Source organism: Plecotus auritus (assembly GCF_963455305.1).
Source record: "Plecotus auritus genome assembly, chromosome: 3".
NCBI classification, from domain to species: domain Eukaryota; kingdom Metazoa; phylum Chordata; class Mammalia; order Chiroptera; family Vespertilionidae; genus Plecotus; species Plecotus auritus.
The window spans coordinates 220,906,744-220,978,046 of record NC_137772.1 but is presented as its reverse complement, the minus strand read 5'-3'; the positions used below and the strand labels follow the sequence as shown (position 1 = coordinate 220,978,046).

The 71,303-nt window shown below is 47.0% G+C and overlaps 2 protein-coding genes across 29 annotated transcripts; one reads left to right on the top strand and one right to left on the bottom strand.

Annotated features, from left to right (window-relative positions):
* Positions 1–2,144: 2,144 nt before the first annotated feature.
* On the bottom strand, positions 2,145–10,409 carry CBY1 (chibby 1, beta catenin antagonist). Of its 28 annotated transcripts, none has more exons than XM_080660013.1 (7): positions 10,318–10,402; positions 9,196–9,312; positions 5,976–6,138; positions 5,190–5,295; positions 4,985–5,076; positions 4,006–4,105; positions 2,385–3,100 (listed from the first exon to the last, which is right to left on the bottom strand). In XM_080660013.1, exons 3-7 carry the CDS (start codon positions 6,051–6,053, stop codon positions 3,093–3,095), a joined length of 384 nt encoding a protein of 127 aa, XP_080516139.1. In that variant the 5' UTR covers positions 6,054–6,138; positions 9,196–9,312; positions 10,318–10,402; the 3' UTR covers positions 2,385–3,092. The 28 variants fall into 28 exon arrangements, 26 of the variants coding, with proteins under 26 accessions (XP_080516132.1, XP_080516133.1, XP_080516131.1 ...); XM_080660014.1 differs by having other exon boundaries at positions 9,138–9,312; positions 10,318–10,398; XM_080660022.1 differs by having other exon boundaries at positions 4,958–5,076; positions 9,196–9,309; positions 10,318–10,394.
* Positions 10,410–14,668: 4,259 nt separating this feature from the next.
* On the top strand, positions 14,669–55,987 carry FAM227A (family with sequence similarity 227 member A; the record flags this gene model as incomplete). The annotated part of the gene is made up of 11 exons (XM_080660265.1): positions 14,669–14,747; positions 16,908–16,990; positions 25,646–25,792; positions 32,178–32,279; positions 33,154–33,258; positions 37,830–37,953; positions 44,208–44,315; positions 45,364–45,422; positions 52,209–52,401; positions 54,169–54,325; positions 55,942–55,987. 11 exons carry the CDS (start codon positions 14,669–14,671, stop codon positions 55,985–55,987), a joined length of 1,203 nt encoding a protein of 400 aa, XP_080516391.1.
* Between the last annotated feature and the right edge of the window lie 15,316 nt (positions 55,988–71,303).

Below are 71,303 nucleotides of genomic sequence, written 5' to 3'. Positions count from 1 at the left end.
GACACTCGGCACACAAAGTCATGAAACTGTTGTAGTGATTATAAGAGATAATAACTGTCAACTGGATAGCACTCTTTACTCGGGTGCCCCGGGGGCAGATTTGGTTAATAAAGGCTTTGAGGAGGAAGAATTTTAGCCAGAACCTGAAGAATGTATCTGCCTAAAAAGGTAAGATCTTGGAAGTATATAGCATCTCAATGGGGGGGAAAGGTGAGAGTGGTGATGTGGGTAACTTGCCCTCCTTTTCACTTATTTTTGACTCGGCTCACACCCCACAGCCCATCCGTGGGCCCCACCTTCCATGCATGTATAGAGCCTGCCTACTTCACTTCCTCTCCTGCCACTTCCCTGGTCCCGGCCTTGCCCCTTTCAGTCTGTTCTCACCAGAGAAGCCAGAGGGAGCCTTTTAAGACCAAGTTGCTCACAGCATTCCTCTGTTCAAACTCACCAACGGCTTGCTTCCACCATCACTCACAAGTCCTTCTTCCCTGCAGAGTTGTCCCACATTCCAGCTCCCACCGGCCAGGTTCCCCAGGTGGTGAGCAGGGGACCCACATCATTGTTGACAACCAAATCTGCTCTCGTGATTCCCAAGGTTTAGTCCTGGCTCTATCCCTTCCAGCTGTCACCTTCTGGGATGCTGTCTTCAGCTAAAAGCAGGGGATGATACGATTGACGAATTCTCGTGAGAATTAGAAATAGGTACCTGGCATCAAGAATGCTCTTTAAATGTTTGCTAACCATAGTGGCCTAGGAATAAGCAAACTCAATTGCCCCATTGCCTGCACCTGGAGATTTAGGCCCTGTGTATATTTATCCTACGGGCTGAGCTTCTACCCATCCCCCATCGAGTGGGCAGTAAGGATGAGCTACAAACAGCAGCCTCTAGGGCAGTGGTCGGCAAACTGCGGCTCGCGAGCCACATGCGGCTCTTTGGCCCCTTGTGTGTGGCTCTTCCACAAAATACCACGGCCTGGGCGAGTCTATTTTGAAGAAGTGGTGTTAGAAGTTTAAGTTTAAAAAATTTGGCTCTCAAAAGAAATTTCAATCGCTGTATTGTTGATATTTGGCTCTGTTGACTAATGAGTTTGCGAACCGCTGCTCTAGTGCGTCCCCCACCGAGCTCCTCTTCCACTGTGGCTGCGAGTCTATGATCCTAACCAGTTTCTGAAACTCCTGGGGTTTGGTTCCTTGTGTGCAAACAGGCATGCTGATAGTCTGTGCGCCACAGGACTGAGCTGAGGGGGAAATGAGTGTGTGCAAGGGCCCGAGCCCCCGCCAGGCATGTACCTGCTGCCCGTGGTCGTCATGCCTGGGCGCTGTCTCCACCCTCAGTGCCCTCCCTCTTTGGGAGCTGAATCCCTCTGACTGGCTGGCTGGCTCCTTCTCCAGCCAGAGCTGCTCAGCTCAGCTCAGCTCAGCTCAGACTCAGGCACAACCCCCCCCCTCTAGGATTCCAGCCCCACCCCAACTCTTTGGTCCCTGCCAGAACCCGGATAGTCCCAACTCCCCAGGGGAGAGCAGGGAATTGGGGCAGACAGACGGTTTGTCCCAGGTCAGCCTCTGCCAATGCCCCAGCAGCTGGAATGCTTCCCCTGCAACGGGGACATTTCCCACGACCTAAAAATTCTATCTTTGGGTGGAACAACAGCTTAGATTCCAGGTTCCACTTCTTCAAGAATTGATGCTTCTTTTTTCACTCTCATCACGGAGATCATGTAACCTCATTTAATTTAAAGAAGTAGTGTGGCTCAGGGGTTGATCATTGAGCCATGAACCAGGAGGTCAGAGTTCAATTCCCATGTCCGAGTTTCAAGCTCAATCCCCAGTAGTGGGCATGCAAGAGGCAGTCAATCACTGATTCTCTCATTGATGTTTCTCTCTCTCCCTTCCTCTCTCTGAAATCAATAAATATATATATATATATTTTTTTTTTTTTTTTAATATATTTTATTGATTTTTTACAGAGAGGAAGGAAGAGGGAGAGTTAGAAACATCGATGGGAGAGAAACATCAATCAGCTGCCTCCTGCACACCCCCTACTGGGAATGTGCCCGCAATCAAGGTACATGCCCTTGACTGGAATCGAACCTGGGACCCTTCAGTCCACAGGCCGACGCTCTATCCACTGAGCCAAACCAGCTAGGGCAATATATTTTACTTTTTTATTGACGATTAGAGAGAGAAAGGAAGGGAGAGGGAGAGATAGAAACATTGATGAGAGAAACATCATCAATCAGCTGCCTCCTGCATGCCCCCACTGGGGATTGAGCCTGAAACCCCCGGCGTGTGCCCTGACCAGGAATCAAAACTCGACCCTCTTGGTTTCTGGATCGATGCTCAATCAATAAGCCATACTGTCTGGACAATAAAATATATTTTTTAAAGTGCACTTTGTTTTTATTTTTTAAATCTTTATTGAAAAAAAAGGGGAAAAAAAGGTAGTGTAAACAAGAAAGTCGCACAAAAATATAGTGTTGCATAGAAGACTGGTGATTGCTGCTGAGAAACTGAAGCCAGAGGATGTGGATTTGGGGAACAAACACTCTTTAAAGCAGAGAGAGTGGCCTGAAGGGCAGAGGTCAGGGCTCTTTAGAACTGGGGCCACGCCCCCAACACCAATGTGAGGGGAGGCTCTATGAACTCCAGCTGCTTCTCCCATGAGTCCGTCCAATGAGAGTGAACTTGGGACAAGTGCATTTGTATGTTAAGTGACTGGAGAGCACCCAGAGTCTTAGCATCGCTCCAGGCTTCAGAGGCCCCGTTCACAGCCTGGCGTCCCGGTGCTGTGAAGCCAGAGGACATTGCTATTTACTGCCCTGGCCTGGAATCCTGATTTCCTCTAGGATGCCATCACCCTTCTATTGCCAACTCAAGGGTGCCAGTGCCTTCGGCCCCATTTGTGGTACTCTCTCCCAGGGCCTAATCTACTACTTTAGCTTTAAAAAACCCTCAGCTATATTCCACTCCTCTGATCAGTCGAGTTCTCCCTCTTCTCCTAACCAACGTCTCGAGGTCTTCATTTCCTTCTCCGGTTGACACTCTTCAGTTCTTCCAGTTCCTTCTTCATTATTTGGAACTCAGCAGTGGTCTCAGAGAACTGGAAGGAAAGCAGCGGACTGTTAGGAAGGAGGGCATGCTGGGCCGTGTTCAGGTTTGCAAGGCCAGCCCGGCGCACTGGTAAAGGCTCCTGGCATTTCTCTACCACGCCTGCCAGCCTCCGGGAAGGAACCCTTTGTAACTGGGCAAAATGTAACCACCTCAGGTACTTAAGAGCATTCACAATCCACTCTATCAGTGTTTCTGGTCACTAGGATTGCATGGCATTGACCTTGGGAAGGACAGCAGGCCTCAGGGAAACAGAAAGGCTGGGAGCACGCTGCCCGCCCCGCCACCCCTTTCCTCCGGAGCACTGCCTTGGCCTTTCCCTCTCCCAAGCTCCCAGGGCCCTTCCTTTGCTTCTGTCACTTGTTTCCTGAGCCTCCACAGCCCAGCCGGCTCATTTCTACCTCCGTAAATGTCTAAATAAACTTGCTCTTATAATTTGAAAAAAGAGAGAAGAGAAGAGAAGAAGGCTGATACTGGTAATTCTAAGCTAAAGGATTGGTTGCTTCTGAGCTGCAGCTCCCACAATGATGGGGGGGCGGTGCTTAAAAAAGAATGCCACTTTCCTCATCAGGATCTTTCAATGGACTTATATTCCCGACAGGGACAGAGATATAGTCTCTAAAGGTCAGCTTGCTATGAAACAGGAGCTACCTTCCTGAGCAACCCACTAAAGCCCCCAGTGCTTTACTTATTAGCTTCACAAGGTGCAGCCCGCCATCATGTCTATTTTATTGCTGAAGACAGGAAGCTCTTCATGCACATCAGGTAAGTAACTTGCCTACAGACACACGAGCAGCGTGGAGCTGGGCGAGGAGCCAGGAAGTTGAGCTCCAGAGCGCATGCTCTAAACCACGCCAGTGTACGCTCTCCTGCCTCTCAATCAACCTTCACATGTACCTCTGGGCCAGTGGTCGGCAAACCGCGGCTCGCGAGCCACATGCGGGTCTTTGGCTCCTTGAGTGTGGCTCTTCCACAAAATACCACGGCCTGGGCGAGTCTATTTTGAAGAAGTGGCGTTAGAAGTTTAAAAAATTTGGCTCTCGTCCTAGCTGGTTTGGCTCAATGGATAGAGCGTCGGCCTGTGGACTGAAGGGTCCTAGGTTCGATTCCGGCCAAGGGCACATGCCTGGGTTGCGGGCTCGATCCACAGTAGGGGGTGTGCAGAAGGCAGCCAGTCAATGATTCTCTCTCATCATTGATGTTTCTATCTCTCTCTCTCCCCCTCTCCCTTCCTCTCTAAAATCAATAAAATATATTAAAAAAAAAAAAATTTGGCTCTCAAAAGAAATTTCAATCGTTGTACTGTTGGTATTTGGCTCTGTTGACTAATGAGTTTGCCGACCACTGCTCTAGGCCCACCAGGCTGCTGGGTTCTTAAAGCCACAGGAAACGGTCGCTGATGCAGAGTGCGTGTGGGCAGGTGCCGCCAGGCGCTGACGAATGCGTGTGGCACAGGACATCTCCAATTCCGGAGCAGACGGCCCTTCCTGGGCTGCCTCCGCCCAGCCCCAGCCCTCCTATTGCTCCACATTCAGCTCAAATATCCCTTCCTATGTGGCGCCCTTCTGTCTCGACAGAGTTCCTCTCGATCACGTGCTGACACCAGCCCTGTTCAGACTCTAACTGTGGCCCTCACCACGCGGCACTGGCATTGTGCTTACTGTCCACCGCCCCTGGCCTGTGAGTGCTTGAAGGTAGGGACTGTGCCTCATTTGCTTTTGTTTCTTTGGATTCAAAGCAATGTTCCTGGGCAAACCGGCCCTCAGAAGGTACGAGCTGGAGGAACTGACTGGGGGTGGAGCCCCCCTCCAGAGGAAAGCCGAGGCAGCCTTCCCATCACCGTCCTCACCATGTCAAGCAGGACCTCCACCTTCACCTGCAAGAGATTGTTCTCTTCCTCCAACTGCTGGTTCCGCTTCCGGAGGCGCTGAGCCTCCCTCTGGTCCACACCTCCACTAATCCCGGTCTCTGGTGGAAAGACAGAACCAGCAGTTATAAAGGGGTGGGTGCGGGGGGGGGGGGGGGGCGGGCGGAGTCCTTCCATCATCTTGTTGGGACAAAATGGCAGGAAATCGGCCCACCTGCTACCCAATGGCCATTTTCAAACTTCAGGCTTTGTCCCGCCAGGTTCATAGTGGGGGTTCCATAGTCGAGGCCCAGCTCCACTTCGCGGGTGGACCGATCCAGCTGTGGGGAGACGCGGCATGCTGGCGTCAGAAGGCCCTGGCACTCGGGCTCCAGTCCCAGCGCCTCTCCCAACTACAGGACCCCAATAACTCAATTCTTTCCTCTAGTCATTACCCAGCACATTTAATATTTTTGAAATCAGAAAATCAAGTAAGGTGCAACAAAAAATTCTAAACGCTAAGAAACATACTGCTTTATACACCAGATGTTTTCCAAAAAGGCTATTTATGTATTTTTCTGATGTTTCTGTAACTCACTGAGCACCCAGCCCGCATCAGAACCAGTCCTGGGCCGTCAGAGAAGAATGTGCTCAGCTCTGGCCTCGAGGAGCTTAGAAACTGCCTCTGGAGCTGTGACATACCCTTCTGAACGCCATTAACGGTGGCCAACATCATCCTTTCAGAATGATTTGATTCTTAGACATGACTAAGGCAATTCCTGGCCATGTCTTGGGACTGAAGTGAAGTCAAACTGGATAGTATTTAGAGCCAGAAATCATAATGAGGTGGACTGCCTATTAGGTTCCTGAGCAAGTAGGAGCTAACAGTGATTTTAGCAATAGCAACATGAATGAAAAGGATGCTCTCCTACTTGGATGCCTCTGGAGAACCCCACTTCCCAACAGAGACCTGACGACGCCGTCACAGGCACACCTGGCTGACCCTAGTGCCGACACTCACATTATGCAGGTTGGAGAGCGAGGCAGACTTCCGAGGGGGCGTCTTCTTCGGACTGAACGTATTCCCAAAGAGAGGCATCTTCGGCCTGACGAGGAAAGGTCAATGCTCCGTCAGGACAAGTCAGGGGTACAGACAGTTGGGTCAGTGATTTTAGGTCCCTGTCCTAAAACCAGGAAAACATACATCTGATGTGGCTATTCACAATCCTGGTAATGGCTCCCATGTGTTGATTGCTCGCTATGTGCCAGGTAGGCAGCATGCTAACCCCTTTGCATGTAGTATCTCAAGTCTCGCAATCCTTTGCTTAGCTCCCCTCATTGTCCCCATTTGACAGATCAGGTTTAGAAAGACTAAGGTCCTAGGCTGGAGCTAGATCCTGAACACAGGTGTGTGTGGCTCTGTAGGTTGTGTTATCCACAGGAAAGTGCCTCACTTGGCGGTCTTAAATTTTGTCACAAGCTGACATCACCAGATTTACAGTCTGGGAGCGAGGAATATATTCCCATACACTGGTGAGAATCACACTAGGCAATAGCCACTGCATAGACTCCATTTTATTTTTTCTTAATTTAAAAAAAAAAATTGAGAGAGGAAGGTCAGCTTGCTATGAAGGAGGAGCTACACTTCCTGAGCAGTCCACTCAAGCTCCCATGCTTTACTTGTATTATTATTTTATTTATTTATTTTTATTGATTTCAGAGAGGAAGGAAGAGGGAGAGATAGGAACACCAATGATGAGAGAGAATCATTTATGGGCTGCCTCCTGTACGCCCCCTACTGGGGATCAAGCCCCCAACCTGGGCATGTGCCCTTGACTGGAATTGAACCCAGGACCTTTCAGTCCGCAGGCCTATCCTCCATCCTCTGAGCCAAACCGGCTAGGGCTTTTACTTGTATTATTAACATCACGAGGTGCAGCCCGCCAGCGTGTCTATGCAGGTCAGGTAAGTGACTTGCCCAAAGACACACGAACAGCATGGAGCTGGGCCAGGAGCCAGAGGGATAGAGAAATATCAACCGGCCCACCAGGGATCAAGCCCACATCCCTAGGTAGGTTATGTGCCCTGACGGGGGAACCAAACCCTGGACCTTTCAGTGTATGGGACGATGCTCCAACCAAATTAGCCAACTGGCCAGGGCTTTTCTATCATTGTTTTATCGTTCTGGTAGGTATGTGGTGGTATTGCAGGGTGTTTCCTTTGCTTCTCCCTAGTAACTAATTAAATCCAACACTTTTCCATATGCTAACTGGACATTTGGATACCCGCTTTTGCGACATGGTTGTTCAAGTTTTTGCCTTTTTTCTTTTGGGTTGTCTATCTTCTTTATTTTATTAATTTGTAAGGGTTCTTTACATATGATGAATATGAGTCCTTCGTTGTGTATATAGGGAATACTGAAAATATCTTCTCCCAGTCTGAACGTCGCCTTTTTGCTTTATTGGTTTCTTTTTGATGAAAGAAGTTCTTAATTTTAATGGAATTTAATTTACCATGTGTTTTTTTTTTAAATGATTAGTGTTTGTGTCCTAGTTAAGAAAATCTGCCTACTCCAAAAATGACATTTTCATGGATTAATTTTTATTGTTTAACTTTCCCACTTAGGACTGTGATCATCTGGATTTAATTTTGTATACTGTGTGAGACAGGGATCAAGGTTCATTACTTCCCATACATTACCCAGTCTTAACTCATGACACACAAATAGCTTTAAAATATATTCAAAAAAAAAATATATATATATATATTCCAAGAAACGCAGGCAGATGGTAACGACAGTGAAAGCACAGGGAGCAAAAGGAAGTCGCAGAGCTCTCCCTGCCCTCGTCCTAGGTCTGAGACCTTCTTTCACCACATTATGAGATAATCCTATCTGACAAGAAGCTGACCAAAAAAGAAGGGAACTTCAAGACTATGGGAAACAAGGTTTGATGTCAACTATCATTAAAAAATTATTCGGCCCTAACTGGGTTGGCTCAGTGGATAGAGCATCAGCCCACAGATTAAAGGGTCCCAGGTTCGATTCTGGTCAAAGGCACGTACCTGGTGGGGGCATGTGCTGAAGGCAACCAATCCATGTGCCTCTCTCATATTTTTTTAAAAATATATTTTTATTTATTTCAGAGAGGAAGGAAGAGATAGAGATAGAAACATCAATGATGAGAATCATTGATTGGCTGCCTCCTGCACACCCCCCACTGGGGATCAAGCCTGCAACCCGGGCATGTGCCCTTGACCAGAATCGAACCTGGGACCCTTCAGTCCTCAGGCCGACACTCTATCCACCGAGCCAAACCGGCTAGGGCTGCCTCTCTCATATTGATGCTTCTCTCTCTCTCTCTCTTTTTTTTTTTTTAAATATATTTTATTGATATTTCACAGAGAGGAAGGGAGAGAGATAGAGAGCCAGAAACATCGATGAGAGAGAAACATCGATCTGCTGCCTCCTGCACACCTCCCACTGGGGATGTGCCCGCAACCAAGGTACATGCCCCCGACCGGAATCGAACCCGGGAACCTTCAGTCCGCAGGCCGATGCTCTATCCACTGAGCCAAACCGGTTTCGGTGATGCTTCTCTCTCTCTGTCTCTCCCCCTCCCTTCTACTGTCTCTAAAAATCAACGTAAAAAATATCCACAGGCAAGGATTAACCAAATAAATAAATAAATAACGCATAGTATAAATCCATCACAATTAGCAAGATATGTTTTCAATGAAAACATGTAGAAAAACTGCTGTTTCCAGCGACGGAGAAATTAATATTATTAAAATTAATGATAAAAGTTTATTTGGCCCTGACCGGTTTGGCTCAGTGGATAGAGCGTCGGCCTGCGGACTGAAGGGTCCCAGGTTCGATTCCAGTCAAAGGCATGTACCTTGGTTGCGGGCACATCCCCAGTAGGGAGTGTGCAAAAGGCAGCTGATCAATGTTTCTCTCTCATGGATGTTTCTAACTATCCTTCTCCCTTCCTCTCTGTAAAAAATCAATAAAATATATTTAAAAAATAAATAAAAGTTTCTTTGGACGTTTTACAATATACAATACAGAGTATATGTATATATGATTTATAAATAAATAAAAATAGACATTTAGAGGTGTGTGCTCATGAGGGTTTTACTGGCAGATGTGTGTGTGTGACGAGAAAAAGCAGTAGACACACACACAGCTATGGAATGAAGGCCTGTGGGCCTGGGCACAGCACTTCAGGACTTGGACAAACCAGAAGCTTCCAGCGTGGTGGTGGACGGACAGCAGCGGGGACCAAGATGCTGAGGGCGTTTTAGGCTGTGCTACCACGTAATCCAAAACACCGTGGAAGGCCCTGGCATGGCTTCTGCTGCAGAAAAAAAAAAACACCAAAAACGGGTGGAAGAGGGAAGGCAATTAATTTTATGTCTGTAGAGGGCAGAACAGGAATGAAACAGGAATATCCAGAAAGATTTTAACTAAAAAAAGAAAAGGGCATAGTAACAAAAACTAATTAGCATTACTTCCTGCGGATCCACTATGGCTGGGCCCAATGCTGGATTTCTTGGATTCTTGTATATAAGCAGCTGAGGAACTTGCCCTCATCACACAGTGGGGAGGTGGGGGAACTGGGCTTCCAAAGACGGCCTATTCCTCTGCGCTGGTGACGATCACCACGTCATCGCTGTGCGGTGCTGTACAGTTTGCAATGGGCCACCAAGTCCATGATCTTATTTTAGTCTAACAAGAAGGCGAGTCTCTGGCTTTCATCGGATTCTCAAAGGGATCCGTGTCTCACCCCCACAACCCCCGCCTGTTCAGAGCCAGCCAAGTAGGTACAAGCCCCACGGGTACAAGGCCGCCCGGGGCTGGTGGATTCAACTGACGGTAGAGAACAAACGTTCCCTTGCTCGCCCTTCGCAGCCACCCTAAAGGGGGTGATCACACGCGGCTGGGGTGGCTCAGTGGTTGAGTGTTGATCCATGAACCAGGTCACCCTTCGATTCCCGGTCAGGGCACAGGCCCAGGTTGCGGGCATATTTCTACCTCGGTTGCTCTCCCTCTCCCTTCCTCTCTCTGAAATAAATTTAAATATATATATATATATATATATATATATATATATATATATATGTATATATATATATATATATATATATATATATATATATATATATATATATATATATATACACACACACACACATAGTCACTATCCCAATTTACAATCAAGCAAACACACTTGGAGGGGCGGTGACCACCTGGGGTGAATCCGTCCGTCGCCCGCCGTCCGGCTCCAGCTGGCCGAACACCCTGGTCCCCTGGGGAACGCCCGGCCTCAGGCCCTCGGGAGACCCCGGGGTCGCAGACGTACCTGACCGTCGCAGGAGCGAGTTCCAAATAAGCGCCTGGACCACCCGCCGGCCCCGCCGCCACCGCCGGCCCGCGCGTGCGCAGTCCCGCCCCGGGACCTACCACCGAGAAAGTGGGGGTGCGCGGCGCGGCGAGGTCCACTACACGAACCTTCGCGAAGCACCAGAAACGCACGAAGGCTGCCCTCGCTATGTCAGCCGGACTGCACCAAGGAACTGTCTCCTGGAGTCACTTACAGGTCCCCCGGAGAGAGGACATGACGGGAACTACACTCGCCCTCCCCACAGACCCGTTGGTCTGGTCTCCCCAGGCCACAGGGGCCGTCCCCATGGTAACCGCGTCAGGCGGCGGCTCGCGAAAGTTCCATTGTGTGGGGAAGGGGGACGTGGTGGTTGCACCTGGCGTTGCCTGGAGAACCCCAGGACTCACAGTAGCAAAATGGGCCTCTCTGTGTTTGCCCCTCCTCCCCACAAGACCACAAAGCAAAGGGCACCTCTTCCTGGTGGAGGTGGCGGCCACGCGGGTCGACTGTCTCACCCAGAACCTCGCAGGGTCCCTTGAGGGACCCGGGACGAAAACTGCCCCGAGTTCGTCGGATTCCGCCCAAGTCTTGTGAGACGGACCGGAGAACGGTAACCCGCCCCGCCCGCCTCCCCACCCTCCAATCTCATCGGTTTCTACAAGCAGGGGAAACTGAGGCGCAGGGACCGCTGCAGGGTCTCCCAGTGAGCAAGGGGCAGAGAGCGACTCGAGAACCAACTCTAACTCTCCCACATCCTAACAGTGTATTATGAGATAAATGAAGAAACTCGGTCATTCTGGGCAGGTTTACTGGGTGCCTAGTAGATGCACCGGCAGGACCCATGGGTCTCCGGTTCCAAATGTAATTTTCTTCCAACTACACCTCCCTGCATGGTCCTAGAACCAAAATCTGCACGGGCTAGCCCGGCACTGCCCGATGGAAACATAACGTGGGCCGCATATGGCATTTAGAATGTTCTGGTAGCCATATTATAAAGAGTAAATAACAACAACAAAAAATTCAGGTGATGTTAATTTGAATGATATTTAACTCCAAATGTCTCAAATCTTCTCATTTTTACATATAATTAATATGTTCAGATTTATACTGCTTCATTTTAAAATTAAAAGTGTAGTTCTTCGCTCACATTAACCAAACTCCAAGGGATGACTTGTCACATGTGGTTAGTGCTACTGTGATGCACAGGTCTAGCCTTTTCCTACATTTCTCCTCCCGCTCCCCTCTGCTAGAGGGGGCTTCCCACTTGGCCGTATTGACTAGGTCAGTGCCCACTATCACGTCCATCTCATAGCTCTGTGACCCTCCCTTCAAAGAAGTGGTCAGAGTTATCATCCACAGTTATGTAATGTAATGGTCTGATCAGACATAAGCTCCATTAGGGCAGAGATCACGTCTGACCAGCTCACCATCCTGTCCCCAGTAGGAATACACAGCTGGCTCTCAGTAACTAGTCATTGAATGACCGCCTGACTAGGTCACCATCCTGTCCCCAGTAGGAATACACTGCTGGCTCTCAGTAACTAGTCATTGAATGACCGCCTGACTAGGTCACCATCCTGTCCCCAGTAGGAATACACTGCTGGCTCTCAGTAACTAGTCACTGAATGACCAAAGGTTAAACCGAACAAAAGTCAACCTCTTTAAGTTAGACTATGGTAGCTTCATTATTATTATTATTTTTAATCCTCACCTGAGGACATGCTTTCATTGATTTGAGAGAGGAAGGGAGAGGGAGAGAGAGAAACATCGATGTGAGAGTGAAACATGGATGCACAAGTTCTGACTGGGAATTGATCCCACAGCATTTCGGTGAACGGGACGACACTCCAACCAACCGAGCCACTCGGCCAGGGCAAAGCGTGTGAACTTTCAGCAGTCACAGTCCAGTCTCGGCTGCCAGAACATGTGCTCCACGAGGGCAGGCAGTTTCTCATTCTTCTGCTCCTCTACCCCCAGGACATAGCATGGTGCTGGGCACAGGGTAGTTACTCAATTCAGTTAGTTCCCTCCACGTCCTTTCTTCCTCCTTTAGTACTGACAATAAAAACGTACCATGTTTCAGAGAATGCTTATCCTAAAATGGTCTGATGAAAATTCAGAAGGGAAGAGAGTACGTATTTTAAACATTTCTCTTAGAAAACATAATATCCAGCTTTCCCGTTAGGCAGGAGTCATAACGTTAAACTAAAGCAAGAGGCTTTGTGACAAGGTCACCCTAAGCCTGCTCGTCAGAGAACATGCTGTAGTTGGCCAGTCATGCTGGGGAGTGGGCAGGAGGGAAGTGAGAAGCCCTGCAGTGCACCTGCCTCCTCTCCCCCTTGCCTGTTTCACTGAAGGCTAGGAGCAGGAGGCAGGGCCTGGGCAGCTCTTCCTATAATCCAATTGGCTTGGGATAGCCCAACATGCATAGCCTCTTTGGCCTAGAAAGAAGTGTGGTGAGTGAGTCTAAAATGGAAACAAATATTGAGTGAACATAATCTCTACGGAGTAATTTGCCTAATGGAGAAAGCTGTAGAAGCAAATAATTCCTGTTCAGTATATTAAGTGCTGTGAGAATTCTGGGCTTCAGGGAGGACAGGTGGTATTAATTGCCTGGAGTAATTCAAGAAGGCTTTCCAATAGAGAGGGCGGTGAAGGCCTGGGAGGGGGGGGGCGAGCTGGACAGGGTCAAGTGGGGGGGAAGAGGACATATGTAATACTTCAATAATAAAGATTAAAAAGAGAGAAGGTTTTCCAGAAGATGTATCCCCTGGACTGAGCTTTGAATAGAAGACACAGCATGTGTAAAGGCGTAAAGGCACAAAGCGTAGCATGGAAGGGACCAGAAAGCAGTTCCGTGGGGCAGGCATACAGGACACAGTGCTGGGGAGAAGGGTGCAGCGTGGAGGGCGTGAACAGAAGGAGAGGAAAGGAGACTGTGGTGAAAGGGCACCTTGGTTAAGTTTTCCACCAAACTCTACCATTTCTCCTTCCATTATGTATGAGCTTCTTTTTTTAAAAAAAATATATTTTATTGATTTTTACAGAGAGGAAGGGAGAGGGATAGAGAGTTAGAAACATTGATGAGAGAGAAACATCGATCAGCTGCCTCCTGCACACCTCCCACTGGGGATGTACCCACAACCAAGGTACATGCCCTTGACCGGAATCGAACCCGGGACCCTTCAGTCCGCAGGCCGATGCTCTATCCACTGAGCCAAACCGGTTTCAGCTATGTATGAGCTTCTTGAGGGCAGATCTTTATTTCATTACTAGTATCTCTACGCACGAATTCATGTGACAGTAGCTCACTGCCGCCCTCCTGTAGCTCCCCTCTCCCCTACCCCTCACCCCTATATCTTGCTGCCCTGCCCCCTCCTGTAGCTCTCTACCACCTGCTTGTAGCTCGCTGCCCACCCTCCTGCTGATCCGTGATCCGGTCGTCAGTCAGTTGTTACGCTTCACAGCATAATGACCATTTGCATATTACATCTTTATTACATAGAATAACCAGGCTTCTACCACCAGGCTCTGCCGTGGAGGACCCACAGATAGCAGTGATGAACAAAAAGCAAGTCCCAGGAGAGCGACCTGGCCCCAGCGTTTTATATCCAGGAGGAAGGGTAGTGATGGGGCCAGTTTTTGAGGAGGAGCAGAGCCTTGGGTAGATGAGGGCCCTCATACGGAGGAGATGCACGCGAATCATAGAATCATGGCATCGGAGAGCTGAAAGGGGCCTTAGGAACTTCACCCGCAGCTCAGACTTCCAGGGGAGGCTCAGAGAGGCAAGAAGATTTGATTTTGTTTCTAATTCGGAAACTCGCTTGCCTTCTCTTCCTTATGATTTTTAAATAATGTTTTCTTTTCTCTAGCTTACTTGGTTGTGAGAGTACAGTATACAAAAATATAACATACAAAGTATGTGGTAACCGACTGTTTGTGCTAGTGGTAAGGCTTCCAGTCAACAGTAGGCTATCAGTAGTCAACTTCAGGAGTCTAAAGATAGGTGCTGATTTTTGACCGCATGGGGGTACCCTTACCTCATCCCCATATTTTTCCAGGGTCAACAATTTTCAGTGGGGCTGGGGGGTGGGGATCAGCAGATAGAAAGAACCCGTGGACATGCCTTGAAATCCTCACTTGACAATGGGCTTCTCAGACAAAAGCCTTTACCCCTGCCTGCCAGCTGAGCACGCTTGTGTTTTTAAGACAGTTCTATGCTGTTTGTGATTCCAGGAGGCTGGTTGAACGGAGAACAAGATCAGAGTGAGACATGAGAGGCTGTTAGCAGTGGAAACTCACCATTTGTCAGTTTACAAGAAACTGGACGATGGCTTACTTCAAGAATATGGATGTCGTCAATGTCACCGCCTTGCCAATGGTGGCAGTGGAGGAGGGCCTGACGCAGGGTGCGAAGCAGAATGCCTCGAGGAGGAATCTGGCAGACCATGTGCCCTGTATCCTTCTGTGGTGCTGTTTACAATCGAGACCAAATACTGGTACCCCTGCCCCAGGGTGCAACCTGTGCCGAGTTTGTAACGCGCACTACTTGTTAGCTCGTTCCTTATAAATTCATTACTTTTTTCATTACTCACGTTCTACCTATCCTCTGAAAGAATTTGAGACTGTTAAGGATTATTTGCCTTGAATTTGTTTTACTGAGATAATCAGAAAGAGCTCAAAAGGACGAAGTACTGGAAATAATTGTTGAAAGAATCAGGAAGAAGAGAAAAAAGCTCTTTTTTTTTTTTCCCCATTGCCTCTTCCTTTCCCTTTTATCTTCCAAAAAATGACAATTATAGGTAGCAACTAAAAAGTCCTTGTCCAGCCCTCTAGCCTCAGGTAAGTAAACTGAAGACCCAATTTAAAAAATTACTTTACTCCCATTGACCTCACTGGCACTATGCAGGCTCTACCAGAATCTTACTTCTCTGGTCCTGCCTTCGTGGATCCTCATCTCACTTCACCGTGAACTATATCCCAGGGACCCACAGCATCCCGTCTCTGGAGGACTTAGCGTTCATCCAGCAAATGACTGTGGGAACCCCTTTCACGTCCCGCGTGGTTCAGGGTTCAGGTTCAGGGTCCGGGTTCTGAAGGAGGCCGCACACAGATGAAAGAGACTAGAAAAGTATTAATTTGGGAAATGGGGGCCAGGCGGGAGCCCAAGAGAGGACTACACCCCGCTCTGGCCTTGCTATCCCTTTTATTAAGATTAGGGGATACACCCATAGCCTTTAGGCAGGCAATTCCAATAACAGCCAATCAGCAAGAATTTACATAAGACTAACAGGTGGAGGCTGCTTCAGCTACCAATGTCTCAACTAACCAGTGAGTGATTAGCCCTGACCTTTCAGAGCTTCCAAGGTTAACCAGCTTTTTCGGGTTCCTTGTCCACACCTTTCTGCTCGTGGGACGATGATCGGTTTCTCACATCTGACCCTCTCAGGTTATAAATAACCGCAGGTCTTTTCATCTCAGACGGAGCTCATTTACCTTCAAGTCACGCTGCTGCCGGCCCACCTGCACTCACCCGTCTGCGTCCCCTTCTCTGCACGCCTCTCAGAAAGCCGCCTCAAGATGAGCCCCTGTGACCCCACAGGACCTGCTTCAGGGTCTCGCTTCCATGGGCCATTTCTAACGTCCCCTCTTTCTTCATCCCACACTCATCTCAGCCTAACTGACCCACTGGAGTTGTCATGTCCCTCCTTGGCATCTTCATTTGCCAAGCACCCTCCGATCTGTAAGAACACTTGAAGATAATGGGAGAAAGCGTGAGCCTTGCTTTATGTGAAGGTGGCGAGAGGAGTGAAAGGATTATGGGGCTTTTACAGAGGATATGTTTAGACCAATTGAAGCTCAGACAGACAGAAATTCAGACAGAGCGAGGGTAACAAGATGGGCCACTGAACTGAGCAGAGATTTCAACAGCGATAAACAAGGTTGAGATACACTGTGATCCAGTCATCTGTAACCTAAAATCTCCCTTAAAGGAATAATCCAAAATATGGAAATAGAGCTTTGTGTGACTATGTGTATAATTTGCAATGATTTATAATTGCAAAAAGTGATAATTTAAATATCCAATAACCAAGGAACAGTTAAGTGTATTAAGGTGCATCCTCTACATGGATTCGTATAATGCCGTTTAAAATATTACGAATATTTATTTTGCTTTATGGAAAACGATCATATTAGTGAGTGGAAGAGAAGTCAGAGTAGTAAAATAGACATACACTGAGATTATAATTATGTGCAAAAGGCTGCATGTGAAAAATCCTGCAAGGAGATCTCCCTAAATCCTAACGAGTTGTTACGGTGGTAGCATCATGTATTATTCTTTCCATATTTTCCAAGGTATTTAGAATAGAACTATCACTTACTATTTATAAATCCGTTAATTTAACACAAGACAGAAGGCGTGTTGAATGTTTGAAAAGAAGATGATTAAATGGAGAGACAGCACAGAAAGGGAGTGAGAGGCTAGCTCAGCCTGTGTCCTTGCCAGGCTAGCTCATCCTGTCTGTGTGTAACTGCCACCCAGTTTCCTTAGCGGACTCTCCTCCCAGCGTGTCTTGTTGGCTCCATCCACCAGGTGAACGAAAGGATTGCTGAAGTAGACCTGACCCCCAAATCACTGGACAACATCCTGGTGAGCTACGGACTTCGGGCTGAGGCCAGGCTTCTGGGAAGGAAGGGCTCTGGAGAGCCCTCCATTTATTTGAGAGCACGTTTGTGCAATAGGGGCCTCAGATATATATATACTAGAGGCCCAGCATGCGATTGAAATTGCGCGAGAAGGCACCCCGCGGGGGGCCGGGACCCGCGCCTGACTCACAGCATCCCCCGGCCCCCCTCACTGTATCCGCTTCAGAGCCGCAGGGGGCCAGGACCCATGCCTGACTCATAGTGTCCCCCGGCCCCCCTGCCTGTGTCCGCTCTGGGGCTGCCCAAGCTGCTGCGCCTCTGTCTCCGTCTGTGCTCCGGGCCTCACCTGCACGCACAACCTCCTCCTGTCTGGTCGTGACCCGTTACGGAGTCCCAGCCTAATTTGCATATTACCTCCCCCCCCCCCCTCTATATATGTGTGTGTATATATATATATACACATACACACACATATTACCTCCCCCCCCTCTATATATATGTGTGTGTATATATATATATATACACATACACACACATATACACATACACACACTGATGACCTGGTGCATGAAATTCATGCACATTAAAAGGGGATTAATTAGAGGAAATAATTTAATATTGCTATTTGCCCTTTCTCTATAATATAAGTGTCAGAGATGAAAGAAAATTAGGAAAATGTATATGAAAACCTTCCTCCTGTCAGAGTCTGGGGCTCACCACGGGACCCAGAGTTAAGTCCCCGCCAACCCACCTGCACCTCAAAATCATGTGAGACCCATGCCGAAACCGGTTTGGCTCAGTGGATAGAGCGTCGGCCTGCGGACTGAAGGGTCCCGGGTTCGATTCCGGTCAAGGGCATGTACCTTGGTTGCGGGCACATCCCCAGTAGGGGGTGTGCAGGAGGCAGCTGATTGATGTTTCTCTATCATCGATGTTTCTAGCTCTCTATCCCTCTCCCTTCCTCTCTGTAAAATACCAATAAAATATATTTAAAAAAAAAAATCATGTGAGACCCAGACCCGGCTGCCCCCCCTCATTGGGCTAGATCCAGACCCGGCCAGTCCCACCCTTGTCAAGCCCTGCCGGGCAGGGGGCGTAGCCTCAGGTCCCCTGGCCCAGTGCCAGGATGAGGGGCATGGCCTGAGGTCCCCCAGACTGGGGCAGGGTCCTCCATCAAGCCCCGCCAGGTGAGGGACATGGCCTGAGATTCCCTGTCAAGCCCCGCTGGGTGGGGGGGCGCAGCCTCAGGTCCCCCGTCAAGCCCCACTGGGTAGGGGCGCGGCCTGAGTTCCCCCTGACCCAGCGCTGGGGTGCACCTTGAGGTCCCCTGTCAAGCCCTGCTGGGTGAGGGGCACGGCCTGAGGTCCCCTGTCAAATCCCAGGGGGATTTAGCCGCAACCCAGGCATGTGCCCTTGACCGGAATCGAACCCAGGACCCTTCAGTCTGCAGGCCGACACTCTATCCATGGAGCCAAACCAGCTAGGGCTATATTTTTTAATTAACGAACTTTATTTTTTAGAGCAGTTTCGGGCTCACAGCAAAATGGAGCTGAAAGTATCGAGTTCTCGCTTATCCCTGTCCTCACATGCACAACCGCTCCTCAGCACAGTGGTGCGTTGTGGTAACTGAGGAACCTGAATCGGCACATCATCACCCAAAGCCCATCCTCTGCATTAGCGGTCTCTCTCTGAGCTGTACACTCTATGAGTTTGGACAAATGTGTTCCAGCATGTACCCACCTTTGTAGTATCGCACAGAAGAGTTTCCATAAAAATCCCATGTGCTCCTGTTCATCCCTTCCTCCCCACCAACCCCTGATAACCACGGATCTTTCCAGAAATGTCGTATAGTTGGAACCATACATCATGTAGCCTTTTCAGATTGGCTTCTTTCACTTAGCAGTATGCACTTAAGGTTTCTCCAGGTGTTTTCATGGCTTGATAGGTAATTTCTTTCTTTTTTTTTTAAATATCTTTTTATTGACTTCAGAGAGGAAGGGAGAGGGAGAGAGAGAGAGAAACATCAATGATGAGAGAGAATCACTGATCGGCTGCCTCCTGCACGCCCCACACTGGGGGTCAAGCCCACAACCCAGGCATGTGCCCTTGACCGGAATCGAACCCTAGACCCTTCAGTCCACAGGCTGATGCTCTATCCACAGAGCTAAACTGGCCAGGGTGATAGGTCATTTCTTTTTTTAAAAATATACTTTATTGGTTTTTTACAGAGTGGAAGGGAGAGGGATAGAGAGTTAGAAACATTGATGAGAGAGAAGCATCGATCAGCTGCCTACTGCACACCCCCCACTGGGGATGTGTCTGCAACCAAGGCACATGCCCCCGACCGGAATCGAACCCGGAACCCTTCAGTCCCCAGGCCGACGCTCTATCCACTGAGCCAAATCGGCTAGGGCAGGTCATTTCTTTTTAGTAATGAGTAATATTCCACTGTCTGAATGCATCACCGTTTATTTCTCTGTTCACCTACTGAGGGACATATTGGTTGCTTCCAAGTTTGGGTAATTATGAATAAAGTTACTATAATATCCACGTGCAGGGTTTTTTGTGGACATGGTTTTCAGTTCATGGGGGTAAATACCAAGGAGCAGGATTCCTGGGCCATCTGTTGAGTATGTTTAAGTGTAAGAAATGTCTAAAGTAGCTGTGCCATTTTCATTTCTACCAGCAATGAAGGATAATTCTTGTTCCACATCCTTGTCAGCATTTGGTGGTGTCAGTGTTCTGGATTTTGGCCATTCTAATTGGCACATAATGATCTCATTTTTTTTTATTTGAAATTTTCTAATGGTATGTGATAGTAAACATCTTTTCATATGCTTACTCGCCCTCTGTGTTTGTTCTTCAGGGAGGTGTCTGTTAAGGTCTTTGCCCCATTTTTCAATTGAATTGTTTGTTTTCTTATAGTTGGGTTTTCAGAGTTCTTTGTATGTGTTGGATAACAGTCTTTATCATGTATGTCTTCTGCAAATATGTTCTCCCAGTCTGTGACATTGTCTTTAGCAAAGCAGACATTTTTAGTTTTAATGAAGTCCAACTATCAATTGCTTCTTTTATGGATTGTATCTTTGATGTTGTATCTAAAAAGTCATCGCCATACCCAAGGTCAGTTAAGTTTTCTCCTGTTATCTTATAGGAGTTCTATAGTTTTACATTTTATATTTAGTCTGTGATCCATTTTGAGTTAATTTTTTTAAATAAATTTTTATTGATTTCATAGAGGAAGGGAGAGGGAGAGATAGAAACATCAATGATGAGAGAGAATCATTGATTGGCTGCCTCCTGCATGCCCCCCACTGGGGGTCCAGCCCGCAACCCAGGCATGTGCCCTTGACTGGAATCGAACTTGGGACCTTTCAGTCGGCAGGTCGACGCTCTATCCACTGAGCCAAACCGGCCAGGGCTTGAGTTAATTTTTATGAAGGGTGTAAGGTATGTGTCTTGGTTCATTTTTTTGCATGCGGATGTCCGGTTGTTTTAGCATCATTTGTTGAAAAGACTGTATGTGCTCCATTGTATCGCCTTTACCCCTTTGTTCAGGTTCAGTTGCCTATACTTACGTGGATATATTTCTGGGCCGAGGTCTGCCCTGCCCTTTACACACCAGGCCTGGACTGTGTGGCCGCTTCTCCTGGGTCAGCACCTGTAGCCAGATTGGTTTCTCTAGCCTCCGCCCTGCCCTATTGGATGCACCTAGCACGGTGCCTGGTGAATAAGAAGTGCTTAATAGATAAGCACTAACACATGAGTGGGCCACCGCCTTTTGAGGCCCAGTTCCTCCTCCTCCCATCCTATAATGTTCCTTCTCTCATGTCCTAAGTGTGGGTCTCCCTCTAGGCTCCGGCCAGGAACCGTGCTTGGCTCTTTTTCTAGTCTCCCTGAGAGCTCATTTGCCCACCGCTTCACTATTCCCTCGCATGGTAGGCATTCCTTTCTCTCTGCCTGCGGGTCACTACCTCTGGGGAGGCCTTCTCGGCCACTCCACCCCTAGACTAGAGTGGCTAGCTCTTCTGGGCACCCTCCTGTCACCCTGTCCTTCCGACAGCAGCACCTCTCAGCTCTGATCATCAGCTTCTCCCCACTCGTCTGGGAGCCCTTGTAGGGCAGGGTGGCATCACTGCTCCCTGCTGCATCCTCAACATGGGCACAGCATACGGCTTTTAGTAGGTGCCCAGGAAATATTTGTGGAATGAGTAATGCGTTTGCAAATTATAGCTTCTCACCTGCATTTCGGGCTCATGTTCCAGCTACCTAAAGGAGTGATACCTAAACCTGACTGCCCTGGAGCCTTTTAGAAACTAAAAGTGGAAATTGCAAGGTGTGGGACCGTGTGCTCGTGAATGCTCCCATTTGCATCAAATAACTCTGAGAGGTGGTGAGAGAACTAAGGTATTGGGCAAGGGGTGGGAGGAAGACTTTTTACTGTGCTATTTGGCTTTGTACCATGCAGATTAGTGTGTGTGTGTGTGTGTGTGTGTGTGTGTGTGTGTGTGTGTGTGTGTGTGTTTAATTTAAATAGAAAACTATTGCCCTAGCCGGCTTGGCTCAGTGGATAGAGCATCGGCCTGCGGACTGAAGGGTCCCAGGTTCGATTCTGGCCAAGAGCACATGCCTGGGTTGCAGGCTCGGTCCCCAGTAGGGGACGTGCAGGAGGCAACTAATCAATGATTCTCTCTCATCATTGATGTTTCTATCTCTCTCTCTCCTTCTCCCTTCCTCTCTGAAATCAATAAAAGACATTTAAAAAAAAAATAAAAATAAAAATAAAATAAATAAATAGAAAACTATTCAGGAGTCACAATAAACAATTCAGGACCCAACACAGACCTAAGGAATAGCCTCTCATGAATCGGAATATCTGAATAGTCCCCTGCGATGCTGGTCATCGGCCAGGCACAGCCCCACTGGTAGGTCCTGCTGTCACTCCAGTGCAAACTCAGCCAAATGCCAGTCTCATCATCTCCCCCCTAAAAGTTGCTTTCCTCCCGATGTCCAGCTGCCCTTTCTGTCCCCTCCGTGTGCAGGTCTGTCCCTCCTTCCAAGGCCCTGACAGTATTGGCTGCAGTGGCATTCTGGGAGGACCAGAGACCTTGCTGTTCTGCTACATTGACACCCAACCACCGATTCATCCATCATACCTTATCCCTGTGCACTCTACTGGAGCACCATGTTCACACACACCTTACCAATGTGAGCCCTTTCCCCGCGTACACACACCTGCACACATGCCAGTTCAGGAGGAAGACAGGGGAAGGCCGAGAGGCACTTCACCCTTCAGCAAGCTAAGGCCACAGATGCCGCATCATTTCCCCACCCCTGTCCCACCTCTTTCCGGCAGTCCTTTGCGACTGCTCCAGCTCACGTTGATCTCACTTGGTTGAATCCTAGACTTACCAGTTTAATTGTCCCACAGGTGTTGACTTCGCTCTCAGGATCGATTGTAAGTTCCTTGAGGGCAAGAACAGAATCGTACTTCTTTGTTAACCTGGTTATCTGGGCATGGTGGGCTCAGGGCCAACCATCAGTACAACTTGTTGGGTCACTGACATTCATGTTTCTTTCCTTTTCAGGAGGGCGTGGGGGGAGGAGAGGAGGAGTCAGATCAAGAGAACTTTTTGAGAGGTCAGGGGTGTGATGACCAATAATAATAATAGTCACCCTTTACTGAGCAGCTCCTATGGGCTAGCCTCTGTGCTGTGTTTTAAGATGCAGTAAATACTTTATATCTGTCCTTGTAAGAACCCTGAAAGGTAGGTATTATTATTCATACCCTTTTCCCGAGAGATTAAACAGTACCTTGTAACCACGATTGGATCCGCTCCAAACCCTGTACTTGTCAGAGGCGGAGCCCGGAGGTACAGCTGGGAGGAGGAGCATCGTGAGAGGGGCAGGGTTGGGGGATGTATTAGTGGTGACACTGAGGATGAGGCCAGTGGCCACCAGGACCTTACCCCCTGGGGGAAGACAGCAAAGGCTGTCACGAATTTCGTTCCGGGCCTTTTGCACGCCAACGGGCGAAATGGCCTAGTCCCTGACCCCGCCCTGCGCCTAGATTTGCATCACTCCCTAATGCCCCATTTCTTTTTGGTTTTTGAAGGCATTTGAGAGATTTGTGTTGGAGAAGAAGGCTTTAAAAGAGAAAAGCTACCGCGGCTCGGAAGACAGAGGCAAAACCCTTTCTCATAGCCTTCCTCATAGTGTTTTTGTGGGGTTTGGTTTTGGAGTATCTAAAATGCATTCAGTAGGAATCCAGAGTTTCAGATGAGGATATTTTTGTAATCTTCTGAAGGAGTCTTAAATCTGACTTCTTGGCATTGGGCAACAAAGGAGGGAAGGACAATACCATTCAGAGACCACCTACTATGTGCCACCCTGCACCAGGCGGTTTCATAGATATTTCCCTGCTAACTCTTCATAATGCCCCGACCAGTGAGGTTGGTGCCACTGAATATATTGTAAAGGTGAGGAACAGGCTTGGGGGGAGGGAGGGCTTAATAAGTCAGCAGCACGGGTGGGATCTAGTAAGACTAATGCTGTGTCATCAGGCAGTTCAGGTTGAGTGAAAAAATCCCAGTTATAATTACAGCCCAGCGGTGGACAGACCCTGCGGTTCTCACATCCCATTTCTCTTCTTCCATTCTTCTGCAGACAGAAGTCAAAGAAAATCCCCGGAGACTTGCAGTGGCTCAGAGTCCAGGAATGTCAGATCTATCTCTATTAAAAGGGTAAGGGATCCTGGGTGTGTGTCTGACTGGTTTCTGCTAGGCATAACATCGATTTTATTCCTGGGAGGGGGGCCGGGAGGCGGGGTGGAGTAATTGGCACCTGGATGGTGATCGTGCAGGAAAATCGCTCCCTTTATGGAGGATCTCAAAGTATTTTAATGATGCTAGAATTTCTCACAACACCTTGGAAAGAGCAGAATGGGGAGTGTTCCAGAGGCGTTTGTCTGTTTACTTGTAGAACGTAGATGTTTGCTCCTGGAAACAATGAGTCCAGATTCAGCTCTGTGCCACGTTAGCTCCAAGGGGTGTTCACACAGCAGGGCTGGTCCATCAGTCCCTGAAGATGCCCGAGAAGCTGGGATTCAGTAGTTAGATGATTTGTCCACCATCACGCAGAGTTGATGGCAGAGCCCCACTTCCTGCCCAGATCCTGGCACCCACAGCCAGACCCCACCCTCTCCAGCAGCCACCCCAGTTAAGATTCTCCTAAGCTTGTGCTTTAAACTACTCGGGTCATAGGTATTCAAACCCTTCAATTGCTGGAGAATAGGAACAATACAGTATTGTTATCCTCTCTTCACCTTTTAGCCTAGGAAATGCCCACACAGCATAAAGTCCAGCAGTTGAGAATCAGCATGGAAACTGTCGTATAACCCATGACAGTGGCTGAGCGGAATTAAATATCCTGCCCAAGGTGACACAGCTACTAAATGGTGGAGCTGACGTCTGACCCCAGGTTGTCCGACTCAGAGTCAGTGTATTTAGTCACTGAGTTCAGCCACTGTCAAGGCCATAGTCCAGTTAGAAAGCAATTCAGTCCCTCCAAATGTTTCTAATAGGTGCCTTTGGGCAATGGTAATTTTTTTTAAAAAATTTATTGATTGATTTAGAGAGAGAGAGAGAGAGAGAAACATTGATTTGTTGTTTCACTTATTTATGCATTCATTGGTTGCTTCTTGTATGTGCCCTAACGGGGGATTGAACCTGCAACCTTCGCATATCAGGACAATTCTCTACCCACTGAGCTATCTGGCTAGGGCCAAGTGATGGTAATTAGTTTCCTCTTTCTACTTTTCTGTATTTTTACGTTTTTATTGATATTTTATTTTTATTCTAAAACTCCATTTAATGATGTATATTAAGAACCATAAGGATAGTCATATTCTTTGACCTAATATTGCCATTTTGAGAAAGTCATACTAAATAAATAACCCAAAGAGGGGGGAAACTATATGTTCCAAGTTATTTCTAATTTTAAAAGATATAATGGCGCCCGGCCTGGCATGGTTCAGTGGTTGAGCGTCAACCTATGAACCAGGAGGTCACGTTCGATTCCTGGTCAGGGCACATGCCTAGGTTGTGGGCTCGATCCTCAGTGTGGGCCGTGCAGGAAGCAACCAATCAATGATTCTCCTCATCATAGATGTTTCTATCTCTCTCTCCCCCTCTACTTTTCCCTCTGAAATCAATAAAAAATATATTTAAAAAAATATATATATAATGGCAGTAGCATTAATTGGAAGTAATTAACTGTTAATTAAATTATAGCCCATCTTATTAATAGGATATATTATTATAGATGAGAAATTTAAAGATAGTATAGCAATGTGAAAAATCTAAAGTTAAATGGATAGAGCAGGACATAGAAGTGTGCATGTGTGTGTGTGTATGTGTGTGTGTGTTGTAAATGAAGTTTCATAACACATTTGTATACATGTGCTCCAAGCCCGAAAGGGAAAATAGAAATCATGTGAATGGGTGTTTGGTGAGAGGTGCCGGGATCATGGACGCACCCTGCTTTTTCTCAGCGCTCTGTAAGGTTGTTTTATTGTCTTTACGATATAAAGGGGAAGATATCCTGTTGTCTTAAACTGTTGAAATGCACCCCATTTTTATATTCTGCTCTTTTGCTTCAGAAAACAGCAGACAAAAAGCTGCTGGCCGAGCTATACCAGTACCCCCAGTTTAACGACTCTATGCCGAATGACCTTCCAAATGGGGTGGACTTCTGTGACATGGTGGCCAACGTGGTCCGGTCTGAGAGGAACCCCTTTACTGGCAAGGTAAGCAGGAGCGTGCAGCTCATCTCTGTGCCGCCAGCCGCGGGCCCGGCTGTGCCCCAACTGTGCAACCACCCCTGCAGCAGACGCAGCTGTCCCAGTCACACCCCAGGAAAGAGTCAGGGCGTTTGAGTAAGTCACCGAGGGCCACACAGTCTGAAGTGACTTAGCTGAGATGAGACCCCAAGCCCGTGTTCCCTCCAAAACCTAGATTCTGCCTGCAGAGTGCTGGTCTCCAGATTGCTGTGACCATGTATTCCATCAGCAAAACGTTGAGTCCACACCCTCATGATACACGCTTTATTTTTTTTAATATATTTTATTGATTTTTTATAGAGATGAAGAGAGAGGGATAGAGAGTTAGAAACATCGATGAGAGAGAGACATCAATCAGCTGCCTCCTGCACGCCCTCTACTGGGGATGTGCCCGCAACCCAGGTACATGCCCTTGACTGGAATCGAACCTGGGACCCTTCAATCCGCAGGCCGACGCTCTATCCACTGAGCCAAACAGGTTAGGCTATTTTTTTAAAAATATATATATTTTTATTGATTTTTTACAGAGAGGAAGGGAGAGCGATAGAGAGTTAGAAACATCGATCAGCCGCCTCCTGCACACCCCCCACTGGGTATGTGCCTGCAACCAAAGTACATGCCCTTGACCAGAATCGAACCCGGGACCCTTGAGTCCGCAGGCCAACGATCCAGCCACTGAGCTAAACCGGTCAGGGCATGATACACGCTTTAAAAATACGATATACATGCTCTGTTGTCAGTTGCCACACTGTGTATCAATAAACTTAGTTTCTTTTTTTTCTTGGACATTAGTTAGAACAGCATCTTCCCGTGGTAAACCGGGGCGTGAGTTACCACCTGGAGAGCAGCCCGCACTGGGCTCCGAGGGAAGGGGGAGGGAGTGTGCTGAGGCCCAGAAGAACCCGTGAGCACATGTGAGATGGAAGGGCTGGCCGCTCAGGAGGCGGGATAGTTGGAGGAGGTGTGGGGAGGGGAGGGAGCCCAGAAAACGGCCTGGCCTCGGCAGCCCTATGGCTGTGCCTCATTGCCCTTCACAGCTGCACAACTCCAGTGTCCCCTCAGCTCCTGCCTAGTCATCCCATCACTGCTGCTTGTTCACCTGCCCCGACTCCCCTTTCTCTCTCTCTCTCTCTCCCCCGCCCTGTTTTCTGCTCTTCTCTTTTTTTTGGGGGGGGGGGGTTAATTTGTTTTTTTGGTTTTTTTTTATAAATCTTTATTCAGATTATTACAATTGTTTCTCCTTTTTCCCCCCATAGCTCCCTTCCACGCGGTTCCCACCCCACCTTCTGCCCTTACCTCCCCCCCACTGTCCTCATCCATAGGTGTATGATTTTTGTCCAGTCTCTTCCTGAACCCCCCCATACCCCTTTCCCCCTGAGAATTATCATTCCATTCCCTTTCTATGCCCCTGATTCTATTATATTCACCCGATTATTCTGTTCCTCAGGTTTTTAATTCACTTGATTTTTAGGTTCACTTGTTGACAGATATGTATTTGTTGTTCATAATTTTTATCTTTACTTTTTTCTTCTTCCTCTTCTTAAAGAATACCTTTCAGCATTTCATATAATACTGGTTTGGTGGTGATGAACTCCTTTAGCTTTTTCTTATCTGTGAAGCTCTTTATCTGCCCTTCAATTCTGAATGAGAGCTTTGCTGGGTAGAGTAATCTTGGTTGTAGGTTCTTGCTATTCATCACATTGAAAATTTCTTGCCACTCCCGTCTGGCCTGCATAGTTTCTGTTGAGAAATCAGCTGACAGTCGTATGGGTTCTCCCTTGTAGGTAATTAACTGTTTTTCTCTTGCTGCTTTTAATATTCTCTGTCTTTTGCTCTTGGCATTTTAATTATGATGTGTCTTGGTGTGGTCCTCTTTGGATTCCTTTTGTTTGGGGTTCTGTGTGCTTCCTGGACTTGTAAGTCTATTTCTTTCACCAGGTGGGGGAAGTTTTCAGTCATTATTTCTTCAAATAGGTTTTCAGTATCTTGCTCTCTCTCTTCTTCTGGCACCCCCATAATTCTGATGTTGGTACGCTTGAAGTTGTCCCAGAGTCTTCTTACACTATCTTCAACTTTTTGGATTTTTTTTTTTTCTTTTTGCTTTTTCGGTTGAGTGTTTTTTGCTTCTTTGTATTTCAATTCTTTGACTTGATTCTTGTGTTCCTCTAGTCTGTTTTTGGGTCTCTGTATAATATTTTTTATTTCAGTCAGTGTATGTTTGATTTCTAGTTGGTCCTTTTTCATATCTTCGAGGGTCTCATTATATTTATCGGCCTTTTCTAGGATATTCTTGAAAAGCCTTATAACCGTGGTTTTGAATTCTATATCCAGTCGTTTGTTTTCCTCCATTTCTTTCGTTTGTGATCTTTTTCTTTGACGCCACATTTTCACTGCTTCCCTGAGTTGGTAGGGTAGATTTGTGTGCTAGGTTTCCTATATGGCCCAGTGGGTCGGCCTCCCCAGTTAACCTGAGGTGGACACTCTTGGTGCACCCCTTTGTGGACTGTGTGTACAGTCTTGTTGTAATTAAGTCTTGATTGTTGTTGGTATCACTGGGAGGAATTGACCTCCAGGCCAGTTGGCTGTAAGGATCAGCTGTGTCTATGCTGGGAGAAGTTCGGTGCTGGAGACAGCTTATAGGATTAGCCTTGCCAGATGGCAAAAGCCTCTGTGCTCAGCTTGGATGGGGTGGAGTCTCAGGGCGGAGCAGACAGTCTTGGCTTCCAGTCAGCCTTGCCCTTGCGCGCACACGCGCGCCTTCGGACCTCTGCCTTCCCCGGCTCCTGAGTCTCCGCCCGAGAGTCCAGATTCCCCCCACAAGAGCGTGGGTCCCCAGGGGCTTGCCTGGAACCGGGGTTCACTGCAGTCAGAACTGGGGCCCAGTGCAGCCAGGAGCCTCCGAATCCCTTCCACTAGGGAAAGCCTGTGGCAACCTCCGCAGCCTTTGTGTGCACTGGCACGCGCGCGCCTTCAGACCTCTGCCTTCCCCGGCTCCCGAGTCTCCGCCCGAGAGTCCAGACTCCCCCCATAAGAGCGTGGGTCCCCAGAGGCTCGCCCGGAACTGGGGTTCAGTGCAGTCAGAACTGGGGTTCAGTGCGGTCGGGGGCTTCCTTCCCCCTTCCGCCAGAGAAAGTCAGCCAGGCTCTCGGCCACCCTTCCTCTCTGCATACACAAAGACCCTTTGCCGTACCTCCAATTCTCTGTGAGCTTTTCTCTTTCCTTCTAGTTGTAGAATTTTCACTCAGCCAGCTTTCCTGTGGTTCTGGATGGTGTCCGTTCTGTCTTTTAGTTGTAGTTTTGAAATTGTTGTGCGAGGCAGCAGTTTAGGTGCTTACCTATGCCGCCATCTTGGTTTCTCCTCTGCTCTTCTCTTTTTCATCCGTTCTCCCTGTGCCTTCTCTCCACCCAGGTCTCAGGTACACTGGCCTCCTTCCTCTGTGCTTTGCATTCAGACTTCCTGAAAGTGATGATCTGTTTGGGCCAGTCACTGCCCAGTGTGACGGTGGTGTTTGCTGGTGGCTGGGCCAGTCGGGGGTCACCCTGGGTGTGGTGCCTGATCCCCTGCTGCCCTCAGCGGGGATGTGGAGCAGCAGCACTCGGAGCATCGTGTGCTCCCCAGGAAGGTGGAAAAAAGGGTCCACACAGTCATTTGTGGCAGCAGGAGCCGGGAGGCAGGACCTCTGGTGGCTCAGTAGCTCTCTGGGCTGTAGGGTCTTCTGTAAAATAGGGACAGCAGCAGCCTCTAACTTAAAGAATTTGTGTAAATTTTAATAAGGATGTGTGTAAAAGCACTTAGTCATAAATTCTAAAAACATGGTAGTTTTATCATCAATGTGCTGAGAAAGTTTAATGATCAGCAATATTACAGTACAGTCATTTTGGGTATATATATATCATACTTAGCCATTAAAAGGGATGTTTATAAAGAGAGCATCTTAACGTGCCATACCGTGTTGCTGGATAAAGCATACCAGCATGTAAATTCTCTAGATACGATGTTACGTAAGCACACACATGGCAAAGTCGGGGGTGAAACCATGCATGGATCTCACCAGTGTTCTCTGAGTCATAAGACTACAGTTTTTTCCTTCTTCCTTTTTCTTTCTGGAATTTAAATGGATTGTGTGTTTCCTGGGTCCACTATTCCTATGTGACCTTCCAACCCATGTGCTTGCTGACCCTTGTCAGGCACAGCCACACGTGTTCCTGTCCTGTGTCCTTGTGGGTGGCCCCGAGGAATGACTACTGCATTCCTTACTGTCCCATTCTGAGGTCTTGCTGTGAATGTTTCCCTAGGCCCTCATCCCAAGAAAAACGGCGCGTCTCCTGGAATGCTTTTAGCCTTTCACTGATGCCAATCGCTGCTTTTCTTCGGTTTCCAGGAAACTGAAGGAAAATTGGCACCTTGCCTTTGAAAAAGGACCCTCTTCCATCCTGCTCAGGGGCAATCTCTAACTTTCATTGCCTTCTCAAATCCTCTCTTCTACTCTGCTCTCCCCCCACCCTGCTCTCCCTCCATCCCTTCTCTCCCCCACCCTGCTCTCCCCTACCCCTGCTCTCCCCCCACCCTGCTCTCCCCCCACCCTGCTCTCCCCCCACCCTGCTCTCCCCTACCCCTGCTCTCCCCTACCCCTGCTCTCCCCCCACCCTGCTCTCCCCCCACCCTGCTCTCCCCACACCCTGCTCTCCCCCCACCCTGCTCTCCCCCCGCCCCGCTCTCCCTCCACCCCTGCTCTCCCCCCACCCTGCTCTCCCCCCACCCCCCGCCCCACCCTTTCAGAGCCATCACTAGTGGCCATCCCGGTGTCTGTTGAAGGGCTGACATGAAAGCCTGTGAAAGGAAGCAGGAGTGTGAATAAACAGTAGAGCACATTTTAGCAAGTCCTAGGTACCTGGCACTGTTCTGGGCACCTTGTATGCGTCACTCGTTTAGTTCTCACAGCATTCGAGAGGCAGGGACTGCCATCACCATCATCTCCGTTTTCGGGGTGAGGGATCTGAGCACACCAGGTTCAGTAGCGTTGCTCAGGGTCACACAGCCAGCCAGCATACGAGCTGCATTCGAATCCGGGCGGTCTGGTACCAAAGCCTGCACTCTCCCACGGCCCTGGACTGCCCCTCGAAGGGAAGGGAACGTGGGGAACAGGCTCAGAGAGCTGCTTGCTACCGGGAGGCTTGCTGATCGGTGCACGGTGCCCTGGGCTGACGGGTAGGCTTGAAGGGAGCACCTCTCTCCCTTTGCACCCAGGAGGGTGGCAAGGGCGAGCTCTCTCTGCTCTTCCGAATGGCAGCCTGGGCCGTGTCTCTGGGGGCACACTGCTTGCTTTCGAGCCTCCGGGCTGTGTGAGCTGAGGCCAGAACCTTAACCTTCTGATCCTCACTTTCCTCGTCTATAAATTACAGCACCTACCACACAGGTAGACTGTGAAGAATAAAGTGAGGTAAGGCATGAACCTGCATAGCCCGCTGCCAGATACATGGTAGGCATTTAACAAAATTTCCGTATGATCGTGGTAGCAGCTGGGGAGTCAGTCAGCACAAGGTTCAGGACCCAGCTGCACGGTGATGAAGGCTGAATTTTCTGTCCCTCAGAGTTCACCGATAATTCTGGAATTCCATGTGCTTACTGCTAACTCAGCAGAATCTTAAGATCTAGGGATGTGCTTTTGTATAATTTCTGTTTGCCGACATTGATGACTGTTAATTGGATGTAGGTGAGAGCATGGAGCCCTTGTCTAGAGTTAGGAGTTCTGATCCTGGCCCTGCCACTTGCTGGCTGTATTACTTCGGGCATGTGACCAGCTCTCTAGTCCTTGGTTTCCTCGTCTGTAAAATGGAGATGTTAATGCAGGCCTCGTGTGATTATTCTAGGGGTTAACAGAGAACATGTGAAATAGTCAACATCCACATGGCAAGGCAAATAGTCAACATTCACTATAAAGTTGGGTGTTTGTTATGTTTTTAATATATTTTTATTGATTTTAGAGAGGAAGAGAGAGGGAGAGAGATAGAAACATCAATGATGAAAGAGAATCATCGATCAGCTGCCTCCTGCACGCCCCCCACTGGGGATCGAGCCCACAACCCCAGGCATGTGCCCTTGACCGGAATCAAACCTGGGACCCTTCAGTCCACAGGCCGACACCCTACCCACTGAGCCAAACCGGCCAGGGCGGGTGTTGGTTATTTTTTTAAGTTGACTCCAAAATTGTCTGGTGGGAAATCGCGGTGATTATAACAAGGTGTGGGACCCAGGAGGAAAGGAAGGTTTTGATTATGAATCTGGCTGTGGCTCCCGGTGAATTAAAAAACAGCAGCAACATTAATAATGTGAATTTTGTTTCTTTTCAAGTTTTTCTGTTCACATAAAGATTTAGAGAAGTTTCTCTCTTCTCCTCCTATACGAGCCATATGGCTGGATAGCTTCTGGTGGATCTTCCATGAAAGGTACCAGGTAAATGCAGATCGGATGGCTGCTCTCCCTGCTTAGGGTATGTTCCTGTGGCACAGATCCTGACCTCGTCACCACGGGCTCTGCGCCCCTCTGGCTCCATGCACTGCCCCTGCAGCCCCATCCTCCCCCCTCCCCTCCTCCCCCATGCCTCTCCTTCTGCCCTGTGTGTTAGCCATCCCCATGCACTGCCCCTGCAGCCCCATCCTCCCCCCTCCCCTCCTCCCCCATGCCTCTCCTTCTGCCCTGTGCGTTAGCCATCCCCATGCACTGCCCCTGCAGCCCCATCCGCACCCCCCCTCCTCCCCCAGGCCTCTCCTTCTGCCCTGTGCGTTAGCCATCCCCCAATGCCTTGCAGCTGCCCTGACTTTCAGTAACTATTCCATGTCACATGGCTGGTCAGGGGCAGGGCGGGGGGAAGTCAGGACCTCCTGGCTCAGAGTTAGGGTGCTTTCTTCAACACTCTGCCCTGCTGTACATGTTTCATAAATCCTATAAAATGACTGTATTATTTCCTAAACATTCATAGGTTAAACATCTTGAGAAAATGAATTTTTTTAATATATTTTATTGATTTTTTACAGAGAGGAAAGGAGAGGGATGGAGAGTTAGAAACATTGATGAGAGAAACATTAATCAGCTGCCTCCTGCACACCTTCTACTGGGGATGTGCTCACAACCAAGGTACATGCCCTTGACCGGAATCGAACCCGGGACCCTTGAATCCGCAGACCGATGCTCTATCCACTGAGCCAAACCGGTCAGGGCGAGAAAATGAATTTTTTAAAATGAGAGAAAATTTTGTTTAAGAATCTCAGCCCTTGGCTGTTTCAACAAGGGACTCGAATAATTCCTGCTCTATTTTTATTCCTGGTAGCGAAACAGGGAGGTCCAGAATAAGCTGTTCGAGCGGATAGCCCAACAGTATGCTTTGCTTTTGTTTCATGGGTCCAGGCCCCACTCTGAAGAGGCTATCTTAAAAGTGAGTATCAGTCACTGTTTAGGAAAAAAACACATAAGGGGGTAATTGGTAAGCTGTGACACATTCCTACACTGACTTGTAATGCAGCGTTAGGAAAATGAGGTAGGTCTGTATATACAGGGTGGGGCCAAAGTAGGTTTACAGTTTGAGTGGAAAATAATACAATAATTAATAAATAATAATACAATAATAAACTGTTTCAGCACATTCAACTGTAAACCTACTTTGGCCCCACCCTGTACTGATTGGGAAAGATTTTAAGTGAAAAACAAGGCAATTTATAAAACTCTATGTTAAAAAAAAATATATATATATATATATATATATATATATATATATATATATATTTATATGTTCCTATGAATAGAAAAAACTCCAGAAAAAAATTTACCAAACTCTCAGCAATGGTTATATTCTGGGAAATAAGGATATAAGAGACTTTCTTTTCTAGTCTATATATTTCTGTAGTATTTAAATAAGCATATAATTTTAAAATTAAAGGTAGAATATACAATAAACAAATAAAAGAAAAAGAAGAATATACATATTTATTTTTTATATATGAGTATCTATCCTATATAATAAAGAGGTAATATGCAAATTGACCCTCACGCCCTCGCGTCACAAAGATGGCTGCCCCCACGTCATCACAAGATGGGTGCCACAAGATGGCCATCCCCACATCATCACAAGATGGCCGGCAGGGGAGGGCAGTTGGGGGGGGACCAGGCCTGCAGGAGAGGGTAGTTGGGGCAACCAGGCCTGCAGGGGAGGGCAGTTGGGGGTGATCTGGCCAGCAGGGGAGCAGTTAGGTGTCAATCATGCCAGCAGGGGTGTGGTTAGGGGGGTATCAGGCTGGCAGGCAGAGTGGTTAGGGGCAGTCAGGCAGCCAGGCAGGCAAGTGGTTAGGAGCCAGCAGTCCTGGATTGTGAGAGGGATGTCCGACTGTGGGATCAAGCCTAAACCGGCAGTCAGACATCCCTCGAGGGGTCCCAGATTGGAGACGGTGCAGGCTAGGCTGAGGGACACCCCCTCCCCGTGCACCAGTTTTGTGCAGTGGCCTCTAGTATATATATAAAAAGCCAGCAACCAGAATGCCGTAACAACCGGAACAACCAATTGCTCTGATGCCCACTGCAGCCAGCAAACCACCTGATCAGGGGGGTGGGGCCGGCCAGCCAACTTCCTGCAGCCCCTCCCCCGGCCACTTCATGCCCGCTGCCCAGAGGTCCTCCATGGCTGGGGTAGAATGCTTGCCTCATTGGCACGGCAATGAAGCAAGCATTCCGCCAGGCTGCTCACACTGCCCGCTCTCAGCAGCCGTCCCCCCAGGACTGTGAGACTCCGGCGGGGCTGAGAGGATTGGGTGCTGCCATCTTGTGGCTATGGGCTCCACCATCTTTGTCATGGAGTGATGGTTAATTTGCATATTATCCTTTTATTAGATAGGATAAGAAAAAAATGAAACACCCCACAAACCAATGGACAAAGTACATAAACAAGAAATTTACCAGGGAAGAAATACAAATGGGAAAAAGTTCATCTTTAACAATAATAAAAAATAAAAATATAAATTAAAACAATAATAATTCAATACCCTCTTTACCTGTTAAAGAGCATAGATTAAAAGGATGTAGGGAAATGGCACCCTGACAGGATGAGTGGGGAGTGAACTGTGCTGTAAGGCACTTAAGCTAATTAAGTGACCACTTAACAATTCACTTAGGTTTTCTGTGCCTCAGTTTCATCACCCATAAAATGGGGATAATAACACCTCTCTCACGGACTTGTCCTAAGGATTAACTGAGATGATATTTGTAAGGCATCTGACATATCTCCCAGCATACGATAAACCCCCAATATATCAGAGCTGCTATAATTAATAGTATTACCATACCATCTTTTGGAAGACATATTTAATATACAGGAAAAGCTTCTTTTATTCATGCATGCATTCATTCATTCAACAATTCTGACTGTCTAATATGTACCAGTGAGATAGTTTAACAAATAAAAATTATTATTCAGCATAATTTGTAATGCAAAGTCTTAGAAACCAATGAAGGATATTTAGGTAATTTTGATATGGCCACTCAGCATCTATATATATAAAAAGGGTAATATGCAAATTGTCCAGGATGCCATAACATCATGACCACTCATGAGGAGGCTGTGCACGCAGGTGGGCAGGAGGGGACTGCGTGCGAGGTGAGCGCAGGTCAGGAGACAGGGGGCCTGTCAGCCGCCACCGCAGCTTGAGCAGGCCCAGAGCAGAGACGGGGGTCTGCCAGTCGCGGCACGCCGGCAGTCCTGTCTCTGCACATGAGCTGCAGAAGAAACACCTTTTCTGACTGCTCATTGGCTAAGCTCCTGATATGCCAATTGCAGTGTTCTTGGTAACTTGGGTAATAAGAATCCAAGAAGGTGATCCAGGGTTTTTCCACCACACTCCTGGAGGAAAAAACGAAGGTCCGCTGCTGGAGGGGCTAAGAAATGTCATATCCTGCCCTAGCTGGTTTGGCTCAGTGGATAGAGCCTCAGCCTGCGGACCGCAGGGTCCGGGTTCAATTCTGATCAAGGTCATGTATCTAGGTTGCAGGCTCCTCCTTGGCAGGTCCCAGGTCAGGGCTCATGCAGGAGGCAACCAATTGAAGTGTCCCTCTCACATTGATGTTTTTCTCTGTCTTTCCCTCTCTCTTCCACACTCTCTAAAAATCAATGGAAAAATATCCTCAGGTGAGGATAGAAAAAAAAAAAAAAAAAAAGAAAGAAATGTCATATACTATGAAAGAGACATCTTGAAAATGCCTAAAGAAAGTTGTCATTTTTTCATGATGAAGGGACTGGAGTCCATATTGATGAAAACACCATGGTGGCTGTGGTAGCCAGCAGTGGCAGCAGCAGCGGGGTGATGGCGCCTTCCCCTGATCAGCCCGGTCACCTCCCGCAGAGGGAGGCCAGACTGCAGCTTAGGCCCGCTCCTTGTAGGGAGTGGGCCTAAGCCGTCAGTAGGATGTTCCCTGAGGGCTCCAGGACTGTGAGAGGGGGCAGACTGGGCTGAGGGACCCCCCCCCCCACCCCAGTGCACAAATTTCATGCACTGGGACTCTAGTCTATATATATAAAAGCCTAAGTGACTTGCTGACTGCTCAACAGTCACTGTGATGCACACTGACCACCAGGGGGCAGACACTCAATGCAGGAACTGCCCCCTGGTGGTCAGTGTGCTCCCACAGCAGGAGCACCGCTCAGCTGACTGACGGGTGCCAGATACAGGGCTCACGGCTGGCTGCTGCAGCCCTGAGACCACAGCGGAGCAGCAGCGAGCCTGCCAAGCAGTGGCAGGGACAGGTGCAGTGGGGCTGGGATGAGCAGGAGTGGCAGGCAGGAGTGGCAGGCGGCGTTGGATTGCCAGTTGCGGCCCGATCCTGCAGGCCATGCCAAGGGACCCCACCAGTGCACAAATCCGTGCACCAGGCCTCTAGTAATATTATAAAAGTCACTATTGGGAAAATAATCCCACAAAGAGTTTATAATAACTAGGAGAAGTGCTTATGTTATAACTAGAGGCCCGGTACATGAAATTCGTGCACTCGGGGCGGGGGGGGGGGAGGTGTCCCTCAGCCCGGCCTGCACCCTCTCACAGTCCGGGAGCCTTCAGGGGATGTCCAACTGATGACTTAGGCCCACTCTAGACGTCCTTAGCACTGCCGCAGAGGCAGGAGAGGCTCCCACCAGCACTGCTGCGCTCGCCAGCCCTGAGCCTAGCTTCTGGCTGAGTGGCACTCCCCCTATGGGAGCGCACTGACCGCCCGGGGACAGCTCCTGCATTGAGCATCTGCCCCCTGGTGGTCAATGCACATCATAGCGATTGGTCGTTCCGCCATTCGGTCAATTTGCAAATTAGCCTTTTATTATATTAGATGGTAAATGAATAAAGCCAAATATAAATGTATAATTTGAGCTCATAGTTAAGAAATGACAGTACCACCTGTGCATAGGAAAACTCTAGTGAGTAGTACTTAACTAGTATCATTTCTGGGGGACAACAAGATGGTAGGTCACGGGTATCTTGTCACCTCTGGACTACTGTTTGGCTGCTTGCAGAAGGGGCTAGCGGAAGGGTTGCTGGCCAGCATAGTGTGTTTGAGATGTGCTCCCAGGTAGGGGAAGGAGCTCACCGGGCTGTGGGGCAGTGCAGGTGGAAATTGCTCCGTTCATAACCAGGAAGGCAGCATGCTGTCAGGTAGAGAATTTTTTTTAAAATATGTTTTTATTTCAGAGAGAGGAAGGGAGAGGGAGAAAGAGATAGAAACATCAATGATGAGAGATAATCATTGATTGGCTGCCTCCTGCATGCCCCCTACAGGGGATGGAGCCTACAACCCGGGCATGTGTTCTGACCGAGATTCGAACCCTGATCTCCTGGTGCATGGGTTGATGCTCAACCACTGAGCCACACCGGCCGGGCATCAGGTAGAGAATTTTATCCCAGGTCCTTTCTGATGTCAGGGGCTCTTTTCTGGGTCTAGAAATGTCCAGAATGTTGCCTAAGCTCTGCTTGCTCCCAGAGGTTGCCGTCGCTTCTGAGTAAAGGCCTGTACACCAGCTTCAGTTGCTGCTTCCCACAGTCCTGGCTCAACACACACGAATTCAAGTCTGACATCTGTAACACCATAAGCCTGTGGATTTCAGGTAAGAGGTGGCTGGAAAGCAATTCTGGAAATACTTTTTCCACCTGCGTGTGTTCTTGTTTGCCATCCCTTCATTGAGGCAGTTGTCCTTTTCTCTCCTTGTCATTAAAGAACAGCGTACGCTTAGAGCAGTGGTCGGCAAACTCATTAGTCAACAGAGCCAAATATCAACAGTACAACAATTGAAATTTCTTTGGAGAGCCAAATTTTTTAAACTTAAACTTCTTCTAACGCCACTTCTTCAAAATAGACTCGCCCAGGCCGTGGTATTTTGTGGAAGAGCTACACTCAAGGGGCCAAAGAGCCGCATGTGGCTCACGAGCCGCAGTTTTCCGACCACTGGCTTAGAGCCAAGAGCACCAATTTTCCTGCTTCCTCAAAACAGTTCTGAGCCATTCCTAGTCCCCAGCTGCATCTGCAGGTAGCAGGTTTGAGCACAGCCCCATTTGCTGTGCATAAGCTACCTTTGTGCTGTGAGCTGATGGCCCCAGAACTCAGGACCCCAAAAGCAGTATGCGGTTAGAGCATCCCACCCTTCCACAGCCTCCCCTGAGTGATGCCAGGTGGCCCAACTGCGTAGTCTCCCTGTCTGCAGCACACACGGTGCCAGTATGACGTTTGCTTTTCTTTCTTTTTAAATATATTTTTATTGATTTCAGAGAAGAAGGGAGAGGGAGAGAGAAACATCAATGATGAGAATCATTGATTGGCTGCCTCCTGAACGCCGCCTACTGGTGACTGAGCCCACACCAGGGCATGTGCCCTGACCAGGAATCGAACTGGCAACCATTCGGTGCACAGGATGACACTCAACCAACTGAGCCACACCAGCCAGGGCTCAGCCCAGACATTTTTAAGGTCACTAAAAGCCACCATTACTGAGAGGCTTCTGTGTACTAGGTACTTTGCTAAGTAAGCACCTGTTACATTTCCTGCTGTGTTGGCGGTCTCCAAGCTTACTCCCACATTAGGAGACGTGCTGAGAGAACTCACCGGTGTGTTCATGGCTGAGATTTATTACAGCGATGTGGTAAGGATACACAGCCTCATCGCAGGGGAGAAGACAGGCAGAGTTGGGAGGAGCCTGTGCAGGCTTCCTCATGCTCTCTCCCTCCCAGGAGGAGCCATGCAGAACCCTCTCCTTCTGCAACAAAAATGTAGCCGCCTGCCTGTGATGATTCTGCCCAGGATCCCACTAGAGAAATAGCCCCCAAGACTTCTGGGAGCTGGGCATGCAGCCACCTCTGTCCACATGTCCCAGATTCCAGAAGAGCAGAGGTTCAGCATAAGCCACATTATTTTACAAGCAGTCAAGGCGCAGTGACCCCCTCTTACCCACTAAGGAAAATGTTTCCCCCAGCTTTATTGAGATGTAATTGACATATAGCACTGTGTAAGTGTAAGGTACAGTGTGATGATTTCATACACCTATATATTGCTGAAAGTTTACCATAACAAGGTTAACTAACACATCCTGCACCTCACGTAATTCCCATTTTTTGTGGTGGTGGTTATGATGAGAACATTGAGGATTTACTCTCATACCAACTTTCTTTTTTTTTTATAAATTCTTTTTTTTAAAATATATTTTATTGATATTTTACAGAGAGGAAGGGAGAGGGATAGAGAGCTAGAAACATCGATGAGAGAGAAACATCGATCAGCTGCCTCCTGCACACCCCCCACTGGGGATGTGCCCGCAATCAAGGTACATGCCCCTGACCGGAATCGAACCCGGGACCTTTCAGTCCGCAGGCCGACGCTCTATCCACTGAGCCAAACCGGTTTCGGCTCTCATACCAACTTTCAAGTAGACAGTACAGTATTGTTAACTATAGTCATGATGATGTATATAAAATCCTGAGAACTTATTCCTCCTATAACTGGAAGTTTATACCCTTTTTTTAAAGAATATATTTTATTGATTTTACAGAGAGGAATGGAGAGGGAGAGGGATAGAGAGTTAGAAACATCAATGAGAGAGAAACATCGATTCAGCTGCCTCCTACACACTTGCTACTGGGGATGTGCCCACCACCAAGGTACATGCCCTTGACCAGAATCGAACCTGGGACCCTTCAGTCTGCAGGCCGACACTCTATCCACTGAGCCAAACTGGTTAGGGCTGGAAGTTTATACCAACACCTCCCCATATCCCTCACCCACCAGCTCCTGGCAACCTCCATCTTACTCTCTGCTTCTGAGTTCAGCTTTTTAAGAGGCTAAGTGAAATCATACAGTATTTGTCTTTCTCTGTCTGACTTATTTCACTTATCATAATGTCCTCAAGGTCTGTCCATGTTGTCACAAATGGCAGGCTCTCCTTTTCATGGCGGAATAATATTCCGTTGTGTGTATATGCCACGTTTTCTTACACATTCATCGGCGGATGGACACTTAGGCTCCATGTCTTGGCTATGTAAATACTGCTGCACTGAGCATGGGAGTGCAGATATCGCTTCAAGACAGTGATTTCACTTCCTGTGGGTATGTATCCACAAGTGAGATGCTGGGATTGTGTGGTAATTCTGTTTTTAATTTTTGAGGAATGTCCATACTGTTTTCCATAATGGTTGTACCAATTTACATTCGTACCAACAGTTCACAGGCGTTCCCTTTTTCCCATATCTTTGCTGGCACTTGTTATTTCTAGTCTTTTTTATAATAGCTACTCTAATGGCTATAAGGTGACATCTCATTGTGGTTTTCCTTTGTATTTCCTTTTTTAAAAACAATCTTTATTGTTGAAAGTATTACATATGTCTCCTCCACCCCCCACCCCCGCCTTTGACCCCCTCCAGCCGACCCGTACCCCCCATCCCAGGCCTTCACTACCCTATTGTCTGTGTCCAAGGCCTATGCATATATGCATACTAGGTGATTTGTATTTCCTTGATGATTATTGATGTTGAGCACTTCTTCGTGTACTTATTGGCCACGTTAAGTATCTTTGGGAAAATGTCAGTTCAGGTCCTCTGCCCATTTCCTTACTGGATTATTTGTTTTGTCACTGAGTTGTATGAGCTCTTTTATACTCTGAATATTAGCCCCGCATCAGATATATGATTTACAAATATTTTCTCCCATTCAGTCGGTTCCCTTTTCATTTTGTTGTTTTTTTGTTGTGTAGAAGCTTTTTAGTTGGCTATAGTCCCGCTTGTTTATTTTTGCTTTTGTTGCTTGTGCTTTTGGTGTAAGGAAAAAAAAATCATTGACAGAATTAATGTCAAAGAGCTTTCCCTCTAGGTTGTATTCCAGGAGTTTTGTGGTCTCAGGTCTTACACTTAAGTCCTTAATCCATTTTGAATTGACTTTTGTAAGTGGTGTAAGGTAGGGGTTTCACTTTCATTTTTTTGCACATGAATATCCAGTTTTCCCAGCACCATTTATTGAAGAGACTATCCTTTCTCCATTGATTATTCTTGATTCCCTTTTCCAATATTAGCTAACTCTCTATGTGTGGGTTTATTTCTGGGCTTTCAATTCTGTTTCATTGATCTATGTGTCTGTGTATTGTTGTTTTTTGCCAGTACCATACTGTTTTGATTTTTATAACTTTGTAATATAGTTTAAAATCAGAGAGTGTGATGCCTCCAACTTTGTTCTTTTTCAAGATTGTTTTAGCTGTTCAAGGTCTTTTGTGAATCCATACAAATTTTAGGATGGTTTTTTTCTATTTCTGTGAAAAATGCCTTTGGAATTTTTATAGAGATTACATTGAATCTATAGGTGGATTTGGGTATATGTACATTTTAATAATGTTAATTCTCCTGATCCATGAACATATGATATTTTTCTATTTATTTGTATCTTCAGTTTCTTTCATCAATGTCTTATAGTTTTCAATGTGTAGATATTTTAATTCCTTGGCTAAATTTATTCCTAAATATTTTATTTTTAATATTATTGTAAATGGGGTTGTCTTCTTTATTTCTTTTTTAGATAGTTTTTTGTTAGTGTATAAAAACACAATTGATTTTTGTGTGTGTTGATTTTGTATCCTGCAACTTTACTGAATTCATTTATTCTAACAGTTTTTTTTGTGGAATCTTTAGGATTTTCTGTATATAATACCAAGTAATCAGCAAAAAGAGACAATTTTACTTCTTCCTTTCTGATTTGGATATCTTTTATTTCTTATTTTTGCCTAATTGCTCTGGCTAGGACTTCTGGTGCTGTGTTGAACAGGAATAGTGAGAGTGGGTGCCTTAGTTTTGTTCCTGATCTTCAAAGAAAATATTTCAACCTTTCACTGTTGAGTATGATGTAGCTATGGGCTTGTCATATATAGCCTTTATTATGTTAAGATATGTTCCTTGTATACTCACTTTTTTTAGAGTCTTTATCATGAAAGGATGTTGATATGCCAGAGGATTTTTCTGAATTTATTGAGATGAGCATGTGGTTTTAGTCTTTCATTCTATTAATATAATGTATCACATTTATTGATTTGTGTGATACTATCCTTGCATCCCAAAGATAAATCCCACTTCATCGTGGTGTATGATCCATTTAACGTGCTGTTGAATTCTGTTTGCTAGTATTTTGTTGAGAATTTTTTCATCTATATTCATCAGAGATATCGGCTTATAATTTTCTTTTCTGATGGTATCCTTATCTGGCTTTGGTATCAGGATAATGCTAGTCTTCTATAATGAGTTTGGGAGTATTCCCTCCTCTCCAATTTTTTGGAAGAACTTGAGGATTGGAGTTAATTCTTCTTTAAATTTTATTAGAATTTATCTGTGAAGCCATCTGGTCTTGGGCTTTTCTTGTTGGGGGCAGGCGGTTTGATTACTGACTCAATGTCCGTATTCATTTGTCTGTTTTCCATAATGGTTGTACTATATCTTCCATGATTTAGTCTTGGGGGGTTGTATGTTTCTAGGAATTTATCCATTTATTCTCGGTAGTTAGGAAAAGTTTTATATCAGTGGAAGGAAATGTGCACCAGCCACGGTCCCAGATGCTAGCTAAGGACCAGTCTCACAAGCGGACCTTTTTTTTTCTCTTCTTTTTTTTCTTTTTTAATGAGCAAGCGGACCTTTGTACGGACAATAGTCTGCACGCCCATTTAATCCTCTGGGCATTTGCAGGATCGAAGAAATTCAACAGCAGACACATGGGGGAGCCGCACTCAGATCCAGCACCACAGCAAAGCTCGGTCTTGGACCATTCTGCCACTCTGCCTCCTAGTCCCTGACTTTCTGTCCCTCCTTCCTAGTCCCCTTTTTGTCCGAGGCTGTGCCTCCTTTCCCGATCCATCCCCAGTAACAAACCTCCTGTCCACTTACTTTGTCCAACAGAGACAACAGCTGTGCATCGAGACTCAGATTTCTCAATTAATCCCTGGTCTTTGCTTTCCCAAACCAAAGAACTGAGGGAGACAGTGGAGTCCCTCTAATATCTGAGGGTTCAGGTTCCAAGAGGCCAAGACTCTGAAACACATGGCTTCCTTAAAAGGAGAGTACTAGCCCTAACCGGTTTGGCTCAGTGGATAGAGCGTTGGCCTGTGGACTGAAGGGTCCCAGGTTCGATTCCGGTCAGGGGCATGTACCTTGGTTGCGGGCACGTTCCCAGTAAGGGGTGTGCAGGAGGCAGCTGAACCGATGTTTCTCTCTCATCGATGTTTCTAACTCTCTATCCTTCTCCCTTCCTCTCTGTAAAAAATCAATAAAATACATTAAAAAAAATAAATAATAAATAAAAGGAGAGCACTAGGTCCCATAAACATCACCATCCAATACGAGGGTGAACCCCTTTCTGGCACTTAGCCAAGTGTGATAATAAGTTGAACAAAATTTACCAAATACCTATTTCTTGTGTTCTAGGTCCAATATTAAGCCCTAGAACAGGAGGGGGGAAGATAAATCAGACCCGCCCTCAGCGAGCTCATAGTCCAGTAAAAGCAGAGGCGATAGACGTGAAAACAAATAATTACGATGCCTTCACGTCTGCACAGCCCTCACCCCTGTAGAGCACGCCCCAGGGTCCCGTGTCTGTGGTGTGATCTGATCCGCACAGCCGCGCTGTCAGGAGGCAGGGTGGGCATCACCATCTGCATTTTCCTGATGAAGAAACCAAAGCCTCTTAGAGAGGAAGTGACTCCCAAGACCGCGGCGGTGGGGTGGGGATCATGCCTGCTGGAAGCCCAGCCGCCCAGGACCAGCGGGGGCATCTCAGAGGCTCTGTCCTCTGTTTGCTGCCTCTCGTTCTCTTCTGCCGTTTTCGTGATCACTGTTGACTCCCCCGTAGGTATATATCCGAGCCCGCTGGGCTATGACAGTTGGGACTACTCGAACCTGGATCCAGAGAGATTCTGGAGGGAAGGATTAATATCGAGGAGAAGACGACGGAGAAAGGGTGAGGTCCCACTTATGGACTTCGGTCCCCTTTGCCTGGGTCACGCCCAGCCACCATCTCGTTGGGGCAGGGAAAGGCCTTCGTATTGAAATCCTCAGGCCAGGTTCTCTCTCACGTATCCCCAAACTAGCCACCAAAATGACGGCAGTGTTAATTTACGAGCCATAGTTAGAGTCAGCGCAGCATAATTGTGGGCGTGTGTGGGGCGGTGTTTTATATTATAATAACAGGTGCCAGTTATTGTCTACTGGGTGCCAGGCCCCATGCTCAGCTCTTCATCCTTTTTTATCGAATCTTCACGACAGCCAGCCGAAGGACACACTAAATCCTCAGGTGAGGAAACTAGGGTTCCGAGAAGCGACTTCCCCAAGGCCAGCTTTTTTAAATTTTAAATGTATTTTTATTGATTTCAGAGAGGAAGGGAGAGGGAGAGAGAGAGAGAAACATCAATGATGAGAGAAGAATCATTGATCGGCTGCCTCCTGCATGCCCCCTACTGGGGATTGAGCCCACAACCTGGGCATGTGCCCTTGGCCGGAATCGAACCTGGGACCCTTCAGTCCACAAGCTGACACTCTATCCACTGAGCCAAACTGGCTAGGGCAAGGCCAGCTTTCTTATTGCAATCAACAGATACGCACAGAGCCCTGTGTGCCAGGCATGTGCCAAATAGCCACGAGGATTCCCCGTGAAGGCCAGCACAGCCCCCCGCTGGGCAGTCTGATGGGAAATACAGGCAACACGATACCGCCGTGAACGGGGCACTGTGACGGGGAATACGGGTGCTGAGCGGCGTGGGGAGGGGTACCCCGTCCAGCCCTGAGAGGGTCAGTGAGTGGCAGTTAGGCTGAGATTTTAAGGATGTGTGTTTTAGGCTGGCAAGAGGGGAGGCTGCTGTTCCAGACAGAGGGAACAGCAGGTGAGAAGACCCAGGGGCATGCGGGGAACAGAGAGGCATTCCCGTGGCAGCCGTGGGTGGCTGAGGCAGGATTCAGACTCAGGACTGCGAAGTGTGGGCCACGGGCCTGCAGCATCCGCATCCCCCTAGCTGGACTGAATCAGACTCTGCCGCTGACCAGACCTGCCGTGACCGACAAGCGCGTGCTGGTTTGAGAAGCCCTGGTGCAGGGTACAGGGAGGGGCACACGGCCGCCTCTGGGAACTCTGAGGGTGGCTGCGGCGAGCGGCTGGAAGTCAGGAGACTCGGAGCCAGGCACTGCTGTGTGTTCCTTTTCTACATGTGTGCGCTGACTGGCCCGCGTGATAGGACACACAAATTCCTGTGTGTCCGTGATCCCAGCAGTGATCATGGACACAGGAATTTCAAGGTGAAAAGAAAATCTAGCCTGTAAATTGTCTTCAAATTTAATGACATTTCAGTTAATATAAATTTAAATCTTATGAGATTGATAGCTTGTTACTTTTTAAAGCATTTAGCCCAACATTTCTTCATTTCAATTTTGCTGGGTTCTGAGGTTTTGGTTCTTCTTTTGAAGTCTTTTTTTTTTTTCTTTCTGTGCATTGAGTGCTTGTCCTGTGTACTCTGCGTACCTTATTTCCTGTTGTTGGTTCATGGCCTGTGAGGGAGGTAGTACTCATACCTTTACTGGGATCAGAGAGGTTAGGTAACTTGCCCAAGGTCACACAGTAAGTGGTTCTGCTCTGCCTGAGGCTGGTTCTCTTGCTGTTGCTGTTGCCTCCAGGGAGGGGGCTGTCTGCAGACCAAAGCTCCTGGTCTGCGGTGTCACCAAGACACAAAGGAACTGAGGAACAACTTTTTCTCTTCCCTAGGAAAAGAGATGTTTTTCCTCATTCCTAAGATGCACTCTTCTTATAAGTCTGTCCATAGCAGGAAAGTCCCCCATTCTCAGGTGAGTGTGGGGGGAGGGCACAAACCCAGACCCCTTGGAGCCCCATAAGCTCCAATGACTTCCGATCAGTCCCACATCATTCCTCACCCCACCTTCTTGGGGAGGGGCCCTGGATTTTCCCAAGTTCCAGAGCGTGGGCACAGTGCGGGTCAATGACAGTGCTGACCCAGATTCCTCCAGCTTGTGCCCAGACCTGCTAATACCAGATCTCAAAGCCCAGGCCCCTTTTAGATATTTCTGGGCATCCCTGGATTGAGTCTCGTGTTGTCTCCTGCTTTCCTGAGCTCTCAGTGTGCACAGTCTGAGTAGCAGGGTGACCACGTCGGGTAGAATGGTTCCATCTCTGTGCTGTGGTGGGGAGGGGGCCCCAGAGCAGTCCATATATATATGTGTGTGTGTGTGTATATATATATGTATATATATATATATATATTTGTTGATTTTAGAGATAAAGGGAAAGGGAGAGAGAGAATCATTGATTGGCTGCCTTCTGCACATCCCCTATTGGGAATCAAACCCGCAACCTGGGCATGTGCCCTTGGCCAGAATAGAACCTGGGACCCTTCAGTCCGAAGGCCAATGCTCTATCCATTGATCCAAACCAGCTAGGGCGCAGAGCAGTTTTATGTTACCCCCATCCCAACGATGTCACCTAGCCTCATACACTTGGGGTAGTTGCTGGTCACAACATGAGAATAGATAGAAAAGTAATTGGACAGTCCACCATGTGCAGATTTTCTTTGCAAATATCCTCTCTAGTCCTTACAACATTTCTGCAAGGTCGGTAATTAATATCTTTTTAAAATATATATTTTTTTATTGATTTCAGAAAGGAAGGGACGGGGGAGAGAGAGAAACATCAATGATGAGAGAGAATCATTGATTGGCTGCCTCCTGCTTGCCCCAATATGAGCCCGCAGCCTAGGCATGTGCTCTGACCGGGAATTGAACTGTGACCTCCTGGTTCATAGTTTGACGCTCAACCACTGAGCCATGCCAGCCGGGTGGTAATGATTATCTTTATTCGGCAAAGGAAGACATAGACTCCCAGAGCTGAATCACTTCCCCTGTGGTCGGCAAACTGCGGCTCTCGAGCCACATGCGGCTCTTTGGCCCCTTGAGTGTGGCTCTTCCACAAAATACCACGGCCTGGGCGAGTCTATTTTGAAGAAGTGGCGTTAGAAGAAGTTTAAGTTTACAAAATTTGGCTCTCAAAAGAAATTTCAATTGTTGTACTGTTGATATTTGGCTCTGTTGACTAATGAGTTTGCCGACCACTGGGCTAGGCCACACAGCTGACTTCAGCTGACTTCAGAACGCTGTCAGTCTGAGCTCCTTCTGCATCATTATGCTGCCTCTCCAACAAACAGGAGAGTCTAATAACTCAAACCAAGCCAGTCTCTGCATTTTTTCTCTGCTCTACTGTCAGGCTCACTGAGGCCTGTTAAGAATGAACATGATGCTTCATTGAGCCCTGGGAGTGTTTTCTCTCTAACAAATCCCAGTCACCACTTCAACTCTGTAAACATCAGTAGCTGTCGCACAACCAGCTGCATGGTATATGGAAAGTCCTTTCAGCTCTCTTCTCTCTAATCAAATATCATATCTCTCCCTCTCTCTCTCTCTCTATCTATCTATCTACCTACATATATATATATATATATATATATATATATATATATATATATATATATATATATAAGCCTAAGCGACCAAATGACCAAACGACCGGTTGACCAGTCGCTATGATGTGCACTGACCACCAGGGGGCAGACACTCAATGCAGGAGCTGCCCTCTGGTGGTCAGTGGCTCCCACAGCGGGACCGCCACTCAGCTGACTGATGCCGGGCTCACGCTGGCGAGCACAGCTGCAGAGGTACAGGTGGTGGCAAGCGCAGCAGGGCAAGGATGAGCAGGAGTGCGTGGCGCCCAGCCGCCTGCCGCTTTGTGCACTACTACATCCCCCGAGGGGTCCCAGATTGCAGGAGGGCGCAGGCCAGGCTGAGGGACCCCCCCGGTGCCCGAATCTGTGCACTGGGCCTCCAGTATTTTTATAAAAGCGAAGTGGCAGTTGTTGAGACTGGTGGGCTGCTCGTCTGCCACTTGGGCCATCTGTTTAGCATCACTAACTCCTACTCATCCTTAAAGACAGAACCAGAGTGTCTTCTCTCCTTGGAAACCCTCCAGCTCGCCCAGCCGAATGAGCTCCTCCAGTCAGAAGCCAGCATTCCCCACTCTGCCTTCGTCTGACACCTGCTCGCACTGCGTCAGGCCTGCTATTAGTTGCGCGCGTGTCTGTTATTCCCTTCTTCTATAGTAGAGAACCTCGGCTTTTCATCTGGGCACATACATGGCCAATACAAGATTACTTCCTAGCTGCCCCTACGTGGGTAGCCATTCGACAGACCCAGTTAATGAGATATAGGCGGGTGTGCCTGGGGCAGTTCCTGGGAGCCTTAAGGAAAGAGCGCATGTGAATCCTTTGCCTCTTTGCTGTCCTCTCCATTCTGCTCCCTGGAATGTGGATGGAATGACTGGGGCTCTAGCTGCCATTTTGGACCCTAAGAACAAGGTTTCTGTCTTAGGGAAGGTGGAACCGCGTGCTGGAAGGAGTTGGAGGCCTGAAGGGCTTATCCCTGCAGAAATACATACAAGCCCTGCATTGTCTACCTTCAGGCTGTTACGTGGGAAAGAAATTCCTGCCTAGGTTGAGCCACTCTGCCCCTCACATCCAAACGTAGTCTTCTCTGATAAATACGTGGTACTTTTCACACCTCAGCGTAACTGTCTACCTACCGTTCTCTCCCCTGGGAGCTCCTCCGCAGGGACAGGTGTCAGGTGTTCGCAGTGCCAGACACAGTCGTAGTGGCTCAAAGAAACGTTTACTGAAGGAGGTGCCGTGATTGCATGGACAACGGTAGCTGTTTTCACAGAGCTCTGCCCACGAGCAGCCACTCCTGCACTTTGCATGCTATCGCTGCTTAATCTCATAAGACCCCACGAGGAAACCTAGGCATTGAGAATTGGGTGACTTGCCCAGGATCGCCAGCTGTCCTGCAGCAGGTCCGGGACTGGAACCCCAGCGCTTGCATTTTCTACATTAGCCTCTTCACTCCACCAAGTTCCCAGGATGAAGGGCTGTGTTGTCAAGCTGTGCCTGAAAGTTCTCCCTCTACGAGAAGAATCAGAAATATCTAGGAAATAGCATGGCATCCATTAATTACAGGGCCAAACTAATGGCCAAAATTGCATGTGCCTTCTTGTATTAGTCTCACTACCAGTTTTACTAAATTTGTTTTTTCCCCTCTCCCCTGCAGTCTACTAATGAACATCTAAACAGCAAGAGAAGCTATTTATCCAAGAGGAATTCAGAGGACACCGCACAATCACAGGATAATACCACGAAAGGTACAGTAACGAGCTACAAGGGAAGCGTAAGCTTTCGACTCAGTTATCATCTCCAGAACCCTCCTTTCTTGAGTTTGTTTCAACATAATTTGTCACCCGTGTGTACCAGGTTCTAGCCTGGGCCCTGGCACCAGGTAATACCTTATGAGAGGACATAACTGTCCTTTCAGTTCCACAAGCACTGACTAAGTTCCACTTTTGTAGAGAATTCTATCATGGCACCTGAGTTAGTGTTACACTTATTACTTGCATGTCTTTTTTTCCTCACTAAAATATGAGTTTCTTGAAGATAATCTACTTCTAGCACATAGTAGATGCTCAGCAAATGCTTGTTGGATCGGTGGATAGCTTAATAAATGGACAAATCTATGGCCATCGGTGTATATCTGTATAAAATGCAAGTGAAATTGTATGAATTTCACTAACCTACTTCCTGTAGTATCTCCCAATGATTCGAATCCACCCAGGCATTTTCACACTAATTGGAAACAGAGATCTACCATGGCTGACCAACTCCTAATTATTATTATTATTATTACTATTATTTTTGCTAATATTTGACAGATCATTGTCAGACTCAGGTCTTGAGGAAAGCTGCACAAATCAGGAAAAGATCAGAAGCACGAGTATATGAGAATACGCTTCCTAAGAAGGTGAGCACAGAACTGGAATTTAATAGTAGAGGTGATTTAAAGGGGCCGAGGGCATAGCTACAAAAGCTAGCACTGTTGAGATGTCAGGGTAAGAATTTGGGTGCTTCCGATTGTAGACTCAGGCGATGCCGTCAGGAAATCGCCTAAGGCAGTGGTCGGCAAACTGCGGCTCGTGAGCCGCGGTTTGCCGCTCTGTTGACTAATGAGTTTGCGGACCACTGGGATAGGGGCTTAATCACAAGGAGCAACAACAGCCTGTAATTATTGGAATTGAGAGTCCCTAAGGGTAATTCCTGGCTGAGGTGAGCACAGGTAAGTAAATGTTCTGTCTGGATTTCTCGAGGCATTTAGATGCTTGGCATTCAGGAGCCTGGGTGTGCTAGGAAGAGAGCACAGATGGAGTGTCAGTTTCCTGCTCTGTGAAATGGAGGCAGTAATTCTGAGCTCGTGGTGCTAGGAGGTTGCCCTGAGGTGGTGGTAATCATCATGTAATAAACCCTATGTGGCAGGCACCTGTGATGCAGTGCTTATTATTTAACTGTCTGTCCTCTGAGGTAATCCTCCTGCGTTTCTTTAGTTTATTAGTGAGGAAAATGATGCTCAGAACAAGTACTAATTTGTCCAAGTTCACAAAGCAAATAAGGGGGAAAGCCCGGACTTGCATGCAGGTCTGTCTGGCTCTGAGCCTGAGCTCCTAACTGCTGAGCTTGCCACCAGCACGGTCCACAGAACACAGGACTCCGGGGTTGTGCGTTCTCTCCTCGCCTCCTCCCCTCCCCCAACGCGTCCCACAAACCACAGTGCCTGGTAGTTTCTATCAATGGCACCTGCAGTCTTGTGTGGTGGAGAGGGGCCCTTAGCACCCTGCACAGGACAAGAGCTTTGGGGCTTTCACAAGACACCAATGAGCAAAGGCGTTGTACCGTAGGGTTTGGGCCAAGGACAGCAGGTACTGCAGGAGACTTCTTGAATCTTCTTCATTTCTCCATATTTGTTACCACTGCCTGTTTCCAGTCCGCGTTCGGCAGGGAATTTTTGAGAAGTAGCAGGGCCTGGTGGCAGAAACAGGCAGCGTGGGTTTAAATCTTGGTGCTGCATCTCATCAGCCGTGTTACTTGAGGAAGTTGTTTAACTTTTCTGACCTGCTTCTATAAAATTGGGAAAAATGAAGACCAGCATCGTTATGGTTTCATTTGTATTTTTTAATTAAATCTTTATTCTTGAAAGCATTAAATATGTCCCCTTTCCCCCTCATTGACCCCTTCTAGCCCATCCTCCTCCCCACCACAAGCCTTCACCATCCTATTGTCTGTGTCCATGGATTATTTCATATAATTATAGTTCTTTCATATAAAATATATAATATCTACTCAAATTTGCATCTTGATTATTTTAATCTATTACATCTGAAGCAATATTTTAGTACCAACTCTTCATAAATATTTTATTTATTTGTTTTTTATTTTGTTAATTCTCAACCGAGAATATTTTTCCCACTGATTTTGAGAGAGAGTGGAAGGGACAGGGAGAGACAGAGATTGGTTGCCACCCGCACTCACTCCAACCAGAGCCATGTACCTGCAGCCTAGGTACATGCCCTTGACCAGAATCGAACCCGAGACCCTTCAGTCCTTGAGCACCCCACTAGGGCTTCATAAACACTTTAATAGTGGCATGCTATTCAACAAGCACTGATTAACTTATTTCTTTGGTTAGGGATATTAATATCTTCTTGAACATTATTCTAATCTTTTGTCATAGTGAAAATCTCCCCAGTCAACATCTTGGTGCCTAAGCCGTTTTTCTTGCTTTGGGATAACTTCCTTAGGATAGCATCCTAAAATTAGAGTTACCAGATCAAAGGACATGAGTGCCTTTACGTTTCTTAATGCATGCTGTAAAATTGACAGTACCGTTTATTCCCGCCCTTCTCTCCCCCCCTCCCCCATTTCCTGCTCAGTCCCACCCTGCCTGCAAAATCCCTGTGATGTCTTCAAACTGCTTCAACATTTACGGGAAGAGTCCTCTGCTGGTTTACTTCCTGCTGAACTACGCCACCCTGCGGCAGTGTGGCAGAGACGTGCTGATAACCAGGACAGAAAGAACCAAGACCGTCCCATATCCTTCCCTGCTTCCTCTTCCCAGAAGCAAGGGTGGGGAGAGCATCCAGCCCTTAATACAGCGCCTGGCACATAGTCGGTGCCTGTCAAGGGTGGCCATTGATATAAGCCTGAGGGTCAGAATCTTGCTCCTTTTTATTCCACATCAGCCTCGTGGACTGGCTGTGCGGGACCCTGGGCAAGTCGAATTGCCTTGTGTAGCAAGTGTCTTCCATGTACCAGGATGAATGGGCTAAGTAGGTCTGCGAACATTGCAGCTCAGTAATGCCTCCCGATGCTCATGACCCTGGAGTATGTGTTGGTCAGGAATTTTGGTGTCTAAGTATGTGTGTTTTTCCTAACACACATCCCCTCCCGCAGACACATCAGCAAATTCCTGGCCCCACTGACATTTATCCTGAAGACCTGGTAGCAAGCTCAGATCTTAAGGAAACACGTGTGCCATATGTTGGTGTCCTGAGTCTTAGCAGTTTACCCAGAGGGTCAGAACATGGATTCAAACAGACCTGGACTCGGGGGACAACTCAAGTGCTTCCCAGCTGAGTGATCTCAGACAAGTTCTAGCTGCTCTCTGGGCCTCATTTTTTCATCTATAAAACAGGCACAACAGCATCTGCCTCGTAGGACGGTTTTGCAGAGTATAAGCGCAATAGAGGCAAAGGCTTAGCATGGTGCCTGGCAGCCAACGAGTGCTTGAATGGTACCTATCTGCACCCAGCTCCACGTCAAGAGGCTGTCCTATCGCCCTTCGTATCCTCAAACCTACTTATATGTCACATGTCATGGAGCTTTACTGTGTATGAAATGCCTGTCCTCGCTATCACCTACTGTCTGTAAAGACAGTGTAGTGTAGTGGGAGGAGCCTGGCTGGGCACACACAGGCCTGGACTGGAGTCCGAGCCCAGCAGCCCACTGGCCTTCCAATCCCATGTGCACAGCTTAACCGCTGAGCTCATATCTGTGTCATCTCCTTCCTAAAATAAGGATACTTACACCAAACCAATAGCGGTGTGACCAGGGTTAGATGGCATCCAGCTGGTACTAAATAAATAATAGTTACCATTATCATTAACATCACCTAAGGTGGGTACTATTATCCCTATTTAATTTAATTTAATTTAAATATATTTTTTACTGATTTCAGAAAGGAAGGGGGAGAGATAGAAGCATCAATGATGAGAGGGAACCACTGATTGGCTGCCTCTTGCATGCCCCACACCGGGGATTAAGCCTGTAACCCAGGCATGTACCCTGATCGGGAGTAGAACCGTGACTTCCTGGTTCATAGGTCGATGCTTAACCACTGAGCCACACTGGCCGGGCTATTATCCCTATTTTTTAGATAAGGAACTGGAGGGAATGACATATCTTGTCTGAGCTCCCACAAGTGACGAGTGTGGCTGAAATTCTGACCGATCCAGAAGGGGTGAGGGGACAGAGGGAGGCAAAGAAAAAATTTTTACATACAAACATGAGCAAGGGATTGAGGCCTTGGTCCTGAAAGGAAGGACAAGTTGGAATTTCTTCCTATTCACCACTATGACACAGTAAGAATTTTAGATGACAGTGTAAAAAAAGCGTTGCCTAGCCCTTCTATTCGCAGGAAGAGAGAACTTTATTCAAAGACAGGGAGTGGCCTGGCGTGGTGAGGCTAGCCTCTTTCCAAAGCAGGCCATTTCCTGCTCAGTTTCCCCACTCAGCGTCTCACCGGCCCTCCTCCCCATGCACTAGGCACATGCCTCTCATAGTGCTGAGAGGCAGTACCGACCGACAGGGAGGGGTTTTCCTTGACCTTGAAAGTCACTGAGTCCAGCCTGACCTACGCTGATGTCATCAAACTGACCCTGTGCAACATGAAGAAGCGAAGGGACAACCTCCTGCAGCTGACCCAGTTCCGGTGCAGTGAATGGACTTACTTTGACAAGTACCTAGCGGAGCTGCAGGACAACTTCCTCAGGTGTGCAGGGCTTCGGGGGCGGCCGCGGTCAGCGTCTGTCGTAGGCGCCAGAGTAACTCAGATGTGGGGGGCTAGCCCCATGCCATCCTAAGCACATTCAGCTTTCCCTGTGGTCAGAATGTAAACTCCACGAGAACAGAGACCAGATCTTCATTTCACTTGAACACTGACTGGGTTTTAGATGATATTAAGGAATTCCTTTTGGTGTGTTCCCCTTTAAAAGATATTATAATAGTTTTGTAGTTACGTTATTTTCTAGGAGTCACATCTTAAGGAGATACATAATGAAGTATTTATGAATGAAATGGCATGGTGTCTAAGATTTGCTTTAACCCACTTGGGGCGGGTATTGGTGTGGGGACAAAGGGAGTGATAGGTTAGTCAAGACTGGCCTTATGTTGATACGTGTGGACGTTAGAGAATGGGTAAATGGTATTCTATACTCTTCGTGTTCTTTGACCATGGCCTGCCCACTTTATTTACTTTTATATATAAATTTCATATGTTACAACATTTTAAATAGTTTTGTTTTGTTTCATAAAAATTGGTGGACATAACAAGAACAAAGGTGAGAACTGTCGATGTGGAACATTCCATGTAGATGGGCTAGGGCCCTTTCGGCATCAGTTACCACTTTTTCTCTAATAGAGCACATCAGTCAGGAGCACTGGCATTGACGCTGGGCGGACTGAAGCTCCGGCTCCACTCTCATTCTCTGTGTGAACCAGGTCCCTCAGGGAGCCCTGTGGGCTTGGAGACCACCTCCATGACAGGGCATTCACGGAAGTACTCATGGAGTGCTGGTGTGCGTGAAAGATGCCTGCCAGTGCCTGGCTCATGGAAAGTGCTCAGTGAATGACGGCTATTAGAGATGATCCATACAAGCCCATACCGCGGAACTGCAGGGTCCAAGGGAAGTGTGCGGTGGGGAGGCCGGAGCAGCCCCCACCTCTGTTCCCAGGGCTCCTATAACACACACTGAGTGGCCAGATTATATAATTAATATATATATTAGAGACCTGGTGCATGAATTCGTGCATGGGTGGGGTCCAGCCAGCCTGGCCAAGGGGAGGGGACATGGGCGGTTGGCCGGCCTGCCTGCTGGTTGAACTCCTGGTCGAGGGGACAATTTGCATACTAGCCTTTCATTATATAGGATATACACCGAGTGGCCAGATTATTATGCGTTCAGAGATCATAATAATCTGGCCACTCAGTGTATATTTACTGCTATTTTGTCTACCTTGAACACCCATAACCTGCTGCTTCATCAGCAAATGTCCACATTTCAAAAGTCAGCTGGTATATTACCCAATTCAGCATTCCCATTGTGTACCCCAAGCTTATCTAAAGACAGTCCACTGAAAACCTCCTATAATACCAGCAGCAGCAGTAGCCAACACTATCGAGCACTTCCTGTGTACCAGGCACTGTGCGAAGCAACTGGCCTGTGGTAACTCAACCCTCCACAAGCCTTCGGCTCTATTATTCCCGGGTGGAGATGAGTACACCGGCATGGAGAGGTGAATTAATTTGCCCAAGGTCACACAGCAAGTGGCAGAGCTCCAACTTGAATTCAGCTTGCCCTCAAAGCTCACGCTTCAGCTTCCTTTCAGGTTGTGGATCCCTCACCGCCTCCTCATTGGAATATGTGGTCCTTGAGTCAAGGCCTAGCGGTTTTGCTCTCTGTTCCCAGGGCTGCTATGACCTCAATCACACAGCCAGGGCTGAGCTGCTGCTCTGTGATTGGATCTCTGTTCATCAGTTTCTCTTGACAGATGTCATGAATGAATTTGGAAATACTTGCCTCTCTTTACATACGAAGATAGGAGAGAAAAATCTTTAGTCTTTTTGGCTCTTTAGTCTTTTTCCCTATGTGTCTTTTCTCCCACAGGGATATGAAGAATTTAGACCAAAGAGAAGCAGATAAAAAAAGGGCAAACCGCACATTCATCCCACCTTCAGTCTTAAATGAGGAAACCCTTGAAAAGAAACTTAAAGAAGACCAGGAGAAGGAGTCCGCGTTTCTTTTAAGGTTCGTTGGAAAAAAAGACCATGGGAAAAGTAGAAATGTGAGCAATGTAAGAAATCTTAATAATGGAAAAATACATAAAAGTTCACTCACTTTTATGTGTTACTCATTTCTCATTTTAAAATTATTAATGGTAGCAGAAAGAGTTACCAATGATTTTGTACTTCCTCTGGTTCAAGTGTTTGTACTTTATGAGATATATGGGTCTGAACTCTTTGGTTGCAAGGGCCAGGAAACCAGCTCAAACTAGCTTGAGCAGAAGGAAAATCTAGTGGCTGCAGTAAGCAGGCAGCCCACAGATAAGTTGGCTGCAGGCACGTTGGTCCTAAGGGCTCAATGATATTTTCAGGATCGCTTAGCATAACACTCTCTAGGTCCCTCCATGCTGTCTCAAAGGGTAAGAGATCCTTCTTTTTTACTGCTGCACGGTATTCCATGATGTAAATGTACCACAGCTTTTTTATCCACTCATCTACTGATGGGCATTTGGGCTGTTTCCAAATCTTAGCTTCTAAATCTTAAAAAGAGAGAATTTCTTTTTTTAAATATATTTTTATTGATTTCAGTGAGGAAGGGAGAGGGAGAGAGAGATAGAAACATCAATGATGAGAGAGAATCATTGATCGGCTGCCTTCTGCACGCTCCACACACTGGGGATTGAGCCCACAACCTGGCCACGTGCCCCTACCGGGAATCAAACTGTGACCTCCTGGTTCATAGGTCAACGCTCAACCACTGAGGCACACCAGCTGGGCTTCTTCGTTATCTTTTTAATGTCCATGGGATCTGTAGTGATGTCTCCTCTTTCATGTCTAAGATTAGTAATTTGTGTCCTTTCTTTTTTTTCTTCTTAGTTAGCCAGGCTACCGGCTTATCAATTTTATTGATCTTTTCAAAGGCCCGGCTTTTGGTTTTGTTGATTTTCTCTATTGATTTACTGTTTTAAATTTTATTTATTTCTGCTCTAATTGGTTTGTTTTTGAATTTTTGAACAGTTGGGTTTATTTCAACAGCAAATGTGAAACTCATGCTTTAGGCAAGAGTACTCAGTAATTATATCAGGAATAGACAATTTCATACACTGTGTGCTCTAATTTGTTTTATTCTTTTCTTTTGCTTACTTTGGATTTAACTTTTTGCTCTTATTTTTCTAGTTTGCTCTTATTTTCTAGTCAAAACTTAGATTGATTTTAGATCTTCTTTGATAATATATGTATATAATGCTATAAATTTTCCTCTAAGCACTGCTTTCAGTATCCCCCAAATTTTAATTATTTGTGTTTTCATGTTAATTTAGTTCAAAGTATTTTAAAATTTCAGTTGAGATCTCTTCTTTGACCCACGTGCTATTTAGAAGTATGTTATTTACAACAGCAGTTGCCAAGCTTTCAGACCTCACAGACCACCAGTGGTCCGCGGACCACCGGTTGGCGACCGCTGATTTAGAAGCATGCTCTTTCTGTCTCCAGAGCAGGCCCATGGCTTTCCCCCGTCTCCGTCCCCCGCTTGTTTTCTTTGCCTTTCTTTTTCCTAAGCTCCAAGGACCCTTCTTTTGCCTCTGTAACTTGTTTCCTGAGCCCACACAGCCCAGCTGGCTTACTTCTTCCAGGGCTTACTTCTAGCTCTGTGACTGTCTAAATAAACTTATACTTGTATTTGGGGCTGGGGGTGGGGGTGGGGGAAGGGGGCATGTTGCTTAATCTCCAAGTATTTTGGGGTTTTCTAGTTCTCTGTTATTGATTTCTATTCGATTCCATTTTGGTTTGAGAACAGACATTGTGTGATTTCTTTTTTTTTTTTTTAAATATATATTTTATTGATTTTTTACAGAGAGGAAGGGAGAGGGAGAGAGAGTTAGAAACATCGATGAGAGAGAAACATCAACCAGCTGCCTCCTGCACACCCCCTACTGGGGATGTGCCCGCAACCAAGGTACATGCCCTTGACCGGAATCGAACCCAGGACCCTTGAGTCCGCAGGCCGACGCTCTATCCACTGAGCCAAACTGGTTAGGGCGACATTGAGTGATTTCTGTTCTTTTAAATTTCTTTTCTTTTTTAAATCCTCACCTGAGGATATTTTTTCCATTAATTTTTAGAGAGAGTGGAAGGAAGGGAAGAGGGAGAGAGAGAAAAACATCTTTTTTTGTTGTTTTTAATATATTTTTATTGATTTCAGAGAGGAAGGGAGAGGGAGAGAGAGAGAGGAGAGAGAAATGTCAATGATGAGAGAGATCGGCTGCCTCCTACACACCCCCCCACTGGGGATCGAGCCCGCAACCTTGGGATGAGCCCCTGACCGGAATCAAACCCGGGACCCTTCAGTCTGCAGGCCTACACTCTATCCACTGAGCCAAACCAGCTAGGGCAGAAACACCTTGATCGGCTGCCTCCTGCACCCTTACCGAGGCTAGGGAACCTGCAGCTGAGGTACAATGCCCTTGACCAGGAATCGAACCTGCGACCCTTCGGTCTGTGGGCCGATGCTTTAACCACTGAACCAAACCAGCCAGGGTTTAAATTTTTTCAGGTATATTTTTTGGCCCAGAATGTAATCTGTCATGGTATATGTTACAGGTAAACTTGAGGAGAACGTATATTCTACTGTTGTTGCGTGGTGTGGTCTATAGGTAACAATTATATCTAGTTTATTGATGGTATTGCTAAGTTCAATTATGCCCTTACTTTCTGCCTGCTGCATCTGTCATATCCTGATAGACAGTGTCAAAGTCTCCAACTATATAATGGATTCATACATTTGTCCTTGCAGTTCAATCAGTGTTTGCCTCATGGAGCTTGATGTACTATTGGTAGGAGCATACACGTTAAGAATTATGTCTTCTTGGAGAATTGACCTCTTTATCATTATATAATAACCTTATTTATTGGTGATAACTTTCCTTGCCTTAAAGTCTCCTTTGTCTGAAATTAGTATAGCTACTCCTGCTTTCTTTTGATTAGCATTAGCATGGTATATTTTTCTCCATCAACTTACTTTTTAACTGCATCATCTTTTTTTATTATTATTGATTTTAGGGAGAGAGAGAGAGAAACATGGATTGGTTGTTTCACTTATTTATGTATTCACTGGTTGATTCTTGTATGTGCCCTGACCAGGGATCCAACCTGTAATCTTGGTGTATGGGGATTGTATTCTAACCAGCTGAGCTACCCAGCCAGGGCTTAACCCTATTCTCTTTTAAGAAACATTTCCAGCCCTGACTGGTTTGGCTCAGTGGATAGAGCGTTGGCCTGCGGACTGAGGGGTCCCAGGTTCGATTCCCATCAAGGGCATGTACCTTGGTTGTGGGCACATCCCCAGTAGGGGGTGTGCAGGAGGCAGCTGATCCATGTTTCTCTCTCATCGATGTTTCTAACTCTCTATCCCTCTCCCTTCCTCTCTATAAAAAATCAATAAAATATATATATTTTGAAAAGAAACATTTCCAGAAGTCCCAGACATTTCCACTTATACCACATTGCTAGAACATGCTACACGACTACAACTCTTCTTCCTTTTTAAGAAAATACCATTTTTAAAAGCATTTTGAGCCCAGCCGGAGTGGCTTAGTGGTTGAGCATCGACCTATGAACCAAGACGTCATAGTTCAATTCCTGGTCAGGGCACATGCCCAGATTGCGGGCCCAGTGTAGGGCATGCAGGAGGCAACCAATCAATGATTCTTTCTTATCATTGATGCTTCTATTTCTCGCTCCCTCTCCCTTTTTCTCTAAAATCAATAAAAATATGTTATTAAAAAAAAAATAGAAGAAGCACTTTAAGCCCAGCTGGTGTGGCTCAGTGATTGAGCATCAACCCATGAACCAAGAGTTCATCAGTTCAATTCCTGGTCAGGGCACATGCCTGGCTTGCGGGTTCGATCCCCAATCAGGGGGCAGTGCAGGAGGCAGCCAATTTGATGTTTTTTTCTCATCAGTATTTCTGTGTATCTATCCCACTCCCTTCCTCTCTCTCTAAAAATATCAATAAAATTTTTTAAAAATTCAGCTTGCAAAAAACAAACAAAAAAACATTCTGAATGCTCTTTTCTAATTGTACTAGGGGCCCGGTGCACGAAATTCGTGCACTGGGGAGGGAACCCTCAGCCCAGCCTGCCCCCTCTCACATACTGGGAGCCCTCAAGGGATGTCCTACTTATGGCTTAGGCCTGCTCCCGGGCCTAAGCCACAGTCTGGCCTCCCTTTGCGGGAGGCAACCAGGCTGATCAGGGGAAGGCACCAGCCCCATCACCCCACTGCTATAGCCACTACCAGTCACTGCAGCCGCCAAGGTATTTTCATCAACATGGACTCCAGTCCCATCACCATGAAAAAATGACAACTTTCTTTTTTTAATAAATCTTTATTGTTCAGATTATTACAGTTGTTCCTCTTTCCCCCCCCCATAGCTTCCTTCCATCCAGTTCCAACCCCACCCTCTGCCCTTACCCACCCCCCCCACTGTCCTCATCCATAGGTGTATGATTTTTGTCCAGTCTCTTCCTGCACCCCCCACCCCATTCCACCCAAGAATTGTCAGTCCACTCCCTTTCTATGCCCCTGAGTCTGTTATATTCACCAGTTTCTTCTGTTCATCAGATTTTTTATTCACTTGATTTTTAGATTCACTTGTTGATAGATATGTATTTGTTGTCCATAATTTTTATCTTTACTTTTTTCTTCTTCTTCCTCTTCTTAAAGAAAGCTTTCCGCATTTCATATAATACTGGTTTGGCGGTGATGAACTCCTTTAGCTTTTTCTTATCTGTGAAGCTCTTTATCTGACCTTCCATTCTGAATGATAGCTTTGCTGGGTAGAGTAATCTTGGTTGTAGGTTCTTGCTATTCATCACTTTGAATATTTCTTGCCACTCCCGTCTGGCCTGCATAGTTTCTGTTGAGAAATCAGCGGACAGTCGTATGGGTGCTCCCTTGTAGGTAACTAACTGTTTTTCTCTTGCTGCTTTTAATATTCTCTCTTTGTCTTTTGCTCTTGGCACTTTAATTATGATGTGTCTTGGTGTGGTCCTCTTTGGATTCCTTTTGTTTGGGGTTCTGTGCGCTTCCTGGACTTGTAAGTCTATTTCTTTCACCAGGTGGGGGAAGTTTTCTGTCATTATTTCTTCAAATAGGTTTTCAATAACTTGCTCTCTCTCTTCTTCTGGCACCCCCATAATTCGGATGTTGGTACGCTTGAAGTTGTCCCAGAGGCTCCTTACACTATCTTCATATTTTTGGATTCCTTTTTCTTTTTGCTTTTCCGGTTGGGTGTTTTCTGCTTCTTTGTATTTCAAATCTTTGACTTGATTCTTGCGATCCTCTAGTCTGCTGTTGGATCTCTGTATATTATTTTTTATTTTAGTCAGTGTATGCTTAATTTCTAGTTGGTCCTTTTTCATATCCTTGACAGTCTCGCTAAATTTATTGGCCTTTTCTAGAAAATTCTTGAAAAACCTTATAACTGGTTTTGAACTCTATATCCAGTCGTTTGCTTTCCTCCATTTCTTTCACTTGTGACCTGTTTCTTTGTCTGCATTTTGACTGCTTTCCTGAGTTGATAGAGTGGCTTTGTGTGCTAGGTGTCCTATAGGGCCCAGTGGCTCAGCTTCCCCAGTTACCTGAGGTGGACACTCTTGGTGCACCCCTTTGTGGGCTGTGTGCACAGTCTTGTTGTAGTTAAGCCTTGATTGTTGTTGGTTTTCCTGGGAGGAATTGACCTCCAGGCCAGTTGGCTGTGAGGATCAGCTGTGTCTACAATGGGAGAACTTATGTGCTGGAGACACCCTTATGAGACAATACTTGCTTCAGTGGGGCTTTGGTGCTCAGAGTCTGCCCCCTGAGTGTGTCCCTTATGGATCTGAGGAGTTGTAATCTGGATGGTGCCACTCTGACCCCTGGGTACACTGGCTCTTGGATCACCAAGGAGGTGCTAATTTAGCCTCTGCCTGAGGCCACCCAGCAGGAGCTACTGAGAGATCTGCAGATTTCTCTTCTTTGTTTGGGTTTTGGAGGTGTCCAGATGAGGCCCAGCTGTGAAGCAATGCAAGCTGCTGTGGGGCCTTGGGCCTTCTTTTGGATGTTCTGGGTCTCACTGACTCAGCTGCAGTTGGTTGGGTAAGTTTAGAATTCAAAGGACTAGGCCATTCATATGCAAAAGCCTCTGCGCTGAGATTGGATGGGGCAGAGTCTCAGGGCGGAGCAAACAGCAATGGCTTCCCGTCAGCCCTGCCCTAAGAGGCCCCTGGGTCTCAGTGTCCCGTGATAATCGCTGCAAACACCTCTGAGAGAAAGCCGCCCTCGAGTTTTACCCGCTGCCAGACAGTCCAGTTTCTCCCCGTATGAGTCTGGGTCCCCAGAGTCTCGCCTGGAACTGGAGTTCAGACCAGTTGGTAGCTTGTGTCTCCCTCCCGATTGAGAAAGCCAGCCGTGTACTCAGTTGCCAGACCTCTCCGCGCACGCACCTCTGTACCTCTGCCTTCCGCAGCTCCTGTGAGTCTCAGTGTGCTTTTCTCTTTCCTTCTAGTTGTAGAATTTCCACTCAGCCAGCCTTCCTGTGGTTCTGGATAATGTCCGTTTTGTCTTTTAGTTGTAGTTTTGAAATTGTTGTGCAAGGCAGCATTTCAGGTGTTTACCTATGCTGCCATCTTGGATTCTCCCAAAAATATATATTTTTTTAAAAACTGACTCCATTGCTAAAGAAAAAGGGGAGAGTGGATCATGGGTTGGTAACTAACCATCTCTACCATAGATAGATGGTGTTATATTCTTTAATTTAGAAATGGAGAAATCAAATCTTAGTGAGTTGAGAAATTTAACCAAGGAAACCTTCCAGTCTTAAACCTTCTAATTTAAATTTTCCTTCAAACCAGAAAAAGACCACAATTTTTTGATAATAGCAATTTAGCCTGAGACCCACCTGTTTGAGCCATGGAATCTTATAGGATCAATGGTGACTCATTAGCAGTCTTCTCGATATTTATTTTAGATTCTCAGAAGTATAAAAAGCCAACTCAGTCGAATTCACCAATATGATTATTGTTCCCTCAAACTTGACTATCCTTCAACTACTTCTTAACCAAGCTAACCCCTTAAAACCCCGCTCAGGTATCACCTTCAGGAAGTCTCCTTGACTTGCCTGCTCAGGTTACCCAGTATGTACCCTGTGCTTTCCTGATCACACTCCACAGAGCATAGCCTGCTCTAGTCAGAGTTTTATTTGTTCATCTCCTAGATTAAAGACTTGTTCTCGAGGTTGGGAATCTTGTCCTAGATGACCTTATTTTCCCAGGGTCTAGTCTTGTGCCTGGCACCCAACAGGTCCTCAGTCAATGCTTAGAAAATGAATGAGGGAGCCCTGGCCAGTGAGGCTCAGTTGGTTGAGCATCATCCTATGCCTGGAGAGGTCACCGGTTGATTCCCAGTCTGGGCACATGCCCAGGTTGCGGGCTCAATCCCCTCTCTCTCCCCCTTCCCTTCCTTTCTCTAAAAAAATCAATAAAAACATTTTAAAAAATGAATGAGGGAGTCATCTCAGTGTGTTCCACACTCTGCTTCAGTTGTTTGCTATTGCCAACGTTATTGATTGATTTGTAAACTTTTTCTTTCAACACCTATCAAGGTTCCGGTGACAACCTTGAACAAATCTGGTGATAGCTTTGAAGAAATCACACTGAATTTTTGAGCTGATTTTTGTTGATGTCTTTTTCATTTTCCTACAGGAGGGGAAAAGAGGAGGAAGAGAGACAGAAGTGGAATGACTCTTCCTTCCCACTTTCAACTTCTGGTGAAAGCTCCTCTGATGATTCTGATTTCAGGTAGGTAGAACAACAACAGGAGGAGAAAACAAAAATTGTGGCCAAAGACTGAAAAATAACAATAATGATTCCCAGGAGAGAGAAGAGAGTTCATTATAATTTTGTGCAGGCTGAGTGAAAAACAGAAGTGAGCAGTTTTTTACTTGGGTGACTACATTTACTCATGCCTTTAGTCTTTTACCCATTATTTTATATTATAACTAATAATATGAAATTATAATATAATAACGACTACCATTTATTATCTGGTTACTCTGTGCCAAGCATTAATCTGAACATGGTAGGAACATGACCTCATGTTAACCTTTGTAACAGCCACAGGTAGTGGAGATCATCCATGTGTTTCTACAGCAGCAGGCCCAGGTTTGTAGAGGCTTCGCAAGGTCCCTACAGGAAACACTGGGTAAAGAACAGTAGCTGAGACACAGTCCCTATTTTCAGGGGCTCACACTCTGTTAGAAAGGAGGTAGATGTATCAGCAAGTAAGTGCCGTAAGTTCCAGAGGTGCTATTCCACAGAGGGCCAAAGATGGCAGCAGCCTGGAGCCATGCAGAACCACTTTAAAGAAGTGTGCTCGATGAGCAGGCAGAAGGCAGGGATGAGAAAGGGCTGGTGAGCTCAGTAGGTGGAGCAGTGGAGGTCATGGAGGTCCGTGAGCGGCTTCAGGAGAGGTGAGCCTGGAGATGATCCCTGGACAGATCACAAAGGGATCTCCATGAAGCCCTTGATTTCCGAAGTCGTGGAGAGTCACAGAAAGTTACCAGACAGGAAAACCGCATGGTCATATTTGGACTTTCAAAGTCTTGATGTGCCCGTGCTGGTTTGGCTCAGTGGATAGAGCACCGGCCCTCGGACTGAAGGGTCTTGGGTTCGATTCTGGTCAAGAGCACATACCTCGGTTGCAGGCTCAATCCCCAGCCCTGGTTGGGGCGTGTGCGGGAGGAAACCACATGTGTCTCTTTCACATTGATGTTTCTCTCTCTATTTCTCCCCTCCCCTTCCACTCTCCCTAAAAATCAATGAAAAAATATCCTCAGGTGAGGATTAACAAAATAAATAAGTAAGTAAAATCCTGATGGCAGATGGTGGTCTTCACAAAGGGAGGATATACATATTTGGGGGGATTTGCAACGTCTCCCATCTTGGAGACTAAGCCGGACAGATGTGTGAGGCCCCTGTACTCCGGGGTCACTCCCATGTCCACATGTCCTTTGGGACTTGAATTCTCAGGAGCCCTCACTCCTAAGTCCTCACCTTCACAAACACCGTGGGGTTATTAAAACACTCCTGCTCAAGCCTGGAGGTGCCGTGTTTCTATATTCTTGGCTTTTATGCATTTTCCTGAAAAAGAAAAAAACACTTTTCCAATAGTTTTATTGCCATATTTGTAATTACCACAGGGAGTGTTTTCATTACGAACCCCCTTGGGAGTCTAGACGTGCTCAGGTCGGCTTTGTGTTTGTGCTAAAAGCTCCGGTGTCCTCAGGACTTCTTGCTTCCAGGTGGCCTGCCCCCTGCCCCTTGCCCTCTGCCCCTCGCCTGGGCCGCTGGGTGGAGGGTGGAGCGCGAGGCTGCAGGGCGGAGGGCACTTGAGGACCTGCCTGCCATCCAGTCTCCCTCCCCTCTGCTCCTCGTACAAGGTGGGGAGGCAGGCAAAGTGCGATGGAGGCCTGGGGCTCAGTTCAGCTCAGGGATCCTCACGGGGGTCCCTGTCCTTCCTGTTTACACACGAGGGAATGGAAGCCCCAGAGACAAGTAACACCAGGGGCCGCTAGTGCTGAGTCGGGACTGGACCCCAGACCCTCCGGTCTCCTCCCGGGAGAGCCAGCCTCACAGACAAGGTGGCAGCCGGGCCTCCCAGCACGGACACGCTCAGGGAGGTTTACCGGCTCGGCTGCTGCCAGATCTGTACCAGCCGATGAAACCGCTTCTCAAGATGCTCCCATAGCGACGGCATGTTGTTTATTTTTCCCGCTCCTCGTTCCTTTTATAAAAAGCTACAAAGTGATGAAAAAAAAAAAAAAAAGATTTACCTCTGTGTGGAACCCTGGCTATACTTCTTGACCAGTAGTCCCCAAGCCTTCTTGATCTTATCTCTCTCTCTCTCAGTAAAATAGTCATGAGAATTCAGCCCCTAATAATACATTAATTATTTAGAAACCATATAGACATAGGTGTCCCCTCAAAATGTATACATACTCTGAATGATTATAAAGTCAGTGTTTATTAACAGACAGTTGATTTTCAAAATGTAAAAGAATCTATAGAAATGAATAATTCTTTTTTGTTATCACTTGTTTTCAAACTGATGACCGTTCTGGTCCAGGCACTGCTTATAAATAACATGAAGCAGTGGAATCATAAACATCCAGAATCATCTTTTTTGGTATTTGTGCACCCTCCATTCTTCAACTGTTGCATGTTTTGTACCATAAACTTTATCTTTTATGTATCTCTATAAAAAAGTCAGGTAGATACATTTTCTTTGTTCAAAGCTTAGTCTGGCTTCACCCATTATTTCAAATCAGTTTAACCGGAAAAGGAGTGAAAATTAAGTGAGTTACCAGTTGTTAAAGTGTGTACACATTTTGGGGGACACCATATATATATATATATATATATATATATATATATATATATACACACACATATACACACACACACACACATATATATATGTATAATGTTATATGTTAGATATAAATATATATTTCCATACTAATATAGTATATATACTATAAAACATAGAGAAAATAGAAATTAAAAATGATGAGATAATAACTAGAATTTTCAATATCTTCTCCTTTGTGATGTCTCTGCTGTGGGCCTCTCTGTGGTAGAGATGACTATTCTGGACCAGCCCCTACAGGTAAATATCAATAAGGTAAAGGTTTCCCCCACGCACACAGGAAAAGATGCAGCAGTGGAAGGAGCTTTAACTCTAAAAAGATCTGGGGTTTTGAATCTTTGCTGTGCCCCCTCTGTGACGTTAGGTCAAGTTACAAAGTTCTGTTGGCCTGTTTCCTTGGGCTTAAAAAGTGTGGCCGGTTGTTAGGTATAAAAGAGCTAACCCATATGAAGAGCCTGGCATAGAAACTGCCAAGAACGAAGAGTCATTATATTCTTTTTCCCTAAAACGGCTTACAGTCCTTACTGCCAAAGCCTTGGAGCACCCTGTTGGCGAGCACTGGGCCAGCTTACCCACTGGGGCAGCCCATGCCCTGCTCACTCACCGCTGGGCACTGAAATGGCGAAACTCCAGAAAACGCACCAGTTTTTACCCACAGGGAAGCGCCCCCACGCTCCAAAAGTCACGTTCAGACAGGGTACAGCCAGGTCCAAAAACATCCTCACACTCTATCGGAAGTCACTGAGGATCGGTGACCCCAGCCTTCTAGGGGCCTGAAGAAGAGCAGACTTGCTCGTCCTGTTGCAAATACCGAGAGAGATTGAGGAGAAGTGGTCTCCCCTGTGCTGAGCACATCCCATCAGCTGTCCCATTAAAGTCTCAGAAAGTCCTCGGAGGCAAATATGCTCGTTCCTGGTTTTCAGAGGAGGAACTGAGGTCCACCTGAGCCGAGGCACAGGCTCCTCAGGGGTCTCTCAAATACCCACATCTCACCATGCTCCTCTTTTGCTTAAAACCTAGTTTCTCCTCATCCCCCTAAGGAACTAGGAGTAAAATCCACTTTTAGACGCGAGACCTTCACGAGGTGCCCCTGCTCCTCTCCTCTCTCTCCACCCCCCACCTCTCAAGCCAGACTGAGCCCCTGCAGCTGCCCTAAGAAGCACAGTTCCTCCTGCCCCAGGCCTTGCTGGCCCAGCCTCTTCCTCTGCGGGAGATGCCCTTCCCCTCCCACTCGGCCCTCCTTCCCCAGCTGCTTCAGAGTCAGTGCAAACGACATCTCCTCCTCCAGGAAGCTTTCCCTGACACCCCCCCCCCCCCCAGAAGGTCAAAGTCAAATGCTTCTCCTCTAAGCTCTCAGACTTTGTATAACATGAAAACTCACTGAGCCCAAAGCAGTGCAAGGAACTACGTTGGAACACTCTGGGTTGGGAGATTAGAGCAGACCCGTTTTGAAGAAAGCCGTCTGGCAGTTGTTTCACCGACTTCCTGCTCTAGGGCTGAGAAAGGCAGGCTTCACGTGCAGATGGAATAAGGGTAAAGGAGCAGATGCTGACCCATTCATTCAGGGCATTTTCCTGAGCTCTCACCGCCCTCATTCGCCCATCTGTCGGGGACAAGACAGCCAGAAGTCATAGTGCTCTTTGCAGAAGTGCATAAAAATCTTACCGTTTTAAATTCTGGCACCCAATGAAGAACAATTGACTAGCATAACATATGAATGTTTAGTGTATCTGCGAAGTTTGGTACCCTACGTTAAAATACCACATAATGTGTTAAGAAATCACAGCTAGCCCTGGCCGGTTTGGCTCAGTGGATAGAGCGTCGGCCTGCGGACTGAAGGGTCCCAGGTTCGATTCCGGTCAAGGGTATGTACCTTGGTTGCGGGCACATCCCCGATGGGGCGTGTGCAGGAGGCAGCTGATCGATGTTTCTCTCTCATCGATCTTTCTAGCTCTCTACCCTCTCCCTTCCTCTTTGTAAAAAATAAATAAAATATATTTTTTTTAAAAAAGAAAGAAATCATAGCTAGCCCTGGCCGTTCGGCTCAGTGATGAGAGTGACAGCCCTCGGACCGAAGGCTCATGGGTTTAATTCCAGTCCAGGGCAGGACCTCGGTTACAGGCTCCACCCCCGCACATGCCGGAGGCACCCAGTCCATGTGTCTCTCTCACATCCATGTTTCTCTCTCTCTGACTCTCCCCCTCCCTTTTACTCTCTCCGAACATCAATGGGAAAAAAATATTCTCAGGTGAGGATTAACAACAACAAAATCACAACTAATGTTTTTCTTAATTAAAACTTTTACCTGTTCGTTAGTTACCACCTTGAGCAGTGGCACACAACAGTTCCCATAGCTTAAATGTATCCGGTGCTTGTTTTGGCCTGGCCCTTACTCTGCTCTAAGCATGATCCATGACTCAGGGGTCCTCAAACTTTTTAAACAGGGGACCAGTTCACTGTCCCTCAGACCGTTGGAGGGCCGGACTATAGTTAAAAAAAAAACTATGAACAAATTCCTATGCGCACTGCAGGCCCGGGACCAGTCGGCTGCTAAGCAGGACAGGCAGCGGCACCCGGCGGGCCGGATAAATGTCCTCGGCGGGCCGCATGTGGCCCGCGGGCCGTAGTTTGAGGACCCCTGATCCATGTATTGTCTAATTCTCACAGCTTTCCTGTGAGATACAGGATGTCATTGTTCTCATTTTACAACTGAGGCAGCTGAGGCTTGGAGAGGTTTAGTGACTGTTCCTCAGGCTCCAGGCCTGGCCTGTCTGCCTGCCTGCCTTCCTCCCTCCCCTTTCTTCCTCCCTCTCTCCCTCCCTTCCTTCCTCCCTCCCTCCCGCCTTTCCTTCTTCCCTCTCTTCCTCCCTCTCTCCCTCCTTCCCTCCTTCCCTTCCTTCCCTCTTTTCTTCTTAATTCTCACCCGAGGATATGTTTATTGATTTTAGAGAGAGAGGAAGGGAGAGAGGGAGAAACGTCAATCAGTTGCCAGGGATCAAAGACTCTCCAACCAACTGAGCCACCTGCCAGGGCTGGCCTAACTATTCTTAAGAGAAGCCTTAAGAGGTAAACGTAATATGAAGAAAGTTTTATCCGTTGTTTTGTTTTGTTTTTTAAAGAAACAACCACTGATACTGACTTACAGCTGGATGGTTTGGACTATGAAATCTCCCAGGTTAGTAGTAGCTTATACATACTATTGTTCTTAACATCCGTTTTACAATGGAAGAGGAGACCAACCAGGTCAGGTCATTTTAACAAGTATTCATTGCTCTTTCCTCTTCCCTGAACATGGTACAGACACTGTTTTTAACTGGCTACTTCTTACTTGATCCTTAAAACCCAGCTCAGGCATCGCTACCTGTTTGTAGTCTGTGTCTGTCTTCCTCTCTGTCCTGTAAGTCTCCCACGTTCAGACACTTTGTCTCATTCAGCACTGAATATCCTGCACCTTCTCATGTGGCGGCACATAGTAGGGATTCAGCAAATTTGTAAAATGGTGATGATAATGGCATGTACAGCATAAAGTTGTTAGGAGGATTAAATTGGTTAAAATTTGTAAAACAAAATAGTGCCTGATGCAGAGTAAACATAAGTGCTTATTATATTAGTTAATTAATAGTTCTACAAAGCTTGTTCAAAAAGATTGCATTCCCCTGGACCCTCCTTCCCATTCCCCACAAACAGTACTTTCCACTTTCTTACGGATTATTCTAGTATTTGAATCCTTTTTACGTCTAAGTCCCATGCTGCTCTGCTCCTGACTTCTCGGTGTTAGGCTTTATCGCATTCTCACTAGGAAAGGTGAGGACAGGGCTGTCTCTCATGCGCACACACTTCCCACCTCCCACCCTCCCAGCGTGTTTCTGTTGTGGGCTCATTAGTCAGCTTTATTATACTGTCAATACCGTTGCCATGAGCCACTGAGTGTACTATGGTTATTTTTCTTTTCTTGCAAAACTATTTGCTATCCCTAGAAACAAGTCTCTCCCTTTTTAAATGTGCCTGTTTTCTCCTTTTTTTCCCTCTTATGTACTTATTATAATTTATCGCCAAATTCCACTTGGTTGTGTAAATCTCCTCCCAGTACATTCAGACACTTTACAATTCAAGCACGTCAAACTTAAACGAGGCATGCGGCCCGCCGGTCGCGAGTTTGACACGCTTGCATCGTCCATCAGCCTCACCTTCTGACCTGCTTCCCTCTGGGTGGTTGATTTCCAGCTGTTTATGTCATCTTGGGGATTCCCTTCTTCATTCTCTTGATCACACTGGCTTTCAAATCTGTTTCCATTTGTGTCTTTATGGTTCCTCCACAGAGAGATCAGCAAGTCGAAAGTAATGCAGAAAAAGACAGCCCCTCACCTTCTGGCGAATCTGGAGGAATCCTTGTCCAAGAATTGGGAGAACTTTCGGGATGAAGCCTGCACATGGGCTTAATCTAAACCAGAAACAAGACAAACAAAAAACAATACTGCAGCACATCTAGTCATTCCCAGGCCCT

Excerpts from the sequence above, each read along its gene's own strand:
- CBY1 (XM_080660022.1), bottom strand. The coding sequence starts at position 6,053 with ATGCCTCTCTTTGGGAATACGTTCAGTCCGAAGAAGACGCCCCCTCGG. Across the intron at positions 5,296-5,975 it reads CGCTCTCCAACCTGCATAAT|CTGGATCGGTCCACCCGCGA; the intron begins GTGAGTGTCGGC and ends GTCTCCCCACAG. Across the intron at positions 5,077-5,189 it reads AAATGGCCATTGGGTAGCAG|AGACCGGGATTAGTGGAGGT; the intron begins GTGGGCCGATTT and ends TCTTTCCACCAG.